This window comes from Ipomoea triloba, chromosome 7 (assembly GCF_003576645.1).
Source record: "Ipomoea triloba cultivar NCNSP0323 chromosome 7, ASM357664v1".
In the NCBI taxonomy this organism is placed as follows: Eukaryota; Viridiplantae; Streptophyta; class Magnoliopsida; order Solanales; family Convolvulaceae; genus Ipomoea; species Ipomoea triloba.
In genome coordinates this window covers 22,031,987-22,104,075 of record NC_044922.1, presented here as the reverse complement: position 1 = coordinate 22,104,075, position 72,089 = coordinate 22,031,987, and the positions used below count along the sequence as shown (strand labels likewise).

Sequence of the window (72,089 nt, the reverse complement as noted above, 5' to 3'; positions counted from 1 at the left end):
AATCTCCTTAGTACAAGCCAGTTCTGTGACAAAGGCTACAAGGTTGTCTTCACCAAAAGCAAATGTCAGATTATGAGCGAGGAATCTCTCGAAGTCGTCTTGGAAGCAGCAAGGAAAGGAAACATGTACATAGTGGATTGGAGGTCTGCAAAACCATCCCTATGTATGCTAGCAAGGAGCAAGGAAGATTTATGCTGGGATTGGCATAGTAAGCTTAGTCATCTGAACTTTAAAACTATCAACAAGCTTACTAAGAGGAACTTAGTGGAAGGACTGCCCAAAGTGACGTTTCGAAAGGATAAAATTTGTGAGGCATGTCAACGTTGCAAACAGATCAAATCCTCCTTCAAGAGCAAAGCCGAGACATCATCCACTAGACCATTAAGTCTTCTTCACATGGACTTATTTGGCCCAATGGATCCACCCAGCATAAAGGGAAAGAAGTACACTCTTGTGGTAGTAGATGACTACACAAGATTCACATGGACCGTGTTCTTAACCAAGAAAAGTGAGACAAAAATTGTCCTGCCAAATTTCTTGAAGCAAGTTCAAGTTGAAAAGGATGTCTCGATACTAAAGATCCGGTCAGATCAAGGTGGAGAGTTCATAAATCAAGTAATCGAGAGCTACTGCAACGAGAACGGGATTCATCATCAACTGTCAGCTGCTCGAACGCCTCAACAGAACGGGGTTGCTGAAAGAAGGAATAGAACTCTCAAAGAAGCCGCAAGGACCATGCTCTCACAAGCCAACATATCACAAGGATTTTGGGCAGAAGCAATCAACACAGCGTGCTACACCCAAAATCGGTCCTTGATCGTAAAAGGAGTTGGAAAGACTCCATATGAGTTGTGGAATAGAAGAAAACCGAATGTAAGCCACTTCCACACATTCGGGTGCAAATGCTATATCCACAACAATGGGAAGGCTCAACGAAGAACTTTTGAAGAAAAGGCAGATGATGGAGTATTTCTGGGATACTCATCGACAAGCAAAGCATTCAGAGTCTTCAACAAGCGGAGTTTGGTGGTTGAAGAGTCCATACATGTTACCTTTGATGAAAGGGCATCGACAGATCAACCATCAAAGACAACGGAAGCAGCTGAGGAAGATCAGCCAGAGTCTATCGAGAGATCAAACTTACCTCTCGAAGACAAGCAGTCGATAGTTCGAGACGTAGCAGAACTCCAGTCAGAATCAGATGATGAAGAGTCTACCAAGAAGAAAGCACCTGACTCAGTTGATCCAATCCAGATCATAGATGTTCAACCCACATCTCAACCTTCAACGGAAGTATCAACTGAGGAGCCACAACCCGACCTAAGATGGCTGAGAAGTCACCCTGCTGATCAAGTGATTGGAGATGTACGTGACAGAGTTCGAACCAGATCAGCATACAGAGAAAGCATGTTTGCTTGCTTTCTATCTCAAATAGAGCCTAAGGTGATCGATGAGGCTCTATGTGATCCAGATTGGGTGCAAGCCATGCAAGAGGAACTTCATCAGTTTGAGCGGAACGACGTTTGGGAACTAGTTCCGAGACCTCATCATCAGAATGTCATTGGTACAAAGTGGGTTTTCAGAAACAAGATGAATGAGGATGGAGTTATTGTTAGGAACAAGGCCAGACTTGTTGCCAAAGGCTACTGTCAGGAGGAAGGAATAGATTTTGATGAAACCTTCGCTCCAGTGGCACGTCTCGAAGCCATACGCATCTTTCTCGCATATGCCGCCTTCAAAGACTTTAAGGTATATCAAATGGATGTCAAGAGCGCTTTTCTGAACGGACTTCTCGAAGAAGAGGTGTACGTTGAACAACCTCCGGGTTTCTTGAAGGACGTGGGAGCTGACAAAGTATACAAATTAAAGAAGGCACTTTACGGCTTAAAACAAGCTCCGAGAGCTTGGTATGATACCTTATCCTCTTTTCTACTTCAGTGTGGGTTCACCAAAGGCCTAGTGGACAAAACATTGTTTAGAATTAAGGACGGGGATCACATCTTATTGGTGCAAATCTATGTGGACGATATCATTTTTGGAAGCACCAATCCAGACTTGTGCGAGAAGTTCTCCAGATTGATGAAAGGGAAGTTCGAGATGAGCATGATGGGAGAACTAAACTACTTCCTTGGATTACAAGTGAGACAGCTTAAGGAAGGCATCTTCATCAATCAGGAGAAATACACCAAGGATCTGCTCAGAAAATACAATATAGAAGGGAAATCCTCAGTCAAAGTACCCATGGGAACCTCTCTACGTATCGATGTCGACAGTGAAGGTCGAGAGGTCGATCAAACTACTTATCGAGGTATCATCGGATCTCTTCTTTATTTAACTGCTAGTAGACCAGATATATCCTTTGCAGTAGGTGTATGTGCTAGGTTTCAGGCAAGTCCTAAGGAAAGTCACTTAAATGCATCTAAAAAGATCCTTAGATATCTCAAAGGTACGCAAAGTGTTGGACTTTGGTATTCGAGAGGTGGATCTTTCGAACTTATGGGTTATTCAGATGCGGACTTTGCCGGTTGTAAGATAGATCGAAAGAGCACATCAGGGACATGTCAGTTTCTAGGTGGAAGACTTGTCTCATGGTTTAGCAAGAAACAGCATTCGATAGCTACAAGCACCGCTGAGGCAGAGTATGTAGCAGCTGGAAGTTGCTGTGCTCAGGTTTTATGGATGAAGCAACAATTACTGGATTATGGGGTTGAGTGTAAGGAGGTTAAGATCATGTGTGACAATACAAGTGCTATTGCCATCACCCACAATCCAGTGTTACATTCTAGAACAAAGCATATTGATATTAAGTATCACTTCATCCGAGACCATGTTGAGAGGAAGGACATTACTTTGGAATATGTTGCAACGGAGGAGCAACTAGCAGATATTTTCACAAAAGCGTTATGTGAAAATAGATTCTCTCAACTAAGGTTAGAATTGGGAATGATAGAATTGGGATGAATGGTCAAATCTTATCTTCTTGTATTTAGTGCCATGAACTGTTTCGCATGTGAGGGGCGGTGTCATCAACTTTATGGCAGCTTTGGAGTTACACAAGCATTGAATGGTCATTCATATTGCATCCCGTGACTCAAAAGTGATAACCTTATTGGGCTATAAATAAGAGGGTTTCTTTCAGAAGTTCATATCATCAACTTCCCATGGAGAAAAAGAAAGGAAAAGATGATGTTCCATTCTTTTATAGAGGAAAGAAACCGGCAGTCAAGTCCAAAGACTTTCAAGGAGAAAACTATCCAGAATCAACGAAGGGTGAACAGATTGCGGAGCTTCCTGATAATCCAAGCAAGAATTCTATTCCCATCCAAGGTGAATGGATCCCCAAATGCGAGGAGATCCACAACGATGGGATACTGGAATCGGGAGGAGAGTCCTGCACAAGAGGGACTCCTACTGCTGCACAATCTGGAAAAGGGCCTTCCTCAATCAAATGGAGAACCAAGGGAAATGGAGAGGANAGAGTCCTGCACAAGAGGGACTCCTACTGCTGCACATTCTGGAAAAGGGCCTTCCTCAACCAAATGGAGAACCAAGGGAAATGGAGAGGAAGACCAGATGGGACTTTCTGAGGTCAGCAGCAGTCAAAGGGGTGATCATACCTAATCCAAAGACCTTAAGAGGATTAGCGATGAAGATGGTCACTCCCATCTACAGTAAGCAGCTCCGGAGAAAAGAACAAGAAAAGGGAATAGCCACCCCTAGTTCTGTTATTAGACAAATAGGACTTTAGATGGCTAGTTCCTGCTTTAACGATAGATTCCTATTAGGCTGACCAAGGCCAAACAAAAGTTTCTAAGGAATCTAATAGGATATTGATTCATATGTAATGTATCTGGAAATCACTAAATGAACTTAAGGATATGTTCCAAGTGATATCTTTTAGATGAATCAAACTTGTTTCTCTCGCAATCTGTGTTCGAAAGGTAGTTCGAGAGGTCACCCGATCAGTTTGTCTATATACGTTATGTCTCGAAGAAGGGTAGTTCGAGAGGTCACTTCGAAAGATAACAAACTGATATCTCTGAACGGAGGAATAAGGAGGGTTAGGGATCAATCACTCAGGAGGAAGATCCTTAACCAGATCAAGACGGAGGAATAAGGAGGTTTAGGGATCAATCACTCAGGGGGAAGATCCTTAAACTCATGTGGAAGACAATTCACCTTCGAGAGGTGAATCTGATATATGAAGGAACGGCTAACTATGGATATTAATGCTAGCCACGTGGGCACCGGTTACTGACGGTTTTCCATATTTAAAAATTCTTTTCGTGAAAAGTGGGAGCATGCTCATATAGTTACTATTCTTTAATACCCCACTATCCTGAACCTAAAACCGCTCTGTTAAATTACCAAAAATACCCTTATTTTTCATATACGCTGACCGTTACTAGGGGTATTTCTGACCTTTTACTTCTTTAAAGAAAACCGGTATCCTTCCTTGGGTCAAGCTCTCAACCCTACCCATATATCCAACCCGAATCCACACGATATAAAAGCCAAATCCTTCTTCTTTACCCGGATTCAAGCTAAAACCGTTTACCCAAAATCCCCAAATCCTAAACGCAGTACACATTCCCTCCAAAACATCTAACCTTCATCAATGGCGTCCCAATCCTCTACGTCAACCTCATCTTCCGACGCATATCAGAGGGAGTTGCTACACATTCGCTCTCAGATCAAACAAGTCAAGGCGGGGAGTATCCTTGACAGAAATGGCTTCATTACCAACTCCCCTAATCCAAAAATGGCGAAAAAGGTCCTGAAGAAGTTTGAGAAAGCAGGACTGATGAAATACATGACGCACGACTACCGAACCATTCACGCCCTCGACTTCATAGAATGGTTCGCAAATGCCAAGGTCACGAAGGGTAAAATCGAAAGCCGCTTTAATGATTTTCCCATCACAACATCTGTAGGTGACCTCAGAGCGGCATTTGATTTCGCGTCATCGGAGGAAGCAGTCAAGCATCTATCGGATTACGACTTGGACAAGCAAGCCTTCTGGGAGAAAATCCGACTAGAGACTGCACCACCCAGAGCATCCTCTGCCCTCCGCAAGTACCACCTAAAGGAGAGGTTTGCTCTCGCTGCCGACCTAATCATGAAGTTTGTGCTCGGGAAGGTGTCCGGAACTGACGAGGTTAGTCTAGACCTCCTCAAAATCCTCCATGCCATTTGGAACAACAACAAGCTGGACTGGGCACATATTATCTTCAACTTCCTCCAACAGCAAGTGATGCGCTCAGTCTCCAACGCCAACCTGTCGATCAGTAAAAAGGTTGGTTTCGGCCTTTGTTGTGCAATTTCTCCTAAGCCTGAAGGGCTTCGAACTGAGGGAGGGAAAAGAGATTCATCGAAATACCTATATGGGTAGGACGAAATCTCTAGTCCCCAAAACTAAAGGTGTTAAGGCTGCACCTTCTCCCTCACAGCCAAAAGGAAGGGGCAAAAGGAAAGCCCAAACCGAGGAAAAGAATTCTGATGATGAACCTCTCGATGTACTGATACAAAGAGTTCATCTGCCAAAGAGGGCTAAGAAAACCAAAACTGCTGTTGTCACCCAGATCCGAGAGGTAACACCCTCTGTTGTTCAAGTACCGTTTGAGGACAGGGCACAAGCCCAGGGGGAACCTCAGGCTACACTGGCCACTGAGGTTGAGAGAGTGCCCCCTACCAGGTCCCTGTCAGCAGCTTTCTCTGTCGGTCTGCACGCTGGTGATGATGCTGAGGGAGATGTTGACTATGTTGGTTTATCTCGAGAGATGGCTCGAGAGGTTGAAGGTACTGGGATCAGTGATCCAGTACAAGGGGGTGCAGAAGAACCATGTGAGATGGTTCGAGAGATAGACTACACAGTCAGGGTGGGAGGTGAGATGGTTCGAGAGATAGACTACACAGTCAGGGTGGGAGATGATCTCTTGGAGCATAGTCGAGAGATCACAGCTCAGATAGACGAAGCAATATCTGCCACTGAAATCATCTCTGATGGGCGGGATGACTTATATGAAGAAGTTTCCACTCAGTTGGCAGTGGAAGCACCCACTCTTGATGACTTCTCCAGGGTGATCAGGTGGATCAACTGGAGAACCAGTTCGTTCACTCAATTGATGAGTCAAGCCGCTGAAATGGAGGCAGAAGAGCAGTTTGCACTCCAGTGGTTGGGCATCTCCGAGATCCCAGCTCAACAACTGATGGATCTTGCCCACGAAACACGAGTAATGAAGCTGAACAGTGGAAGAACTGATAAAGGGAAGAGCATAGCAGTTGATGCACCAGAAGTTGAAGCTGAGCCTGAAGAAGATCCTGAAACAGAAGCTCGATTTCGAGAAGATATCAGGCTCGCCACTGCCATCTCCTTGGGACAGAATGTTGAATTCACGAGAGGTCCAGGAGAGACCTCTGGGGTTGCTCACGATGATATCGCAACAGCCGCAATCCCACTGTCCCAAGTCAGCAACTCTGCTCTGGACGAACAGGTAGAAGCTTCGAGAGGTGAATCCGAGACCTCTGAAGCACTTCGAGTGGCACCAACACTGTTCTACTTTTGCCACCACCTGCGTCCACACCCTCGATTGACAACGATGAGGCTCAGACAGTTCGAGAGGGTGTAGTTCCATTGCTCACACTGCCGGGTTTTCCTACTGCTCCTGAAATAATCATCATCCCAGACTCATCGGAGCAGACCGGAGAGCAGCACATTGAGCAACTTGAGCAGAATGTTCCAAGTCCTGCTGGTTCGAGAAGTGCTGAGGAGGACGATGCACCTATCGAAGGTGGAAACCAGGAAGCACCTGTCGACACTTCGTCTCCAACCTCACCAGCAGATGACAAAGTTCCCAGCACTGGTTCGAGAAGTGATGCTGAGGGGGAACCTCTATTGGATGGAAACAGGGAAGCGTCCAATACCGAAGAACCCTCTCTGGCTGATCCTATCTCCACAGTTGCTGAAGCTGAGGCTCCAGGTTCGAGAGGTGAGGAGCAAGAAGTGATCCATCCCTCAGGTGGAAACCGGGAAGCGCTTGACATGGAGCCACCTTCGAGCTCTGAACCCGGTGTCCCTGTGACCCCTCAGATACTTAATCGAGAGGTGGACTCGCAACTGCAAGTCATGGGTGGAAATCTGGAAGCACCCAAGTCCCCTCCGACGAAAGGTACCTATCGATCCTCTTCTCCTTCTACTTCTGATCATGATCAACAAGCCGCGCAAGAGTTCTTTGGCGAAGTACGTCAATTTATGGCTGATCAAACTCAGAAAATGGCTCGCTTTGAGCGCGTACTGGCCATTGTTCGAAATGCTGCACTACCCGTGGCTGGCACAACCGAGTCTCAGGCCAATCATGAAGAACTACTCGAACAGGCAGTATGGGCTGAGACTGCAGCACAGAAAGCTGCCGATGAGGCTGCTCTCGCTCGAGCAGAGGCTGCAAGTGCGAGGGCTGAATTAGCCGAGATGCGAGCAGAGCTGCGAGCCTTCCAATATTCCAGTGAACTTCGACAGGATGTGATGAAGGCCATACTCGATGACCTGTCGAACCAAGTGCCTGCCCAACTTCAAGCAATCTTCGAAGGTATGTCCATCCTCCTCTCCCGTGCTGATGATGCCAACAAGGGGGAAAATAAAGGGAAAAAGAAGGGAGATACAACGGGCAAGAAAAGGGCAGCAAGTGAACCAGCTGGACCACCTCCAAAAATACCAAGAATCATGAGCAAAGCAATGGAGGATGCTAAAAAGGCAGAAAACCTAAGGGTCCAGCGTACACTGGAAATGGAGAGAAGGAGAGAAGAGGACAGAGAAAGAAGAAGAAAAAGACAAGAACGACAGTCAGAAGAAGAAAGGAAGATAGATCTTCTCATGACAAACTTTAAGTTTGGGAACAGAGAAGACACTGAACAAATTCTGACTCTGGAGATATTCAAGCTTCTGAAAATCACTGGGATATTTACACACAGCAATATGTCTCCAGAAGAATGCATTGCCTGGTGGAAAGATGGAGTAATTGATGGTGAGTTCGTGGGGGAAGCCTACAGGAACTACAGGCATCTAGATGTCACAGAAGAATACTTAAGCCTGGTAAATCCGAAAGACCCCATCAAGACACGAGAAGCCATTAACAAGAAGAGGAAAGCCAACAAGAAGTAAGCTCTCGTGGTCCAAACTCCGTCTTATTTCAAAGAATTGATGTTTATGTTGTTCTTGGTCTTATTTCTTTCAATCTTGTCTACTAAACTCTGCTTTGTAAACATTCCCTTTTATAATCATATATATATCTTTTGCTGGGGGTGTTGCGTGAGTTCTATTATTCATGTTTTAGTAGAGTATTTGTCAAACTTACCATATGCGCTGAAAAATAAAATCTATGTTAATTATTTCTATCAAATCAGCCATATAGAGTAAGTATAAGTGTTGGCATCATCAAAAAGGGGAAAATTGTTAGGAACATCATGTAATAGGTTTTGATGATACCAACTGATAAGTAGAAATCCCCAAGTCTCGATGCATAGGCAAAACGCTGTAAGTTCGACAAGTAAACCAAGAGCGAAAATACAACCGGGTAACTTTGAGCTCAACTCGGAAAATATTTAAGCTTGAGGTAAATTTGTTTGAACATCTTAGAAGTCTCGTGTGTTGTAATCATATAGACAGATCTGAAGAAAGCATGGGACAACACTGGAGGAATAAGGGTCTGCGAGACATCAACTAAGTCTCGAGACATAAGCAGAGTTCGAGAGGTAGGACCTCTCGATACAGTTATCCAGTTCGAGACATAAACAGAGTTCGAGAGATAGACCTCTCGATATTTGAGTTCGAGACATCAAGCAATCAAGATATCAACCTTGGTCTCGATACACTAACAATTCTCCAACAAAGCTGAATGACGGTCATACTTAAAGTTTGGAGAAGAAGAATATCATGGAGATGGAATAATGAAGAGGTGCCGAACGTGAAGATTTCAAAATGGGCGGAAATGGATGACACGTCAGATTTCCACCACAAACGGTCAAAAGGTGCACCAATGCTGAAGTGGTCTGATTCCCTACAAACAAGGAATAATGGGAATATAAAAAGAGTAACTTTTACCAAAAGACGAAAGTGGAGCAGGGACTCAAGAAAGTGAACTATGGAATATTCACTACAAGACAAGAGGTTCAAGTTACAAGATCACCACTCCATGAAATATGCTGAAAATATGCAAGACCCATGATCAGCATGGGAGACAAATTTCAAACGGAATAATTTTCCCTCCAACGGAATTATTCCTCTACTCTCATATATAAGGACGTAAAGACACAGAAGAAAAAAAGGGGGTTCAAAATTCTTAAGAAGTGTCCGCCTAAAACGTTCAAGTGCAAGTACTTAAATTTGGAATATCATCCTGATATTCAAAACAGCGAGAAAACACATCTTAGTGTTTAAGAGAGTTACAAAGCTTAAACTGTTACACATCTAGAAGGTGACCGAAGCTGCTCTACATCGAAGTTGATTCAACGATAGCTTGTGGTCAGATTGGAGCTTGTTACATTCAACTGTGACAACCAAAAACACCTTGCTTTGGATTAAGCAAGAGAGGTGGAGTAACCTGGCAGCTGTCCGAGTGAAAGAAACCTGAGGCTTGACGCGGGCTTGGTGATCAAAGGTCAAGTGCTCGAGAGGTGGAGTAGCTGGAAGCGGGGAGAAAGACCTTGGAGAGGTAGAGTAACCTGGGAGCTGTCTTGTGAAGATCCTGAGGCTTGAGGCGGGCTTGGTGATCAAAGGTCAAGTGCTCGAGAGGTGGAGTAACTGGAAGCGGGGAGAAAGACCTTGGAGAGGCGGAGTAACCTGGGAGCTGTCTTGTGAAGATCCTGAGGCTTGAGGCGGGCTTGGTGATCAAAGGTCAAGTGCTCGAGAGGTGGAGTAACAAGAAGCGGGGCGAAAAACCTGAGGCTTGAGGCGGGCTTCGTGATCAAAGCTCAAGCGCTCGATATTGTACTAAAAAGGGAAGTTTTTAGTGCAATCCTTCCAGGGAGTTTCTGGAAGAAGAGTGGACGTAGGCGGGTTGGCCGAACCACTTAAAAATCTCTCTTGCATTTACTTACTGCTTTTATCTCTCGCTAACCTCTCGATTGCACTGCATATAAACGCACTTCTCGAACTAACTTAAACTCGTGCTAACTAAAAGGGGATAACATTTCCGCTGCGCATAAAACTTTGTCTTCACCTCGTGAGGTATCAAACCTAAACATCCTAAGTTCAATACACACGAGAGGTCGAAAAGATTTGCAAAATCTTATACAAGTCTATTCACCCCCCCCCTCTAGACTTGTACCCCATCCCCTTGGGACCAACATAGGCTAGTGTTTCGTGAGTCCACCCTTCCTCATGAGTCTGTTTGGACATATCCGGGCCATTGAATACTTAAGATCAGTGGCTTAGATTCGGCCAATTGTTCAACTTTGCACTTAATTTGCATAGTGACGAAATCTAAGTTATTGATCTCAAATATTCAAAGGCCTAGATCCGTCCACAGGATAATGATGTTTAAATTTCTTAATCAAAATCATAGGTTGCACTAATTTTTTTTAATAATAAAGTATTATTTTATATTTATATTATATACGATACAATGAACAATAATGTATTACTCCGTATATGGTTTCAAAAGTATGAACATTTTAGAAATATTTGAATGTAAAAATGGGTTACCACCTTTTCGTTTTAAAAAATGAATTTTAACTTTTAATTTTGAAAAAATATTAGTGGGCCAACGAGTTAAGCATGCCAGACTATATATATATATATATATATATATATATATATATATATATATATATATAAAATTTATTTTTAATATGAAGTTAGTATATATTCTATTTTATACTTAATATATTTTTAAATTTATAATATGACCCAAGTATATATAATTACCAAACCCTAACCCTCCACCTCCAAAATCCCATTTCAAATTCTAATCTAACTATAAACATTATTGTTAATCCTGCTATAAGTGTTCTTATTGTTTAATTATTTATTAAATGTTCTTATTGTTATGATATTTAATGAAGTGTCGCGAGTTAATTATATGAGTTGATTGTTAACAATTTATGAGATTATATAGAATGACAAGTAATAATACAATTGAATTTATTTCTAAACAAGTTAACGAGCATGTTAAAATAGTGACTTGTTTTATTTCTTTATTTTATGTTTTAATGTTATTATGTTTGCATTGTGCTGATATACTTATGTAGTTTATGTATTAATTTTGTGTTAGGTATATTTTTAAATTATTTAGAAATGCTTATTAAAGTTTTTTTTTTAAAAAAAAAAACTTAACATGTAGGCTTTAAATAGGATCAAAGCATGACTTACCTTGAAGCCTTTTTAATGACCAACATATTAAACAGACTTTTACAAAGATTTCAGGCCAGATTAGGCCTTATATTTTCATAACAAGCCCAGACCTAATTTTCTAAAGCTTGGCTAGGCTCGGCCTATTTTATTCACTAAACTATATGTGGATGTGGAATGGCGTCGTCAAACTAAAAAAAAAAACTGCAATTAAGTCGCTAAATGATTGTAGCATATTTTATAACAAACAAATACCAGAGTATCGAGTTATCGATCCACAGGGAAGCGGGGCGTATCGAACACTAGTTACTAATATATTTTTATGAACCTAATCCTAACGAAAATGGTGTTTGAATGATTGCAAATATAGTAATAAAATAGCATAAAGAAAGCTAGTTGGTAAAAACAATATAGAGGGAGTGGGATTTTCGGGTTTAAGTGTTTAATCTCCTAATGCCAAGCTAAGGTGAAATATCTAATTTGGGTTAGACAAGTGTTTAAGATGGACTCAAGAGGGGAATTATTCCCATAACTCCTACAAGATAAGAAATAGAACAAGCATCTTAAACTACTTAACTAAATACTCTTTTCCAAGAAGTAAAAGCCAAGTGCAATTGTGGGTGCCCTAGTTTATATCCTAACTCCCATCAAGACATAAATTTAGCAATTGAAACAAGCAATTGGATCCTTAATCACAAGCATCAACAATATTAAACACAATTGCATAACAAGTCATCAAACCCAAATGTAAATATAACATTAGAACATAAAGAACAAGGCAAAATAGGGTTCATAAACACCTTTCACCAAAAAATCCCAAAGTTACTTTAGCCAATCATGACTAGTATTGAATTTAAAGCTCAAATGTTAAAGAGTTTACAAAGACTAAGAAAGTAAAGGAAAGGAAAAGAAATTCTCCCAAATGTAGCTTTCCTTCTTCCTCCCAAAGCCTTTATAGCTCCTTGAGGTGACAATCTTCTTCCCAAAAGTGGTGGATCCCTCCTTTACTCCATTGAAGAGACAACACCCTTACACTCACTCCTTTTTGCCTCAAAAACGCAGCTTAGCTCCTAGGGTTTTGGGAAAATGAACCTTTTATAGTGGGAGCAAAAATACGGGCAAAATAGGCAATTCCGTAGAGTTGAAATTTGTGTTGTCGCAGGATTCTCGACGCGTCGAGCCTTGGGGCTTCAAATTTGTTCGCGTACTGGAAATTTTTGTCGCGACGGGGCAGATTCCGAACGCGTCCAGCTCTCAAAATCAGCATTCTTCATTCATTTTTACTCCAAGCATGCCTTGAAACGTTCCCTTGCTTTCGGATTTGATATAAAATGATTTCAAAACACTAACAAACACCATAAAAGAACTCAAATCAAGAATGAAACCATATCTACATGAGAAAGCAAGCAATATGCATTGGAGATGGCAAATTAACATATGCATTTAAGCTCAAAAGTTTATCCAAATCAATTAGAAAAATATGCACAATTGAGATTATATCACTAAACAATAGAAATTATGCAATAAATTAAAATTCACCGGCTTGACCAATTATTGCTAAAGCGGTTGTTCATTTATTAAAACATTTGTTTCAATTTTTAAATTAAAATAAAGATTTTTAATAAACATCAAACCTAGTAACACCTCTCACACCTTCGTTTCTAGCCTAGAGATAAAGGACTTTAAAGTCATCATCCAAGTCAATCTAAATTGGGGGGGTCCACCTTAAGAAGTGATGGATCTCAGCACTGCACTATGCTTACTTCTCATTGGATCACTCATCTTGTGATTACTATAAGTCAAGCACGCTTAACCACAGATTTCTTTGGCTATTTGATTGTCATGTCGTACTTAAAACCAATTGGTGATAAGTAGGTGGACATTAAACATTTAACCACATCCCTTCATGGTAAGCCACATCGTCATGTCTCGAATCGAGCAGGGGCTGAGCTCGGCCAACCCGACCGACGCCCAACAAGAAGCCAAAGCATTTGACGCTATTTTTGAGTGGTGGAATGGGGGGTTCGACCCCAAGTATCGATGCTAAGGCCAAGGCCTAGACCTCGACCTCGACCTTAGTTCTCCTAGTGGCGTTACGAGTTCCAACCTCGCTTAGCGCCCGACAAAGAAATCAATTCATGATCGAAGTTGTGCGTGCCAGCCCCGACCTTGATATTCCCAAATGGTGTTACGATGTCTAACATCGCATAGAGTTGAGCGGAAGTGCATTCCTTAAGGGCGATACGAGGCCCAAATCTCGCTCACCATCTGACAAAAGATCTTATTCTAGGTCGAGCCCCTAACTCAGTCAAGAAGAAGCTAGTTATCACATAAGTGCCAATGCCCGACTTCCTGATTGACCTCAACTTCACGGGGTGAGGAAGGTTCTTCAATGCTAGAACAGCTCAAATTTTCTTGATCTGCTTCTTCGGGCTGGTTTGCTCGCAACTAATCTATAATATGTCCATCATACACACACACACACACACACACACACACTAGTTTTTAAACGTGTATTGCACAACTGATTTAATGCCTAATGTTTGCATTTAAAAAAGTAATTCAAAGTATATCAATACAAGATTATATAGGAGAAGTTCATTATAGTTGGCATTAAAATTAATGTTCGTTTTCACTTTTTTAAAAACAATTGTCTCAATACTCATTATAGTTGGTATGGTATTTGATAGTAGATACTACTTTAGGTTGGTATTACTCTAAGTTTTGTTAATTCGCTTTTGGATAGGTTTGTCATTGATTGCCTTCATCTTTTTTGTTGGTAGCTTCTCATGTGCAATTGAGTTACTAGTGCTAGTTTGCAAAATGAACATATTTGAATATAAAATAGGTCAACAATATTATTGTTATTTTTAGGTGATTGTTGTTTCAGTTTCATATATAATTATATTGGATTTAAAGGTGTTGGCTTTGAATATATAGACTTTTACTCAAATGAGAACACGTTCATGCTTGTTCACACGTTCTCATCTAAGGAAGAGTTATCATATGATTATATATATATATATATATATATATATATATATATATATATATATATATATATATATATATATATATACAGTCATGATCAGGTGTGGCCGTGCGGCCTATTTTTAGCCATTAGATCATATCAACTCATCAAATCAATGCGCAATATATATATGTTACAGAGCACACCATTCTACGTACTAAAACGCACCAGAAGACCGATAGAACACACCATTCCACACAATATACCAAATACACCTATTCACTTAAAATTCATCAATATACTTAATAAAACACATCATTCTACGTATTAAAATGTACCACAACGTGCCTCATGTCAGATTACAAACATGCACTATTACACTTATTAGAAAACATGTGTTAAAATACACATCATTCAACGTATTAAAATGTACCAGAGGACGGATTAAAACACACGACACTTATTAGAAACACGTGTTAAAATACACACCATTCAATGTATTAAAATGCATCAGACGACGTATTAAAACACACCATTCCACAACACAGTTACACATCATTCTACGTATGAAAATGCACCAGCGGATAGATTAAAACACACCGTTCCACAACACAGTTAATGAACCAACATACATAATAAAACGCACCACACTATGTACTAAAATGCACCATTCCAATTCACGTAATATAAATACTAAAATTACCATAATAACCCCACTTAAACATACGCGAATTTCAGTAAGATTAATGAAATTAGACGGTGCAGATTAGGCCGCATGACCGCACCGGAGCTCGCCGCCGCATTTGAACAAAGATCTTTATATATATATATATATAGACACACACACACACACACACATATATATACACATATATAAGGTGTCACGTTTGGATAGCTTTTAAAGTAAGAAATGGTTATAACTAATACTCCTGGATAAGTAGACAATGACATAAAAGTATAATAATTGGATTTCAAAATAACCACTACTTAACATTTTTATCATATCTCAAACGACGGCAACTTTTATAAAACAATTAAGTCTAATTCCAAAATTACAGAGTTCAAAAATAGTTTGGAAAGCAAATTACATAGCTGCAAAGCAAAACAAATTAAAGCAAGTTTTGTCATACTCAAAATTAAATTTTATGATGAAGTAGCAAAGTAGAAGCAGGGTGATTCAAACTCTTGCCACTACCTGCATACAAGTTTTCTAGATTTGTACAAGAGGTCAAATTAATGACACACGCAGCATTAGTGCATTCATACCAGAATGTCCGAGGATTCGGCACATCAATCTTAATCCTCATAAATTCATCGTCACATCTCAAAAAAACCCGGCCCCTTCAATACAGGTTTACACGACACTAAAAGAGACATCGACCCTCCTATTCCTTTGCACCAAAAAATCGATATGTGCTTCATACCAGGGCCGCAAACACTCAATATCTTTTCCAGCAAATTGTTACCTACAAACCTGCAGGTCCTTAAAAACAACATCTCCAAACTTGGAATCTCAATACCAACAAAGCAATGTTCCTCCAAGATACACCCCGATAAATCTAAAACTTCAAGTCTCATTGCTATAGAGACTAGGTTGGGAATAGAAAGAGAGCACACAGGTTGTCGTCCTAGGCACCAAGAAATCACAATGTGTTTAGTCTTAGGGCTACCACACACAATCTTCTGCAGCAATTTGTCACCTAAAATCCAGCAACGGGAGAGTGAGAGTGTCTCTAGACGCGGTAGATCAACATGAACAATGTGACATGTATCCAATGTATAGAAAGATAAATTCAAAACTTCGAGCGTCCGGGCAATGAAGACATGCTGAGGAACATATCTGGATGGATGCCAAAGATTTTTAGTTCTGATCACTAGCATTAGCACATTTTTTTCTACCAACACATGTAACCAACGATCCAACTTTGTTGTCAAAACTCTCCCCACAGTCCAGCATTCAATATGTAGGCAGAGTTTTTGTATGAAAGGCGTTCCATCTAGGAACTTATCAAAGGAGTTATTCCTAGCTTTTTCTGGATTTTCTTTCACCAACTTCTAACTTTATTTTTTTCCACCATATAGAAATCCAGATTATTAGGATAGTTGCACCAAATGCTATTGCAATATTTGGATAAAACGCAAGTGCGTCCAATTTCTTTGAAAGGAAGAAATAATAGTATATGATGAATTAAGGGCTCAGGAAGCCTTGGGAAGTAGTCTGCCATGTCTGTTTACCTACAAGAAAACAATAATGGTAGAAAAAAGATAACTTTTACAGGGCGTTTGGTTGGTAGGAAGGAATTAGGGTGGAAAAGAATTGTAATTCCGTTGAATTGCAATTCAATGAATAAAGTAGGAATTGAAATTACAGAGTTTGGTATGCATAAATAGGAGTACAGGGAATTGAAATGTAAGAAGTGACAAAATGAATAAAATGCCTTTATGTTGTGGTAGATGTTGTAGTAGTAGTAGTCGTAATAATACTAATAATAATAATAATAATAATAATAATAATAATTCTTTCAAAAAATAATAATAATTCTTTCAAAATAATAATAATAATCATAATAATAATAATAATAATAATAATAATTATTATTATTATTATTATTATTATTATTATTATTATTATTTCATATTTAAAAAAAAACAAAGGGTATAGGAGGAGGGGCAAAATTGTCTTTACAACAACAAATTGCCCCTCCTCTCCACCGAATTGCAATTCATGGGGGTACCCCATGAATTGCAATTCATCATTTGGAGGGAATTGTAATTCTGCGGAATTGCAATTCCCTCCAACCAAACACTGCAGTTTGGGAATTCACTGAATTGCAATTCAAGGAATTGTAATTCCCCCCAAATTCCCCCCAATCTAATTACTTACTAATAAAGTTCTTTTCTCCCAAAAGGTTGAAAACTCAACCCTGGCTCGATAAAGCATTTTTATTACCGCTACCGAGGTTCGAACTTGGTATTTTCTCCCAAATACTATCTACTGAATTAGTGAGCTAAACACGTGCGGGATCACAGGTGGAGGGATTGATTTGTAATTAATTGCCATTAAGTTTAATTGATTAAAACTAATTTATAATGTCTTGCCATTAAGATTAAGAATATTAAGAATTAAGAATAAGAATTTGCAATTTGCCTTTATTAATAATAATCAATCCTGTTATTGTTTTAAATCAATTTACCCTTTTTCAGCGATTAAGAATTATTGCCTTTTTATAATGTACATTAGCATTCAATTTCTCTGTTATTGTATGCAATTTGCCTTTATTAAATCATTGCAATTTGCCTTTTATTAATAATAATCACTCTTGTTATTATCCGATTATTATTATTATTATTATTATTATTATTATTATTATTATTATTATTATTATTATTATTATTATTATTATTATAAGAATTTGCAATTTTTCTTTACCAAAATTGCGTAAACTAAAATTATAATTCATAATTGATTAAATTTTTTTTACCAATTATAATTAATTTAAATTTTTAAATTAATTATTAACAATAATAACTCCTGTTATTATTTTAAATAAAATCAATTTATCATTTTTCACCGATTAAGAATTATTGCCTTTTTTTATAATGTATGTTAGTATGCAATTTCTATTTTTTTGTATGCAATTTGCCTTTATTAAATCATTGCAATTGGCATCACTTTCCTTCCATTGCAATTTGTCTTTATTAATAATAATCACTCATGTTATTATCCGATATTATTATTATTATTATTATTATTATTATTATTATTATTATTATTGTTATTATTATTATTATTATTATATTAAGAATTTGCAATTTGCCAACTACTCAAAATTGTGTAAACTAAAATTATAATTCATAACTGATTAAATTTTTTTACCAATTATAATTAATTTAAAATTTAAAATTAATTATTAATAATAATCACTCCTGTTATTATTTTAAATTAAATCAATTTACCGTTTTTTCACGGGTTAGAATTATTGCCTTTTTTATAATGTATGTTAGTATGCAATTTCTCTTTTATTGTATGCAATTTACATTTATTAATAATAATCACTCCTGTTATTATCCGATCATTATTGTTATATTAATAATTTACGATTTGCCTTTATTTTAATATTGTTTTTTTCAGTACAAATAAGTAAATATTATGGCATAAATCAACTCATTTCTATTTATAATATAGCATTGCCTTTTAAACATTATAAAAATTTTCAATAATAGTGTAAACAACAGCTACGGTGACTTACAATAGTAAATAGTAAAAAATGAAATAAAAATTATGAAAGTACTCCTTAGTATTTACTGATTTTACTCTAATATTGGAACAAAATTGAATTCCTTAATCTATTCAATTAATTAATTATGGAAAATAAATATATAATTACACATTATTATTGAGATTATTGAGAATTGACAAATGCATATTCATAAAACAAACTACTACACATAGCTAATTTCAATTTTAACACAAATGTGATTGTAATTCATAAATTAAATTGCGTAAAATAAAAATAATTCAAAATATGGTTTCATAGACTGCGAATTAATTGTTAAGCATACTCGTACAACTTTTTGGTCACATGGTGTGATATGCTCTATTTCTACAGAGATAGACTGAATTCCTTCGTGTCTCATAGGCATTCTGTTTCTTAATATTATTAACTTTTATTCTTTTAGTTTCTTATCCTAAGATATTGATAGATTGAACCTACATTTGCAACCTCGTTTTTATAGTTTAAGTAGTATTTTTTATTTGACTTTGTATACTATATTTGATGCTTAGAATAATGTCATAACACATAAAATGAATTGTTTTACATTCTTTGGGGTGGTGGAATTCTGAGCATTCTATGTTAAATTTTTTTAATTTATAATTGATTAAATTTTTTTACCAATTGATTATAATTCATAATTGATTAAATGTTTTTACCAATTATAATTAATTTGCAATAAATTCAATAGTAACGATTTAATGAACAAACTAATTTATTAAAATTATTCGTTAAGCAAATAAAAAAAATAGATATTACTAAGAACACGATAACCTCCATACTATACTCTTAGCTATTAAAATTAATATGTATGAAGGGTAATTATTAAGAACAAAACAAAAAATAAATATTCCCATGACAACACAATATTATATTAGATATATCATAAATTATATATCATCAATCACCAATCAATATTAACAACACAATATTACCATATTACCTTATGGCATTACGTTATTAATAAATATGGATAATTAATAAAATTAATAAAATAATAAATAAATAAATAAATATTAACAATATTACCATATTAGATATATCACAAATTATATATCACCAATCACCAATTAATATTATTAATAAATATGGATAATGGCATTTCATTATTAATTAATATGGATAATTAATAAAATTAATAAAATAATAAATAAATAATATCCATTATGTTGTTACTAAAATGCCCTTCAGTTTTGGGGGTAAAACTTTTGCTAGACGCTTCTATTATTATATATATAATAATAACTAGTTTTATTCGCGCATTGCGCAAATGAGTAGTTAATGCCCAATGTTTATATTTAAATAAATATTTGAAAGTATATCAATGTAAGATTATATAGGAGAAGTTTATACATGGGTAATTGAATGTCGAATTTTTTTATTTAAATATCTAACTCAAAGTATATGAATCCAAGATAATATAGAAAATTCATTATAATTATTACTAAAATAAATGTTTGCAACCTTGTAAAATCGATAGTCTAAATATTTGGTCTAAAAATGATAGTCTAAAAAAAATACTACTTTTGGTTTGAATTTTTCTAAGTATTTTTAATTCTCTTTTGAGTAACATTGTCATTGTCTTCATCTTTACTATTTGTCTTCTTCTTTTTTGTTGGTGGTGTGTTATTTGCAATTAGGTTACTGTTGCTAGCATAGATGACAATGTCATTCAATGAGATTATGATATAGGAGCTATGGACTTTCCTTTAGGTGTTCTGCTCGGGGTTCATTTGGTTCAACCATTATTGTTGAATGAGTTATTGTGGATAAATAAATTCATAGTTTAAGGAAAAAGATTAAATAAATTAGTAAAAATTTAAAAATTTTAAATATGATGTATTCCAAAGGTATTAAAGAAATACATATGTATCATTTTTTGGTTAACTACTAATTTATTTAATTTAATAAGAGTAAAATAGAGTGAGAAACTTAATTATGTCAAATTTGATTGAGATGAGGTTCGAACCTAAGACATTTTTTATAGAAATTAATGGGTAAGTTAAAAGTTAACGGAATATTAACGGAGAAGAAAATATTTAACGGAAAACTTAACGGATAATCATAAAAGTAAGGTTAAATTAGGTAATCTCTGTTAATAATATTAATCTGAATTATCTTAACCATCAATTTGATTAAATAATTTGACCGCCATTTTTTCTACCCATTTTAAGCCTAACTCTCTTTGGCTCTTACTAGTATAATAGATCATTCAGTTATTAGTTGCTTGGATTCTAATTGATTCACATACTCTAGTGTCTAATATTCTTAATTCATACAATTACGTGTCATAACCCCAATCCTCAGCGGAACGACAATTCACACCCTCTTTTTACACTCACCATTATACTCATCAATTAATAAAATACTTGGTAAATAAATATATAACATTATTTTGTACTATAACTTTGATATTTAATTACAAGATATTGTAAAAATAAGATAATGGACAATGTAATGAATATCAATTGATAAATTTGAATGTAAAGAATCTTTGCATTAGAGAAAATAAAGACAATATAACAAATGAAATTATTTCTCTCATTTAATTTAATTTTTTGATAATGAATAATTTTTTCAAATAAAGGTATTGTAGACACATAATTGTAAATTAAAGAAATACATATGTATCATTTTTTGTTGAAGCTACTAATTTATTTAATTTATTAAGAGTAAAATAGAGTGAGAAACTTAATTATGTCAAATTTGATTGAGATGATGTTCGAACCTAAGACATTTCTTATAGAAATTAATGGGTAAGTTAAAAGTTAACGGAGAAGAAAATATTTAACGGAAAACTTAACAGATAATCATAAAAATAAGGTAATCTCTGTTAATAATATTAACAGACCTAATTCTCTTTGGCTCATATTAGTATATATATATATATATATATATATCTACTTTCTCAACCTAGTCAAATGGGACCTAACTCTCTTTGGCTCTTATTAGTATATATATATATATCTAGTTTCTCAACCTAATGAAGCACAAAGAGTCAACAGTTGCCTCAACTGAGGCTCGAACCCACTCCCATCATCCATGTAAGAGTGTTAACTGGGACATCGGATGCCACTAGACCACAAGGTCTTTGGCTTTCTTTATATTTATTACTAATTTGAGTCGCATTCACCCAACATTTATCCATCACATGTCAATATAACTCAGCAAAATTTACAAAAGGTCACTATTAAATTATTTATAACCTTAAAATAATTAACCATAATCCACAATAATTTCCAAATAATAATTCCCAAACAAAAAATGCACAATAAAATCTAAAAATTGAAAATAATTCGTAAATATTTATAATACTTCTCTAAAAGTAGCAATAATTCTCTAAAAATGGAAAATATTTCAAAAAAAAAAGTAACAAATATTATCAATTACTTGAAAGAAATCAAAATAATTGTTAAAATACCAAAAATAATTCAAAAAATTAAACAGAACTTGAAACTAATCTAGATAATTAACAAAATTTACAAAACTCACAAATAAAACAACAATAATTAAAAATATATATAAAATAATTAATAAGATTTACAATATTTTAAAAAAATAAACAACATTAAACAATAATTCAAAAAAAACCTAACAAATTGCATTAATATCACAATCAACCCAAAAATTCAAAATAGAAATTAAATTACAGAAATTAAAGATAAAATAAAAGGAAATACCCTATGTTAACAATGGGGTTGAGCAAGTTTTAGCAAGTGGTGGTGAGCGACGACGAGGGTTGATTGGCTGGAGGCTAGCTTTGGGAGACTGTAAGATGGAAAGCGATGACAACTATTGATAGTGAGTGAAGAAGGGTCATGTGATAATGAAGGCAAGCGGTGGCAACGGCGGCCGATCTCATTGATTTAAGTGACGGTTACGATTTTAGGTTTTTGGCAAGCTCTGGCAACGGCGGCCGATCTCGTGGATTTGAAAGACGGTTACGATTTTAGGTTTTTGTTTCCTAAGAAACGGTACTATGATAAGAATATGAGTTGGGGAAAAATATAATAGACTTAATACAATGGGGAAAAAACCTAATACCGTATTTTATATGTGTGTGTGTGTATAGGCTAGTGTTCCCCGTGAGTACACCCTTCCCCATGAGTTAGTGTGGACAGATCTGGGCTATTGAATACTTGAGATTAATGACTTAGATTTGGCCAACTATGCACTTCACTTGCACCGGCCATTGAATACTTGAGATCAATGGCTTAACTCATAGAGTAGTATTGTAAGTGTGAAATCAGTACAATTGCTTAGGACATGACTTGGTAGAGATGTCAAACGGGCGACCTGTCATTGGTCTGCTTATTTTTTGGATCGGACCAACCCAGTCCAATTAATTTTGGACCGATTGGCCCAATCCGAAAATAGAAAATTAATGTCTAACTCAGTACATAGCCCCAAAAAAAATTATATATCAATTCATTTTTAAAAAAAATTTCTAAATTAGCTTTACAAGTTTGATATTTATTTACAACTATTTAACTTAAGAATTATTACAAAATTTGAAGAAATCAATATAATCATGAATTATGCATTGTTGCATTATATAAATGTTATTGTTGTATAAATACTTACAACTTTTACTTAAATGCTAATGTTGCGTTGCTACATTATATAAATAATAGTTTATAGAATAATAGAGAGCTACATAATAGTTAAAGAAGTAAAATATTATCAGTACACTTTAAGTGTTTATCACATTGTTTTTTGAATACATGTTTAACACATTGTTAATTGTGTTAATGTATATATATGTTTTTTTATCTTTGAAAAATTGTACGAGCCAACAAGCCAGCCCAATCCATGGACTAAAAATTAAAATTCGACCCTATTCATAGTATAAAATGAGCTAGCTTTAGCCCGCCCATTATAGCAAATGGATCAACTAGGCCAACCCAAATCGACCAGGCCTGGACTGGACTTCAAACTAACTCATCTGTTTAACATCTCTATTGCTTGGTGATCAAACACAATAATAAATTAGGGAAAAAAAAATGTAATTTTAGTCCTTTTCTTATTAGTGATTTTAGTCCTTAATTTTGTTACTATTACAATAAACACCCTAACTCTTTAAAAAAAAAAGTTACATTTTTAACCCTTGAAGCAACAAAACTATTAAATTTTACTAAAATTTTACTCTCTTTTTTTGAAGGGGAAAAACTGATATTTTACTTAATACATAGATATTTTAGTACTTAATACATGTAAAGTACTAAAATACCATGTATTAAGTATAATTTTGATAGAGTAATTATTTAGTTGCTTCAGGGGTCAAAACTGCAACTTTTTTAAAGAGTTAAGGATGCATATTGCAACGATAAAAAGTTAGGAACTAAAGCCGCTAACAATAAACAAATGGGGGACTAAAATTACATTTTTCCCATAAAATAAGTTTCTTACCTTTAAATCAGGTGCGAAAATTATACGAAGCCGATGCTCCCCTAAGAACACGAAGTGGATCATAAACACTTTCCTGAACTGCCTTTGCATATTCCAACATCATTAATGTAACTTTGAACTTCTTCCTAGATTTAATGAAATAAAAAATCGTAGTGGTGTCAAACACACCATCATACAAGAATGAAACACAAGTTACAGCAAGCCAAAATGAGAACACGTTCACTTTTCAATGTATAGAAACTATGTGAATTGAGAAGCCAACACATCCTATGTATCCTGGATAATACGTTGTATTAATTTCCCTACTTTTTGAGTGAAGAAAAAACAAAAAGTAAAGGAAGAATTTTCCAGTCCAAATTTTAGTTGATAATGTTACAACTTGACAGACTTTGAGGTTGTTTTTTGTCTCCAGAGTGCCAAGATAGGAGCTGTATTGGAAACAAAACATTCTAAAACCTTTACTCAAGAAAAGCAATGACAGCAAGAATTTGTATTCATTTGGGATCTCTCTTTGTTGAGAGCACTGCTTTGCAGCCCTCAATCAATCAGTAAATCTATAGGCCTCGCCGGCATTCCAATTGTTTGGTGTTTTCTAATAATATCTGCCAAAAAATAGAAGCAAATCTTGAAATACCCAATGAATATGCTATTGCTACATGGAAAAGTGGAGAAATTGGATTAGCAATTATATACTACAAATTTGGAGGAATAAAATTTTGCCACCCTTACCTCGCGGATATAGTTTGCCACTGCTTTGCAGCCCTCTATTGCTAGTTGCATGACGTTTTCAAAAGTATCCAATGATAATTTAGCATCCATCTGCACCAAACAAAATTGTTTGCTATTATAAAACGCTAAAAGAGTAAACCATCCATCCTCTTTTATGTGATTTAGCATCTTCATATTGAAAAGATAGCAACATACATTACATAACAGTATGCATTGTTTTTTTCTTTTCTTTTGGAATTTGCGAAATAAATTATGTATAGGTTAAAAACACCGGTAACCAAGTATTACTTCAAATTAATTTGATGTCCTTGACATAAAAAGCCCTAGCAAAATGGGAGTATATTATAGACACTAGAACATCCAGAATCACAATAATGCAAATAGGAAAGGAAGCACAACATAAGACCGACATAATGAACTGAATGTATACATTTCACAATTAACATGCTTGTATAGTAAATAACCTGCAGAAGGGTAACTTTATCTAGCTTAGGTAGAAACCCAACAGTGACATCAGGGCCACCAGCACTGTCTTCTACATAGTTTAGATCTGTTCATTTAGAAGTTTCATTATCAAACTATTAGTTCGATGAAATCAGAATGACAGTCAACTCAAAAACACACACTAAAAATTAATTAACAAAAAATTTTCAATTGGTTTACCAAGAAGAGGGGAACTATTTAGGTACCCAGCACTGCAGGAAGTAACAATATCACGCATAGGAATCCCTGCATCAGCAAGTGCCAATGTGGCAGCATTTATGCACGCTGATCTTGTTCCTACAAATAATTAGAGCTCAAGAAAACATATTAACTATAGAAGAAAAATTAAATGCCTTCATATGAATTGCATTCAAAAATTGAAGATTTAAATTTTGAAAACAAAGGTCAATTTAAAATAATGCACAAAAAATTTTACAAAAGACTAATAAAATCATACCTCCATCAGCTTGGATAACTTGGACAAAAATGTCAATCTGTGAATACAAAATAATATAAACTCAAAATATGGTACACTACTATCAGTATTCTGTTGGGTCTATTACATAGCCAAAACACTAGAACCTGAGAACGAGGCATTAGATGCGTCAAAATGCAAGCTTCCATTGTTTGACGAATAACTAGTGATATCTCAGTGGATCTCCTGCAGAACATAAGAAAACAATTGTCCAGATACAATGTTTTCCACTAGACTGAATTACAAATTGACATAGAGAGTTGTGCAGCTGAAGTGTACAATTAATTCAATGATGAGTTTAGGCATTATGGAAATATAAAGTATATAATTGCAAGTTGAGGCAAAATCAAATACTACAAGATTACAATATTCTTTAAGTCATGATACTGGAATAAAAATAACGGCAAGGGATAATAAAGGCAAAACATCAATCACCTGTCACCCTTTGGTTTCCTCATCCGATCACCTGTACTAAAGTTTGCCATGCTATACTCACAGCGAACCTAAAAGATTTTTTTAAGAATACACCATCACATCAGCACTGGAACAAAGAAAAACATGAATATAAACATCTCAGTGCTCATGGTAGAAGTTAAGTACCAGAGCTTGGTCATTGATTTGTTGGCTCCTATTTTGGACCTGAATGACATAATCAATGCAGATGTCAAAATTAGCTGCAGTTATTATTGGCATTATAGAGCACATTTTATGTAGACAAGACATTCTAGACTTAATCAAGACCCATTTATCAGAAACAAAGAGATATATAATGAAGTTTTAATTTGGAGAAGAAACAATTGATTTGGGTGTAATAAGTAGCAAATGAAAGAGCATTTTACCTCCCTAGGACCATACACTGCAGCAATCACTTTGGTGTTACCCATTTCAAAGACAGCAGAGCTGCAGAGTTACCATAAAATTGCAATTTAGCTACACATCGGCTTCTCAAAAACAGAAGAATGGAATACATATAGAAAGAGTGGTGCCTACCCGTCAGCTCTGGCAACTGCACCTATTTCAGCACGAAGCTGCCTCATCTGCAAACGAAACACAAAAACATGCTTATATTTACATATAGAAACATTGTATCTTATCCAAAAGAAAATAGGATCCTTTTGGCACAAGTAATAAAAGACGAGAGAAACCTCAAGGGGACGGCGACCGTCCAAGCGAAGACCTTCGGGGCTAACGTACTCCATCTCTGAGAAGCAACCTCTGCTTGCCGGAAAAGAAAATCGTTCGCTGGCGACCGCTCTAAAAGACAAACCCTCAGTACTCAGTAGTGCAGCTCTCCCTTTTGGGCTGAACTAAAATACAAAGATAGGAAAAAAAAAAAAAAAAAAAAAAAAGTGGACGGGGACTTAGGGGTGAGCAAGCGGTCAATCGACCAAAAAACTGATCTGGATTTTTGACAGGCATAACCAACTGATATCCACCGAAGTAAAGGATATAACCGACCGAGAAACCGACGGTTGGTTATGTTGGTTACCCAAAAACCGAACAGATTAACCAATTATTCCACAGTACTCCAGTCAACTAGTGCCCAAAATTGTTTATACAATTATGCTAGTTAAACAAATTTTGTTGAGGGACTCTATTATAATGTAATATTTGTCCATACATACTTTCTCAACCTAACGAAGCACAAAGAGTCAATCCCCATTAGGGTTCAAACTAGTGAACCACTAGAGGTCTCGTTGAGCTACAAGCTACTTGGCTATAATTACAGACTCCATAATTAATTAAACAATTAAACATACAATTTTCTCATAATTACAGACTCCATAATTAACTTTCTACATACTTACAGTCTACAGACTCCATAATTTCCAAAATTTACAGACTCCATAAATAATTTTGTCAAACATAGGTTACACAGTAACTCTTATTTCTCAAAAATTTAAATAAAATAATAAAGAACATTTAAAGAAAATTTACAACTTTCAAACACAATTTTAAAAATTAATATGTAAAAAAATTACCTTGAGCCGAGGAGTTAGGGTAGACTGGTAGAAGGCTGAGGTTTGACCGTCTGAGGATGTGAGGAGTGAGGAGGAGCGAGGGCTGAGGGCGGACTGCGTGAGGACTAGAGTCTGGAGAAGGGAGAAGGCGAGATTGCGAGAAGCTGAGAAAGGGATCAACGATTCAGGGCAGGGCTATGCTCATGAGTTGTGTCTTTTGGATTATTCTTGTCCATCCACAGTGTTGTATTAATCATAATAATAAAAAGTATATTTATTCATGTATTAGGGTGGAAATGGCAAATTATACCGTGGTAATGTGCACCACGTACGTAAACGACGTCGTTTTGAGCATTGTAAATTAACCGTCCGTTATTTTGGAAATCACGTTTCCCGTTTCAGCCAATCTCTGTATTTATGTTAATATTCTGTGTATACCAAGAAATTATTCTGTGTATTCTAGGCAACCGTTCTGTGTATTCATGTTAGTAACACATGTTGTGATGTGTTTGTGCATTCGAATGTTTAGGAGGATGAGTTCTGTGTATTTTGTGTCAATATTCTGTGTATTCATGTTACTAACATAGGTTGTGATGTGTTTGTGCATTCGAATGTTAGGAGAATAAGTTCTGTGTATTTTGTGTCAATATTCTGTGTATTCTGGGCAAACATTATGTGTATTCTAGGCAAACATTCTGTATATTCTAGATAATGATTATGTGTATTATAGATAATGAATTCACTGGAGTCATTCGCGTCCGCGTCCACTAACATCTGTGTATTTTGTGTCAATATTCTGTATATTCTGGGCAAACATTCTGTGTATTATAGGCAAACGTTCTGTGTATTCTAGATAATGATTATGTGTATTATAGATAATGAATTCCCTGGAGTCATTCGCGTCCGCGTCCACTAACATCGAAACGACGTCGTTTACGTACACGGTGCACATAGTGGTGCAGGGTATAACAATTGGGTAGAAATAGATTGAACCGAGCGAAGCTTGCTGTGAAAATCTAGAGTATGAGCCTGCAGTCCTTATGGACCAGGGTCTACAGTGCATTGTGGACTCTAGTCCGAAACGACATCATTTAACTAAGTTAGTGGAGAGTTGACACGACGAATAGGATGGCAATTCAACTCGTCCCCAACGGAGAAAATCGATCCTCGCCCCGAGGGGACGGATTCGGGAAATTTTTCAGGGAACAGGGGTAGGGATGGAGAGAATTTCTCCATCTCCGCTGGGGACGAGGAGGGCATCCCCGCCCTGACCTTGACCCTAGCTATCCCCGTCTCTAAATATTTTGAGTACTACTGACTCAGTTACAATGTAGTATCTATTTATATATATACTAGTTTTTCTTATGCGCGATGCGCAAAAAATAGGTGCCAATATTAGTATTTTATATTAAATTTTAAATTTATTTAAATTTTAATATAGTAAATAATAATAATAATAATAATAATAATGTAAAATATTTTTATAAATTGGATATTTATATTTTTAAAAATAACTAATATATAACTCTAATATTTAATTTTATATATTATTATTATTATTGAAAAAGATAAGAAAATATATGATGGATGCATATGCATAGTAACAATAGTGGAAAAGATAACGGAAGTTATAACGGTAGGGGTATATTTGTCCAAAATATTATGTAGTACAACTTTTATAGCATAATGTACAAAAAACTTAACGGAAAAAACGGACATAAATGAGGAGTATAACCTTCATTCACATTTATTATGTTTTTAGATATATATATATAAATCAAAAACTTAAAAACAAAATTCCTGTAGGCAATGTCTCCATTCTCACATTTAAGTAATTAATATTTGTGTATTAATGTTTTTGTAGACTCTACAAGGAAATGCTACTGAATTAATACTTGTGTAGACTTTTCTCTTGTTTTGGTTGATCCTGTAATTCAATGTGAGAATTCATTGGTTTGCATTGTGCTACGTGCCTACATATGCTTAATTACATAATGATTTGGTGTTATGTCGTTCATAATATAGTCTATTTTTTGTTGAGATATTTGAAATTTTAAATGAATATCAGACTAATCACATATGTAAAATCATAATATAATCTATTTTTTTCATTGAATTGGGTAACTTTTAACTATTTTTACATATAAACTACTAAGTTTATTTTTAAAAATTAACAATTTAGTTATTATATTGAAATATTTCTATTATTTTATGTTTTAGTATAATTAATGTATCTTATTATTTTATTATGCGTAAGTAATTTAAATATTATTCTTTTAAAAAAATAATAAGTTTATGGGTCACACTTGTGTGAGACCGTTTCACGGATCTTTATTCGTGAGACGGGTCAGGTCGGGTCGAAGCACCATGTAAATGTTATACTTATATGTGCAAATCTCATACTTATATGTTCAAATATAACACTAATAAAAATACAATTTTTGTTACTTATAAGAGAAAAAGTAATACATTTTTCCTAATAAGTAATGTTGACAAGTGTCTCTCACTTATAAGGGCAAATATAATACTTTTGAGGAAAAATGTAATACTTTTAAATCGAAATGTAAAAGTATTGTATTTTCCCTTAAAAGTATTACATTTACCCTAATAAGTAACAAAAATTTTATTCATGATTAGTATTACATTTGAGCATATAAGTATGACATTTGTGCATATAAGTGTTACATTTGCATCTTGATCCGACCCGACCCGACCCGTCTCATGGTGAGACAGTCTCACACAAGTTTTTGCCACGTAGTGGACATTTGCACTCGATGGGGTGGGGGTGAGTTTTGAAAAAATCCACCCAATGTGGATTGGGGGTGAGAGTGTGTGGAGAAAATTTAAGGCGAGCCGGGTGATGGATGTAACCCTTCTCGACCCACACCCGACCCATTAACATTCCTATGAAATAGATATCAAAATTTCAACATCTAATACTAATATCACACTGTGAACATGCTTCGCAACTGCTTTATTTATTTATTTATTTTTTTATTTTTTTAATTAACGTGTAACTTCATCATATTTAAATCAAAAGTAAAGACCCACATCTACATCAAAATTACTCATTTTGGATTTAAGAACCCACTCCAATCATTGTTAACATAGAAACAAGAAAGTATTTACCTTCATATTGTATTTATTTCACCAAAAATGCTTTAATAAACTTTAAAAACAATAAAATTTTAAAGCTTCATCTACATATTCTAATGGCGGAAATGGATATGTCAACCTCAACAGTTAATTTAATTTTCATTGCTTTTGCATTTGATGTTATTGTTAATTAAGGTGTCACATTTGGATGACGTTTAAAGTAAGAAATGGTTATAACTAACATGTACTCCTTGATAAGTTAATAATGGCATAAAATTATAATAATTGGATTTCAAAATAACCACTACTAGCATTTTTATCATATCTCAAACTACAACTTTTATAAAAACAATTAAGTCTAATTCCAAAATTACAGAGTTCAAAAATAGTTTGGAAAGCAAATTACATAGCTGCAAAGCAAGTTTTGTCATACTTAGCTTGGAATTAAATTTTATGATGAAGTAGCAAAGCAGAAGCAGGGTGATTCAAACTCTTGTCAATACCTCCATACAAGTTTTCCAGATTTGTACAAGAGGTCAAATCAATGACACACGCAGCATTAGTGGATTCGTACGAGAATGTCCGAAGATTCGGCGCATCAATCTTAATCCTCTTAAACTCATCGTCGCATCTCAAGAAAAACCCTTCAATAGAGGTTTACACGACACCGAAAGAGACACCGACCCTATTCCTTTGTACCAAGAAATTGATATGTGCTTCATACTAGGGCCGCAAGCACTCAATACCTTTTCTAGCAAATTGTTACCTACAAACATGCAGTTCCTTAAAAACAACCTCTCCAAACTTGGAAACTCAATACCAACAAAACAATGTTCCCCTAAGATACACCCCGATAAATCTAAAACTTCAAGTCTCATTGCAACAGAGACTAGATTGCGAATAAAAAGAGAGCACACTAGTTGTGGTCCTTGGCACCAAGAAATCACAATGTGTTTAGTCTTAGGGCTACCACACACAATCTTCTGCAGCAATTTGTCACCTAAAATCCAGCAACGGGAGAGTGAGAGCGTCTCTAGATGCGGTAGATCAACATGAACAATGCGATATGTATCCAATGTACAGAAAGATAAATCCAAAACTTCGAGCGTCTGTGCAATGAAGACATGCTGAGGAACATAGTATCTGGATGAAAACCAAAGATTTTTAGTTCTGAGCACTAGCATTGACACATTCTTGTCTACCAACACATGCAACCAACGATCCAACTTTGTTGTCAAAGCTCTCCCCACAATCCAGCATTCAATATGTAGGCGGAGTTTTTGTATGAAAGGCCTTCCATCTAGGAACTGATCAAAGGAGTTATTCCTGTAATGAAATATAGTTTTTTCTGGATTTTCTTTTGACCAACTTTTAACATTATTTTTTTTCCACTATATAGAAATCCAGATTAGGATAGTTGCACCAAATGCTATTCCAATATTTGGATAAAACGCAAGTGCGGCCGATTTCTTTGAAAGGAAGAAATGATTGTATATGATGAATTAAGGGCTCAGGAAGCCTTGGAAAGTAGTCTGGCATGTTTGTTTACCTGCAACAAAACAATAATGGTAGAAAAAAGATAACTTTTAATGATAAACCAAACCAATCTAATTACTTAGTAATAAAGTTATTTTCTCCCAAAAATTGAAAACCCAACCCTAGCCCAATAGAGCATTTGGATTGCCGCTATCGAGGTTCGAACTTTGTATTTTCTCCCATATACTGTCTATTAAATTAGTGAGCTAAACAGGTGCGAGATCACAAGGGAAGGGATTGATTTGTAATTAATTTTCATTAAGTTTAATTGATTAAACTAATTTATAATGTCTTGCTATTAAATTCAATTTAATCGTTTCAATATATTATATATACCTTGAACATAAAAGCAATTTTTTTGCATCACTTGATAATATATCCGACTCTTGTGACCGACTAATAAACTCTTCTCCAATATTATCACAGACATTTCATTTACATGATGAGACGAGTACTCATTTTCATACCTACATTGCCAGATAGATGTTAAATGCACAAGACGCTTCACCTTTATTTGCAATATCATATCCATTTTATATTATGTAATTTGGAATAGACCATTTCTAGATTAAATGATTTAAACCCAATATTGTACTATTATGACACTATTTACAAGAACAAAGAAAACCTCCTATGGTTGTCAAAATGTTTTCTTTTTCTTTACAAATTCTAAATATTATTTAACTCTTTCTTTATATTTATTACTAATCTGAGTCGCATTCACCCAACATTTATCCATCACATGTCAATATAACTCAGCATAATTTACAAAAGGTCACTATTAAATTACTTATAACCTTAAAATAATTAACCATAATCCACAATAATTTCAAAATAATAATTCCCAAAGTAAATGCACAATAAAATCTAAAAATTCAAAACAATTCTTAAATATTTATAATTCTTCTCTAAAAGTAGCAATAATTCTCTAAAAATGAAAAATATTTCAAAAAAAAAGTAACAAATATTACCAATTACTCGAAAAAAATCAAAATAATTGTTAAAATACCCAAAATAATTCAAAAAATTAAAAAGAACTTGAAACTAATCTAGATAATTAACAACATTTACAAAACTCACAAAAAAAAACATCAATAATTAATAAGATTTACAAAAAAAATTTAAAAAATAAACAACATTAAACAATAATTCAAAAAAATCTAACAAATCGCATTAATATTACAATCAACCCAAAAATTCAAAATAGAAATTAAATTACATAAAGTAAAGATAAAATAAAAGGAAATACACTATGTTAACGTAACAATGGGTTGAGCAAGTTTTAGAGAGTGGTGGAGAGCGACGATGAGGGTTGATTGGCTAGAGGCTAGATTTGGGAGACTGTAAGATGGAAAGCGATGACAACTATCGATAGTGAGTGAAGAAGGGCCATGCGATAATGATGGTAAGTGGTGGCAACGGCGGTCGATCTCGTGGATTTACGTGACGGTTACAATTTTAGGTTTTTGGCAAGCTGTGGCAACGGCGGCCGATCTCATGGATTTGAGTGACAGTTACGATTTTAGGTTTTTGTTTCATAAGGAACAGTACTATAGGGAAAATACATAATATCGTATTTTATATGTGTGTGTGTGTGTGTGTATGCCAGTTTTCCCGTGAGTACACCATTCCCCATGAGTCCGTGTGAACAAATCTAGGTCATTCAATACTTGAGATCAATAGCTTAGATTTGGTCAACTATGCACTTCACTTGCACGGGCCATTGAATACTTGAGATCAATGGCTTAACTCACATGGTAGTATCTATAAGTGTGAAATCAATACAAGTGCTTGGGACATCGATTGGTAGAGATGTCAAACAGGCTGGCTCGGACCGGCCTGTCATTGGTCAGCTTATTTTTTTATCAGGCCAACCCAGCCCAATTATATTTTGGACCGAGCTTGGCCCAATTCGAAAAAAGAAAATTAAAGTCCGACTCCATATATAGCCCAAAAAAATGATATATTAATTCATTTAAAATTTTTCTTTTACTAAATTACCTTTACAAGTTTTGATATTAACTTACAAATATTTAACTTAAGAATTATTACAAAAATTGAAGAAATCAATATTAATCATGAATAATGCATTGTTGCATTATATAAATGTTATTGTTGTATAAATACTAACAACTTTTACTTAAATGCTAATATTGCGTTGCTACATTATATAAATAATAGTCTATAGAATAATAGAGAGCTACATAATAGTTAATGAAGTATAATATTATTACTACACTTTAAGTGTTTATCACATCGTTTTCTGAATACATGTTTAACACATTGTTAAGTGTGTTAATGTATGTGTGTGTGTGTGTATATATGTGTGTATGTTTGTGTGTGTGTGTGTATATATATATATGTATATATATATATATATATATATATATATATATATATATATTAATTTTTTTATCTTTGAAAATTGTACGAGCCAACGAGCCAACAAGCCAGCCCAATCCATGGACCAAAAATAAAAGTCTGCCCCCTGTTCATAGTATAAAAAGGGGTAGCTCTAGCCCGCTCATTATAGAAAATGGACCGAACCGGGCCAGCCCAAATCGACCAGGACTAGGCTGCACTGGACTTCAAGCTAACTCGTCCGTTTGACACCTCTATTGCTTGGTGATCAAATAAAATAACAAATTAGGGAAAAAATGCAATTTTAGTCCTTTTCTTATTAGTGATTTTAGTCCTTAATTTTGTAACCATAATCCACAATAATTTCCAAATAATAATTCCCAAACAAAATGCACAATAAAATCTAAAAATTCAAGATAATTCCTAAATATTTATAATACTTCTCTAAAAGTAGCAATAATTCTCTAGAAATGGAAAATATTTCAAAAAAAGTAACAAATATTACCAATTACTTGAAAGAAATCAAAATCAAAGTAATTGTTAAAATACCCAAAATAATTCAAAAAATTAAAAAGAACATAAACTAATCTAGATAGTTAACAAAATTTACAAAACTCACAAAAAAAACAACAATAATTAAAAAATATATAAAATAATTAATAAGATTTACAATAATTAAAATAAACATTAAACAATAATTTAAAAAAAAATCTAACAAATCGCATTAATATCACAATCAACCCAAAAAATTCAAAATAGAAATTAAATTACATAAAGTAAAGATAAAATAAAAGGAAACACCCTATGTTAACAATGGGTTGAGCAAGTTTTAGCAAGTGGTGGTGAGCGACGATGAGGGTTGATTGGCTAGAGGCTAGATTTGGGAGACTATAAGATGGAAAGCGATGACAACTATCGATAGTGAGTGAAGAAGGGCCATGTGATAATGACAGCAAGCGGTGGTAACGGTTGCCGATCTCATGGATTTAAGTGACGGTTACGATTATAGGTTTTTGGCAAGCGGTGGTAACGGTGGACGATCTCGTGGATTTGAGTGACATTTTGTTTCCTAAGGAACGGTACTATACGGAAAATACCTAATATCGTATTTTATATGTGTGTGTGTATGCCAGTTTTCCCGCGAGTACACCCTTCCCCATGAGTCCGTGTGGACAAATCTGAGCCATTGAATACTTGAGATCAATGGCTTAGATTTGGCCAACTATGCATTTCACTTGCACGGGCCATTGAATACTTGAAATCAATGGCTTAACCCACATGGTAGTATCTGTAAGTGTGAAGTCAATAAAGTGCTTGAGACATCGATTGGTAGAGATGTCAAACGGGCTGGCTTGGACCGACTTGTCATTGGTCAGCTTATTTATTGATCAGACCAACCCAGCACAATTATATTTTTGACCGAGCTTGGCCCAATTCGAAAAAAGAAAATTAAAGTCCGACTCCATATATAGCCCAAAAAAATGATATATTAATTCATTTAAAATTTTTCTTTTACTAAATTACCTTTACAAGTTTTGATATTAATTTACAAATATTTAACTTAAGAATTATTACAAAAATTGAAGAAATGAATATTAATCATGAATGATGCATTGTTGCATTATATAAATGTTATTGTTGTATAAATACTTACAACTTTTACTTAAATGCTTATGTTGCGTTCTACGTTATATAAATAATAGTCTATAGAATAATACAGAGCTACATAATAGTTAATGAAGTAAAATATTATTACAACACTTTAAGTGTTTATCACATCGTTTTCTGAATACATGTTTAACACATTGTTAATTGTGTTAATATATGTGTGTGTATGTATTTATGTGTGTGTGTGTGTGTATATATATATTTTTTTATTTTTTTTATTTTTGAAATTGTACGAGCCAACAAGCGATAATTGTGTTAATGTATGCGTGTGTGTATGTATTTATGTGTGTGTGTGTGTGTATATATATATATATATGTATATATATATATATATATATATGTATGTATGTATATATATTATTTTATTTTATTTTTATTTTTGATAATTGTACTAGCCAACGAGCCAACAAGCCAACCCAATCCATGGACCAAAAATTAAAGTCCGCCCCCTGTTCATAGTATAAAATGGGCTAGCTCTAGACCGCCCATTATTGAAAATAGACCGAACCGGGCCAGCCTATATCGACTAGGACTGGGCTGGACTGGACTGGACTTCAAGCTAACTCTTCTGTTTGACACCTCTAATGCTTGGTGATGAAATAAAATAACAAATTAGGGGAAAAAATGTAATTTTATTCCTTTTCTTATTAGTGATTTCAGTCCTTAATTTTGTAACCATAATCCACTATAATTTCCAAATAATAATTCCCAAACAAAATGCACAATAAAATCTAAAAATTCAAGATAATTCCTAAATATTTATAATACTTCTCTAAAAGTAGCGATAATTCTTTAGAATGGAAAATATTTCAAAAAAAAAAGTAACAAATATTACCAATTACTCCAAAGAAATCAAAATCAAAGTAATTGTTTAAATACCCAAAATAATTCAAAAAATTAAAAAGAACTTGAAACTAATCTCGATAGTTAACAAAATTTACAAAACTCACAAAAAAAAACAACAATAATTAAAAAATATATAAAATAATTAATTTTTTTTTGAAACAATATAAACTATATAAAATAATTAATAAGATTTACAATAATAAAAAAAACATTAAACAATAATTCAAAAAAATCTAACAAATCGCATTAATATCACAAGCAACCCAAAAATTCAAAATAGAAATCAAATTACATAAAGTAAAGATAAAATAAACGGAAATACCCTATGTTAACAATGGGTTGAGCAAGTTTTAGCAAGTAGTGGTGACTGACGATGAGGGTTGATTGGCTAGAGGCTAGACTGTAAGATGGAAAGTGATGACAACTATCGATAGTGAGTGAAGAAGGGTCATGCGATAATGACGGCAAGCGGTGGCAACGGCGGTCGATCTCGTGGATTTACGTGACGGTTACAATTTTAGGTTTTTGGCAAGCTGTGGCAACGGCGGCCGATCTCGTGGATTTGAGTGACAGTTACGATTTTAGGTTTTTGTTTCCTAAGGAACGTTACTATAGGGAAAATACCTAATATCGTATTTTATGCGTGTGTGTGTGTATGCCAGTTTTCCCGTGAGTACACCCTTCCCCATGAGTTCGTGTGAACAAATCTGGGCCATTCAATACTTGAGATCAATAGCTTAGATTTGGCCAACTATGCACTTCACTTGCACGGGCCATTGAATACTTGAGATCAATGGCTTAACTCACATGGTAGTATCTGTAAGTGTGAAATCAATACAAGTGCTTGGGACATCGATTGGTAGAGATGTCAAACGGGCTGGCTTGGACCGGCCTGTCATTGGTCAGCTTATTTTTTTGATCAGGCCAACCCAACCCAATTATATTTTGGACCTAGGTTGGCCCAATTCGAAAATAGAAAATTAAAGTCAGACTCGAGACATAGCCCAAAAAAAATTATATATCAATTCATTTAAATTAATTTTTTTTCCTAAATTACCTTTACAAGTTTTCATATTTATTTACAACTATTTTACTTAAGAATTATTACAAAAATTGAAGAAATGAATATTAATCATCAATGATGCATTGTTGCATTATATAAATGTTATTGTTGTATAAATACTTACAACTTTTACTTAAATGCTAATGTTGCGTTGCTACATTATATAAATAATAGTCTATAGAATAATAGAGAGCTACATAATAGTTAATGAAGTAAAATATTATTACTACACTTTAAGTGTTTATCACATCGTTTTCTGAATACATGTTTAACACATTGTTAATTGTGTTAATTTATGTGTGTGTGTATGTATTTATATGTGTGTGTGTGTATATATATATATATATATTATTTTTTTTATCTTTAAAAATTGTACGAGCCAACGAGCCAACAAGCCAGCCCAACAAGCCAGCCAAAAATTATCTTGTTTTCTCATAACTCTTAAATATTTAAATATGATATGTATATAAAGTATTTATCTAAATTTTGAAAAGTAAAATTTTCTGTTTGTGCGCTAATCTGTTCAAAATATATATGTAGAATTGTTCAAAATAGTGATGGAATGGCATGAGTCGTGTAAATCTTTATATGCAGAAATTTTGAAAGCAAATTTTGAGTTGCCTAAACTTTGAAAAGCACATATCAACTAACAACTATCAACTAACATTCTTTGCCAAACACCGCTAAGTTTTATATATATATATATATATATATATCAAGGATCAAATGAGAACTTATAGTTAGGTGAGGACCCTGTGAACTTATCTGATCCTTTGATTTAAATAATTCAATAGTTGTGATTAATTCTATCCAATAGTCAAATCAACTAACACAATAAGCTATTAGATACTTGATTCGCAGACTGTTTTACAAATTTGAAACTGAATTTGTTGGATGAACTTAAAGCTTCTTTAATGATTTGGTCAAACGTACCCAAGACTAACACTGGTTGAATAGTCTTGCACACCACATGAGTATCTATTTCCATTCTTCTATCCATTGACAATATCTCCATCGGGCTGAACTACATACCATAGTTTAGAGGTGTCTCTTTTTATATTTTCATGTTTGTCACCCAAGATGAGATTCACATACGTCATGACTAGTTTTATCATTTCACGCTTTATGAAAAAAACTCACCAAAGTAAATGAGAGGAAGAAACTCGTCAAAACAACGAGAGGAAAAACACATAAATCACAAACAAAATTAAAACAGTAAAACAAAGCAAATGGAACCAACAATGCGAAAATAAAAGAGTAACGACCGGTAGCAGTGGAGATGGCAGTAGGGGAAGACGATGGGACACCTCCTCCGATCTGCTTGCTTCACGGAGGTGGCGACCGTGTTGATGACCAGCATTACGTGGGATTATGAAACTAAATAGAATTATGATTCTCAATAGAACTAGGATTGTAAAGTCATAACAACAATAAATGTTTTAAGGAATTGAAGTTAGAAAATAATTCCATATATCTATATGGAAAGGGCGACACAATGTTATTTTCATAACAAGAATGGTGAAATAAAGGTTTTTACGCTAGGCTAATTTAGTTGTTTATATTGAACATCACATGTCAACATACTTGCTGATCGGGTGAAGAAATGCAAATTAAAATCTAAACCCAAAAAAAAAAAAAAAGTAGAGTATTGATGGTCGGAACATAAGCTCCGTTTAAACAATTTAAACTGACAAAAAACATTTCCGACCACATTTACATGGTGGTCGGAATTTCCGACCACCCTGGCGGTCGGAAATGCTCTCTACTTATAAATAAATAAATGTGACGAAAATTTTCTGACCACTTTGTAAAAATGGTCGGAAATTCCGGCCACTTAGTAAAAGTGGTCCGACCACCATAACCCTCCGACGGAAAATTGAAAAAAAGTCACTTTTTGTGACCATTTTTTTGGGTGGTCGGAAATGAGGTCGGAAAAATGATAATTTCCAGCAGTGTATGTACATCTTGGTTGCTGGATTAATTTTGATGTATGTTGAACTTATGAAGCTTAACATTTGATGAACTATTTGCATGAAAATTAATTACAATATATCTAGTTCAAAAGATACGGTAGATTAGTGGTATTTGAATTTAATATGTTATATTTTTTGTGTACTTGTCATTTAATAATAATAATAATAATAATAATAATAATAATAATGGGTATTTTGGACTTTATACTACTTATTTCCTTTCAATTCCCATGTATACCAAACATTTGAATTAAAATTTCCAGTAATTTTATTCCCTCCAACTAAACATTGGAATTTGAACTCCCACTTTATTCCCACATTATTCTTTTCCCATGAAATTGCAATTCCTTCCCCACCTAATTCCTTCCCTCCTACCAAACGCCCTGTTAAAGTAACGTAGAGAGTAGATATGTATTATGAGTAATAAGGAAATTGACTATAAAATTTTAAATTAGAATTAATAAATGATAATTTTGGTCTCTTATTTATAAACATATAGCAAATTTAATATTTTAATTATTAGTGAATAATAAGACCAAAGATGGTAAAACCTCATTGCTATTTCATGTGTCTCATTTTACTTATATCGTTTAATATTTATTGATTAAGCTAATTTTTTCTTTGTTACTTATTATTATTATTATTATTTTTAAATTTGATTTTTTGCGTTTAATATTATTTTTATTTGATTATTAAATACATAAAATTTATATACTAATAATAAACTTAATATTATAGAAAATTAATATGTAAATGATTTCAATTAAGTTTTACTAATCAAATAAGATATATAAAATGAGATTGAGGAATACATTTTGAGAAATTGGTCTTACATACCAACGGTAGTGTGAGAGCAACCTCTCAAAGTGAGGGGCTCTTTGTTCATAGTGAGTAAATGTCTAGCCTTAATGTTCAGTTGAGTTATCATAATTTACATCTTTTCAGATGTTTTGTGGGGTCGGGGCGTGGGGCACTTGGGATTTGCAAATTATTGTGTGGACCATGGTCCACATAACTGTGTAGACCATGAATATAAGGTACATTATTTTTATACTGGAGGTACATTATTTTTGTACTGAAGGTACATTATTTTATAGTGCTATAAAATAATGTACTTTCAGTACAAAAATAATGTATCCTAAAATAATGTACCTTCAGTACAAAAATAATATACTTTTAGTATAAAAATAATGTACCTTATATTTATGGTCCACACAGCTGTGTGGACCATGGTCCATGCAATAATGATTGCTTGGGATTGGGGATTCTACCTTATGGAAGAATGAATGAGAAATTGGATGGGTTAATTTGTGAAATATGTTGGGATAAGGGGGCAATCAGAAAGAGTAGATAAGGTTTGGCTGTTTGGAAGTATTTTCCCACAATCAGTTCGCGCTATCTATCATCTTTCCATTGGGCACGACGGACATTAATATACCCACACAACCTACTCTCCTTTTCACTCTCATAATTCGCAGCAATGCTAGCATCAACGGCGCTGAATCTCGGCTCGTTCGCCGCCGGGGCCGTCAACAATTTTCCGGCGCACAATTCTCACAGGCTTTCTTCTCCACTTCACGGCTTCCAATCCTTGCCATTGTCGGTTCCTCCACACGCTGTGCTGAAGCAAAGCAGCCTCGGCTGGAAGTCAAGACCTTGCGTGAGAACCGCCGTAGCTGCTGTTGACTCCTCTGATCCCGCAGAAAAGGTTCGAGAAGTGATGGATTTCTTCTTCATTGCTAGTTTTTTTTTTAAATAGAAATATATTTTCTTTTTCGCATAATTTGAATTTGCTGTCATTTCAATTTGAATGATTATTGCACTCTGTTAAGCATATTATGAATTAATTCCACTTTTTATTCTAAATTTGTAGGTGTCAATCAACTTTTTTTTTTTTCTTCAAAACATTTCACTTTAGTCCTAGGATTATTATAATATTGTAAGATAAATTTGTAATTCAATTATAAACTTAAACTTTATTCCGTATCACAGCTCACCTATGTCAAAGGTTATGTGTTTGAATTTTCCATGTGTTACTTGAAATCCTTCAAAAGTAATGACTCGAAAGAGGTGTGCTGAGTCCAACTATAAAGTCTTTTAGTTGAGGTGGAGCACATACTTCAATTCACTCAACCTTCAGAGATTGCCTGTATTTATGTTAATGCTAAAGCAAAATTGCCTATTTCTTGCCATTTATCTCTCAGCATGACAGCATTGTTTATTTTGGTTTGAATATTGAAAAAGCGAATGCCGATATTTACTTTACTTTACAGGACAAGCAAGAATCAGAGAGGAAGAAGTATTATTTTGTTGTTGCAAACGCAAAATTCATGCTGGATGAGGAGGAGCATTTCCAGGAGCAATTGTTTGAGCGTCTCCGGCTCTTTGGAGAACGCGACAAAGAGCAGGATTTCTGGCTTGTGATTGAGCCCAAGTTCTTGGATAAATTTCCCAACATTACAAAGAAATTGAAGAGACCTGCAGTGGCTCTTGTTTCTACCAATGGCCCCTGGATCACGTAATCAACAAATGCCCTTTCTTCAAAGCTCTTTCCTTTGTTTGGATCTAGCATTTGATGAGGAAATGAAAAGTTGTGGCCTTGTGGAGAAGGAAAAGAAGTTTCTGGAATCTACTTTTCTTTTCCTCAGAACTCTACTTTTCAAGTACCTAAGTCAAAACTGAATGAATGTGTCTCATACATTTCTCTGTCTCTGCAGGTTCATGAAACTAAGATTAGACAGAGTTTTACAAGATTGTTTTGAGGCTGATAGTCTAGAAGAAGCTTTGGCTTCTAACCCTGCTAAGCTTGAGTTTGAGAAACCGGCGAACTGGACAGCACCATACCCGAAGTATAATTTTGGATGGTGGGAGCCATTCTTGCCACCGGGATCTCAAGCACAAAAGGTATGAGTAGTAGTAGATGTGTTCCACATTTTTGTATTTTCCAGTATGTTGGCATGAAATTGTGAATTGGGAGCAAATGTCTGTTAGTTAAGGGATTTGGCATAATATCAGAACCTAGAATATATGAAGAGATGAATGTGGAAAGACAGCAATAGGCTGTAGGTGGAAGTTGTATCTGGCTTATCTATCTTCTGTGTCTTTTGTATAATAATCAGTTTTTAGTAGTTTCAACTTCTAATCCTTTTCTTTTGAGATTGAGATAATTGGACAAAGAAACCACAGTTCTTTTAGCAGACAGTGCTATTGTCGTAGGAGTTTCTCTGGAAGCGAATTGTTGGGCGGAGGCCGGTTAAGGCTAAGTCTAGAACCCGGTGGCTGAGGGATTGTTGGCCGGAGGCCAGTAAATGGCTTAAGTCCAGCACCCAACGTCTCGAAAATGTGTGGCAGTATAAGGAAATAAAGTTGCGCATTCGCTACTAGCTATAACTTTTGGTATAGTAGTAAGCGCTTGATCCTAACATTAGTTCTTCACTGATTCTACTGAAAATAGATAGTTCTTGTCCCTCCTTTTCCCGTTTGACAAATATTGTTTTTGTGTATTATTCTCTCATTAGCCCATTCACTAACAAATAGTATAACATAGAACACATACATTTTACCTGTACTAACTAGTTCATATATGAAAACCAATTTTCTGAATTTCATGTTCTCCCTTCTGGTTTAAGGGATGAATGAATGAGTAACTCTTAACAACAAATTAAAACTAAACTAAGGCATAATCTGAAATGAAGAATGGTATATTCACCAACAAATTTAGGATTAGAGTGCTTCTTCAGGAACAAACTGAACATGAGTTTGATCAGTGCTGCTTGCTGTCTTTACCGAAATTAACCTTGGGTAGTTTCTGAAGAAGCTTTTCATCCAAATGGCTGTACTGTCTCTTTAGTTCTTTTCTTGCTTTGTGTGCATAAGCATCCACTTGATCTTCATGCTTTTCGTAGAATATAGGTAATGTCAACAGCATAATAAATACTGCCCAGATAACCACAGGAAATCAGTTGCCTCACTAGGAAGCAGTAACTAAATATCACATATATTAGTCTACTTGGGCTTTGTTTGGCACGTGTAGCTGAAAAGCTAGTCGCTAATAAGCTAATTAATTGAAATTAATGTGTTTAGTAAAATTAATTGTTGAATTAATTGATAAGTGTAAAAAGACAAAAAGGATAAACTAAGATATTAGAATTTTGATTAACGAAGGGTTGTCATTTTTGTAAATTACGGAGAAATAAAGATTAAAAAAAAAAAAAAGGAAAAAAAGTTAAAAAATTAGAAGCTTATTTTGAAATGCAAGCTACGGAGTATAATTTTAAGCACCCTATGTTTTCTTAGACAGAACTTATAGCTCATTTGTAGCTTAAAATATGCTATAAACTATAAAATAAGTTTGACCAAACAGAGTGTTTGCTATTTTTGTGTTTGATTGATGAAGTGGTTGAATATGTGAAGGAATAGATTGATGCTTAGCCTTTAGGGTAGGATAAGATGGAGAAGAAGAACAGAAATTAACTCACTGATGTATACTAGGGTGAGAAAGTCGAACCAGCTGCCAATGGCAGAAAGAATCCACAAGCCCATAATTGCCTGCAGTTTAATATACAAACTTGCTGCAGTTGCAAATATAGAATAGGCAACAACATAAGTGGTGGGAAGGAGGGAGAATAATTTACATACATAGAGGAACTTCTTCAAATCCTTCCCTGAAGCCACTTCCCGGAAAATACCAATTGCCCAATGACACTTATCTCTCACCGCCAGTGCAGCTCTCATGCACAAATCCTCCGGCAATATAAACTCCGGGAAGTCCAGTGGAGTCCTTACAAACATGAGTAGCATGCTTGTGATTATTGTGTATAAGATGAGCAAATTGCATAAGACTGACTGACTTACTTGTTGACAAAGGATGAGAGATTGGACCATAGGAACAAGATTGCCAATAAAAGTATAAGACAGTGGCAAATAAAAGTAAGCAAATGGTATCCTATCCATTCAAACAGAAGCCATATAACAGTTGAAGAAGCAAGAGCTCCTGCTGAAATTTGCTTGTTCCTCCACAGCATAATATCCGCGGCTGCCCACATAATAATATTCTTATTATTCATTCATTCATATCTACTCCGTATCACAAATGAGATAATCACCTTTGTTGGTGTGAGTGACCGTGCACTCATTCTTTGACAGAGGTTGTATGGAAAAACGAATGTGACCAGCACTTTGTCTCAATTCCTTAATTGGGACAACTCAGTATGAACAGGGATTAGGGATTAGACTGACTTGGGTATGGTACAAACTTAAAGTGTCTTATAAATATCTCAAATGAGCCCTAGGCTCAGTGCAAACTAGAATTAGACTCGAAATGAAACGGACTTAAACGTGCCTCATACATATCACAAACGAACGAGACAAGATGAATGAAAACGTACATTTTCCACCGCCGAGAGCGGCGTGGAGGGATTTCTGGCGGCCGAAAAGACGTGACTTTCGCGGCGAAGGCGAATCGGGGCTGTTCTTGCTAGCTGCCTGAAGATCGCCATCGGACGACGCAGTGCGAATACTTTGGATATCATTAACCTTGTCCGTTGAAACTTCTTCAGAACCAACATCCCCGTCTGTATCAGACATTTTATTTTCCACCAAAAAAGAAAACAAAAGAGAAAAACAAGAAGAAATTAAAAAAATAAAAAAATGACTACAAACTATATCAATAATGGCTGGATCGGAGCAGGAGGAGCCTGTGATTCTGTAATTCTTAGTTACTCAGCCTTCTGAATCATTCAAAGATCTTAATTTTCGGGGAAACAAACCATCATAATCGTTTTCAAAAAAAAAAAAAAAACAATCATAATCATATCCCCATTTTTTGCCGAGTTTGTTACTCTTGGAGTATCCATTATGGGCATGCTGGAGCTATCTTATTTCTAGTTTGACATCATTATAATTCTACTAATTATTAACTGTATATACATATATTTTCAAAAATTTTAAAATTGATCCCCTATAAAAATACATAAAATGAATGTTATATTAAGCAAATAAAAACATGACTATTTTTACATAACATTTTTTCCCTACATGACTTTTTTTTTTTTTTTTTCGTTTTACATTATATTTTTCTCTATATGCCAAAGACCATTTGGTTTAGTGGCACCCGGTTGCACCCCATATGAGAAGGGGTGGGTTCGAGCCTCAGTGGAGGCGATATTTGGCTCTTTGTGCTTCATTTGGTTGAGAAAGTAGCTATGAACAGATACTACATTGTAACAGAGTCAATAGTACTCAAAAATAAAAATAAAAAATTCCTCTATATGCTTTTTCCTCAATTAGAGTTACAAGATAGGATTTATTTGGTGCACACCATCAATTAGTAGCCTCTGTGTTTCTCTTGTAAAAAAAAAACATGACTTTTTAACATTACATTCTTCTCTATACACTTTTCCTAGTTATCCTTGCATTAAAAATGATATATTTTTAATGACCAATGATCTAAAATGATCTAATAATTTATTCAATAATATTAATTAAATAAAGTAACATTTTATTTTATAAATGATTAATGGTCCTCTGCTGCGATTTATATTTTATATTAAACTATGCAACATTCTGAGGTTTTTTCGGAGCTCATTTGTAGGTTGGGTGACTACAATCAAATGTACTTTTTAAATGTGTTAAGACCCTTAAAAAAAAAACCAACCGCATATGCAAATGCGTTTGGCATATTTCTTAAATAAGAAATATGGGTTTTTTTCTCAAAAAAATTGCATGTGTTTGATATGAAATTAAATTTGAAAAATTTCAAGCATATCTGGATAGATGGACTCTTTTTTTTTTTTTTTTCCAATTTTTTTCAAATTTTCAAAAGCATCATATTTTTTGTCCAGCCAATTGCATTTCATCACATTTCCATAAAAAAAACTCAAGATAAATTTCTTGAATTTTTGAAGATGCAAAGACAATAAGAATTTCGAATCAAACAATCAAGACCAAAAGAATTCACTCTAGTTGTATAAGTTTTTCTCCATTATATATATATGAGAAATGAGAAATTTTTAATATTGATCCCATGAAAAAAATTATATGGAGTAACTATTTAAATATACTTTTAATTAAGATAAAAGGAATAGAAATTTAGAAATTGAGGATTATATTGAGGAATCCAAAAAAAAAAAAAAAAAAAAACTCCACTTGTTATATAACATTTTTTTTTTCTACGGTCTCGACTCTCAAGATATTAACAAGAATGGAACACATTAAAAAAATAGACAAAAATAGCTAATCGCTCGACAAGGTGGCCTAGTCAACTACTTAGACTACCGATTATGATGATAATCTAGGAAGCCGGCCGGGCGCTTAGGTGAACTTTGCAACACCTACACCACCACACCTGGCACACCATCACCACGACCACCTCCTCCTTCACTACCACACCACACCACCACCAGGCCACCCCCAGTTGTTATTATTATTATTATTATTATTATAATTATTATATGTTCATTTTCAAGAGAATGAACCAAACAAAAAGGGGGCAATGTAGATATAAGGTTTGGCTGTTTGGAAGTATTTTCCAACAATCAGTTCGCGATATCTATCATCTTTCCATTGGGCACGACGGACATTAATATACCCACACAACCTACTCTCCTTTTCACTCTCATAATTCGCAGCAATTGCTAGCATCAACGGCGCTGAATCTCGGCTCGTTCGCCGCCGGGGCCGTCAACAATTTTCCGGCGCATAGGCTTTCTTCTCCACTTCACGGCTTCCAATCCTTGCCATTGTCGGCTCCGCCACACGCTGAAGTAAAGCAGCCTCGGCTGGAAGTCAAGACCTTGCGTGAGAACCGCCGTAGCTGCTGTTGACTCCTCTGATCCCGCAGAAAAGGTTCGAGAAGTGATGGATTTCTTCTTCATTGCTAGTTTTTATTTATTTATTTATTTATAGATTTTCAATCAGAAATAGATTTTCTTTTTCGCATAATTTGAATTTGCTCTCATTTCAATTTGAATGATTATTGCACTCTGCTAAGCATATTATGAATTAATTTCACTTTTTATTCTAAATTTGTAGGTGGCAATCAACTTTTTGTTTTTGTTTTTGTTTTGTTTTTTGTTTTTGTTTTTGTTTTTGTTTTTGTTTGTTCAAAGCATATCACTTTAGTCCTAGTATTATTGTAAAATAAATGTGCAATCAATTATAAACTTAAACTTTATTCCTAATCACAGTTCATCTATGTCAAAGGTTATGAGTTTGAATCTTGTGGCCTTGTGGCTTGTGGGGAAGGAAACGAAGTTTCTGGAATCTACTTTTCAAGTACCCTAAGTCAAAACTGAATGAATGTGTCTCATACATTTCTCTGTCTCTGCAGGTTCATGAAACTAGATTAGACAGAGTTTTACAAGATTGTTTTGAGGCTGATAGTCTAGAAGAAGCTTTGGCTAACCCTGCTAAGCTTGAGTTTGAGAAACCGGCGAACTGTACAGCACCATACCCGAAGTAAAAGGTATGAGTAGTAGTAGATGTGTTCCACATTTTTGTATTTTCCAGTATGTTGGCATGAAATTGTGAATTGGGAGCAAATATCTGTTAGTTAAGGGATTTGGCATAATATCAGAACCTAGAATATATGGAGAGATGAATGTGGAAAGACAGCAATAGGCTGTAGGTGAAAGTTGTATCTGGCTTATCTATCTTCTGTTTCCTTGTGTAATAATCAGTTTCTAGTAGTTTCAACTTCAATCCTTTTCTTTTAAGATTGAGATAATTGGACAAAGAAACCACAGTTCTTTTAGCAGAAAATGCTATTGTTGGAGGCAGAGGCCCGTAAAGGGCATAAACGGCCAAATCCAACACCCAGCGTCTCGAAAATGTGTGGCGGTATAAGGAAATAAATTTGCTCCTTTGTTACTAGCTATAGTTTTTGACATAGTAGTAAGCGCTTGATCCTAACACTAATTCTGCACTGATTTTACTGAAAATATATCATTCTTGTCCCTCCTTTTCCCGTCTGACAAATATTGTTTGTGTATTATTCTCTCACAAGCCCGTACACTAACAAATAGTAGAACATAAAACACATACTTTTTACCTGTACTAACTAGTTCATATATGAAAACCAATTTTCTGAATTTCATGTTCTCCCTTCTGGTTTAAGGGATGAATGAATGAGTAACTCTTAACAACAAATTAAAACTAAACTAAGGCATAATCTGAAATGAAGAATGGTATATTCACCAACAAATTTAGGATTAGAGTGCTTCTTCAGGAACAAACTGAACATGAGTTTGATCAGTGCTGCTTGCTGTCTTTACCGAAATTAACCTTGGGTAGTTTCTGAAGAAGCTTTTCATCCAAATGGCTGTACTGTCTCTTTAGTTCTTTTCTTGCTTTGTGTGCATAAGCTTCCACTTGATCTTCATGCTTCTCGTAGAATATAGGTACTGTCAACAGCATAATAAATACTGCCCAGATAACCACAGGAAATCAGTTGCCTCACTAGGAAGCAATAACTAAATATCACATATATTAGTCTACTTGGGCTCTATTTGGCACTTGTATCTGAAAAGCTAGTAGCTAATAAGCTAATTAAATGAAATTAATGTGTTTGGTAAAACTAATTGATAAGTTTAAAAAGACAAAAAAGATAAACTAAGATATTAGAATTTTGATAAATGAAGAGTAAATGATGTCATTTTTGTAAATTAATAAAGATAAAAAAGGAAAAAAGTTAAAAAATCATGAGCTTATTTTGAAATGCAAGCTACGGAGTATTATTTTAAGCACCCTATGTTTTCTTAAACAGAACTTATAGCTCATTTGCAACTTAAAATAAGCTATAAACTCTAAAATAAGTTTGATCAAACAGAGTGTTTGCTATTTTACTTCTGACTGTGTGAGTAGTGAGTAAACCCTCGCCGGCAAAGGATCACAAGAAGGTAAACCAGCCTAAGTTACCCATGGCTGACCGGCTCAAATCCAAAGATTTGAGGTTTGAACCCACGACCTCTCAGGTGCAGGTGTAACTCTCTTACCAGTTGGGCTGCCCTTACGGGCAATTTGTAGATTGATGAAGTGGTTGAATATGTGAAGGAATAGATTGATGCTTAGCCTTTAGGGTAGGATAAGATGGAGAAGAAGAATAGAAACTCACTGATGTATACTAGGGTGAGAAAGTCAAACCAGCTGCCAATGGCAGAAAGAATCCACAAGCCCATAATTGCCTGCAGTTTAATATACAAACTTGCTACAGTTGCAAATATAGAATAACCAAGAAATGTATAAACAACATAAGTGGTGGGAAGGAGAATAATTTACATACATAGAGGAACTTCTTCAAGTCCTTCCCTGAAGCCACTTCCCGGAAAATACCAATTGCCCAGTGACACTTATCTCTCACTGCCAGTGCAGCTCTCCTGCACAAATCCTCCGGCAATACAAACTCCGGGAAGTCCAGTGGAGTCCTTACAAACAAACAAACAGTTTCCAAAATCATGCTTGTGATTATTGTGTATAAGATGAGCAGAGCATAAGACAGACTGACTTACTTGTTGACAAAGGATGAGAGATTGGACCATAGGAACAAGATTGCCAATAAAAGTATAAGACAGTGGCAAATAAAAGTAAGCAAATGGTATCCTATCCATTCAAACAGAAGCCATATAACAGTTGCGGAAGCAAGAGCTCCTGCTGAAATTTGCTTGTTCCTCCACAGCATAATATCCGCGGCTGCCCACATAATAATAATATTCTTATTAGTTCATTCATATTTATCACAAAGATGAGATAACTCGCTTGATTAGCATGAGTTACCGTGCATTCTTATTCGGTTGGGAGTTTAAATCCCAACTCGTATGGAAAAACGAATGTGACCATAATTGAATCATGTGCTCCATCCAACTAAAAGCCTAAGCTGATAGTTGGACGGCTGATGGGCTCCGGAGATTCGAACCCATGGCTCTGATACCAAATTGAATCATGTGCTCCATCCAACTAAAAACTTAAGCTGATAGTTGGACAGCACATTTATGTTTATATTATATTTATGCTCACAACCATCACTTTGTCCTTTAATTGGGCCGACCCAGTGTGAATGGGATTAGACTGGGTATAGTACAAACTTAAAAGTGCCTCATAAATATCACAAACAAGCCCCTTAATTGGTCTGGCTCGGTACAAACTAGGAATTGGACTATAAATAGTATGAGCTTAAAGGTGCCTCATACATATCACAAACGAACGAGATAAGATGAATGAAAACGTACATTTTCCACCACCGAGAGCGGCGTGGACGGGTTTCTGGCGGCCGAAAAGACGTGATTTTCGCGGCGAAGGCGAATCGGGGCTGTTCTTGCTAGCTGCCTGAAGATCGCCATCGGACGACGCAGTGCGAATACTTTGGATATCGTTAACCTTGTCCGTTGAAACTTCTTCAGAACCAACATCCCCGTCTGTATCAGACATTTTATTTTCCACCAAAAGAGAAAACAAAAGAGAAAAACAAGAAGAAATTAAAAAAAAATGACTTCTAACTATATCAATAATGGCTGGATCGGAGCTAGAGGAGAAAGTGGGTTAGTTTCTTGGTTTTGGAGGTAAAAGGATTAACTTTCTTAGTTGCCTGTGATTCTGTAATTCTTAGTTACTCAGCCTTCTGAATCATTCAAAGATCTTAATTTTCGGGGAAACAAACCATCATAATCATATCTCCATTTTTTGCGGATCCTTTATAATCACTTTGCTGAGTTTGTTACTCTTGGAGTATCCATCATAATTATTAACTATATATGCATGTATTTTGAAAAATTTTAAACTTGATCCCCTATCAAAATACATAACATGATTACATGAATGTGATATTAAGCAAATAAAAACATCACTCTTTTTACATAACATTTTTTCCCTACATGACTTACTCTTTTTTTTTCCTTTTACATGATTTTTTCTCTATATGCTTTTTCGTCCCTTGACAGTTAGGGTTACAAAATAAGATTTTTTCGGTGCACACCATCAATTAGTAGCCTGAGTGTTTCTCTTGTAAAAAANAAAAAAAAAAAAAAAGGACTTTTTAAGATCACATGTTTCTCTATACACTTTTGCTAGTTATCCATGCATTAAAAATGATACTACCTCCGTCCTATTTTGATTGTGTGATTCGTTTAACGAGACTTGACTGTAATTATTTTTAATCTAATTTTTTATAATATTAAGTTTAACATTAATATATAAAATTTATATACTTAGAAACTAATTAAAAGTACTATTAAACACAAAATATTAAATTTTAAAATAAAAAAAATGACTGAAGAAAATAAGCAATAAAGAAAGTGTTGATTTGACCAATGAATAGTAAATAGGACAGGTAAAATGGGACAGAGGAAGTATGTTTTAAATGACCATTGATCTAATAATTTATTCAATAATATTAATTAAATAAACATTTTATTTTATAAATGATTAATGGTCCTCTACGATTTATATTTTATATTAAACTATGCAACATTCGAGGTTTTTTTTTAGCTCATTTGTAGGTTGGGTATCAAATATATTTTTTAAATGTGTTAAGAGCCTTTAAAAAAATCACCAAACGCATATGCAAATGCGTTTGGCATATTTCTTAAGCCTTTAAAAAAATCACCAAACGCATATGCAAATGCGTTTGGCATATTTCTTAAATACTACGTAAGAAATATGGGGGGGAGGGAGGGGGGGGGGGGTTTCTAAAAAAAAAAATTGCATGTGTTAGGTATGAAATGAAATTTGAGAATTTTCAAGCATATATGGAAAGATGGACCTTTTTTTTTTTTTCAATTTTTTCAAAAGCATCATATTTTTTGTCTAGCTAGCCAATTGCATTTCATCACATTTCCATTAAAAAAAAAAAAAAAACCCAAGATAAATTTCTTGAATTTTTGAAGATGCAAAGACAATAAGACTTTCGAATCAAACAATCAAGACTAAAAGAATTCACTCTAGTTGTATAAGTTTTCTCCATTATATATATATATATATATATATATATATATATATATATATATATGAGAAATTTTTAATATTGATCCCATGAAAAAAATTATACGGAGTAACTCTTTAAATATACTTTTAATTAAAACAAAGGAATAGAAATTTAGAAATTGAGGATTATATTGAGGAATCTAAAACATTTTTTTTAAGGTGTCGATCGTCAAGATGTTAACAAGAATTGAACTCATTAAAAGGATAGACATCAATAACTAATCGCCTGACAAGACGGCCTAGTCGACTGCTTAGATTACCGATTATGGTGATAATCTAGGAAGCCGTCCGGGCGCGATTTTTGCAACACCTCCGCCACCACACCATCACCTCCTCTTCCACTACCACACCACCACCACCAGGCCCAACCAGTTGTTGTTGTTATTATTATTACTAGTATTTTTGCCCGTGCGTTGCACGGAATGAATTTTGTTATAATGTTTTAAGAATATTTAGATCGATATATAATTATATAAATTATAACATCAATATTATATAGTGCAAATGATGAAAATGATTCGATCGATTATGTTTTCTAATGTTATCCTTGCTTGAATTCAAGCAAATAATTGACCAATTACCCGTGCGATGCACGGATAAATATTTTAAATTATATATTTAGATAATAAAATTAAAGATAGAATAATAAAAAAATTCTTATATTGAACGTGTACAATTATTTTATTATGTGATTAGTGTAAAAATATCACTCAATATAATATTTGTTCTCTTGTAATATTGAATTGCTTGTATATATTGAGATCGTCACAATATTTTACCAAAAAAACATATTATAAAATATTATGTTATTAGATACAACACGTGGTTTTAAAACATTTGAATTTAAATAAATCAAATGTGCCTAGAATATAAACATAATTATGCAAATTACACATACATAAAATATGCCAGTAATATGCTCCACATATATATTTATTTACTTAGATTAGATGACTAAAATAATAGCAATGATTATGTTTTACATGTATCTATATTAAATGACATGTATACTATATATATATATATATATATATATATATATATATATATATATATATAGAGCAACTTATTAAAATTGTTTTCGACAAAAAAAAAATTATCTCAATCTTTTAACCCTAACACCCCGTACAATCGAATCAATCGTACCCTAGCTAATTGTCTAAGCAGTATATTAGACATTTATTGCATTGAGTAAAACGAAAGTAAAAACCAATATGGATAGAGTTTTATTATGTGGCTAAAAAAAGCAAGAGATACAATGAAAAATGATGAATCATGGTAATGTAAAAACAAATATTGAAATGTAATGATTTATATATTAGTCTCAAAATCAATTAGATACAAATTATATTAGAAAAATTATATATATATATATAAAAAGGTTGAATAATTATAGTACATTAATGTCGAAAAAATTATTCAATTATTCTTTAGTTATAATTATAATAATATTATATTTTTATATATATTACTTAAATAATTACATGGAAGAAGGGAATGAGAATTACCGTAATGATTACAATAAATAAAAATTAGGCAATTATATTAATATTTAATTATTAAGTTAAGTATTTGCGCCTAAAGAAAAGATAACTATAATTTATTTTGTGCCAATAATATTATAATTAAGTATAAAAATATGTATATAGATTATCATAAAATAATTATAAAAATTACATGGGAGTAGGTGATGTGAATTACCATAATAATTATTAGGCAATTATTAACACATGAATAATTTTTATATATATATATATATATAATATTAGTAAAAAACTAATTATATTTTTATAATGGCAAGTATAAAAAAAACCCATAAAAATATCATAATAATTACTCAAAAGAAAGGAATGATAATCTATTTTTTACTAATAATATTATACCTTAAATATAAAATAAGAATATTAGGCAATTATGTTAATAAATAATTAATATTTTGATACATTAATTTCGGCTAGGAATTGAAATAATTAAGTTGGAAATAATTAATAAGAATATTAGGCAATAACAATGTCATGAAAATGTGTTATTGGAATCCAATTTGCAGTCTTAGGCAATTTTATATATTATTATGATTAGATAATTATATTATTATTAAAATAAATATAGAAAACTAAAGAAGAAATAATTTAAAAAATAAATATAATCTCAACTATTATATAATAAAAATGCATATTACATGTTAATGGTGTAGAAAAGATATCTAATAGTATAACTTAATAAACCGACCAACTTTTGCAATATATATACTTACAATATTAGATTTTGAATATGTGAACCCATAAGAGAGTGCATAAATATACAGGTCGGAATTAATTTAAAATTTTCATGAGAGAGACCACTTAGACATCACAAAATCATTCATCTATCAACTATAGAGTTATTTTTAAAGAAAACATGCATCCAATCTCGTTTCATGATTGCAACAATTTGCAACACTCTCTTTGATACGTCACTCTTGTAGTCATCGTTCGTTAAAACTGATGGAGGAAGAGAAGTCAAAATTATGCATTTCAACTCCTATAACCCACAACGATTTGGAAGAAAGCACATTCAATAATTATCTAAGCATTTTGGATGGAGATGCACCAATTCATAGAGACAATATAATTAATCATTATCCTTAGCAATTTAGTTTACACATCAAAAATGAGAAAAAGGGGACAGACTTAAACGAATAGATGATGAATTATTTTGACCCTCAGACCATTAGTATAACGATGCATGAAGAGTCTAGGATCAACAGGTTTCTGAACAAGTGGATGTTCTTCAAAGCTCAAAAGCTTGCAAGCACCTGACCATTACATAATTATAAAAAGAAAACGCAATAATTAATTCATATCATAAAAGGAAGATTTAACGTAATATCATAACCTTGTAATATGATTTCTTACTGGGCGGTGGAAGAAGGGAATGAGAAAACTACCAACATGAGGAGGCGAGGGAGGCAAGTGCAAAATGAAGAATTATAATTTCTTTGTCACCATCTATTGTAATTATAGGTAGGGAATGTGAGAATTGTAAATTAATAATATCAAATTCCTTTTTCAATTTACCTCTTAATCAAATATTATTTCAGTTAATTAGGAATCTTTATAATTTTCCATTAATTAATAATATTCGTTTCCTTTTCAATTTGTCAATAATGATTATTACCAATTATAATTAATAGATTAATAGATATGATTTAATAATATTTTCCATTAATTAATAAAATTTTCTTTTTAATAAAATTTTCCATTAATTATAAAATTTTCTTTCCAATTAAGTTTTACTAATAAATTATGTAATTAAATATTACCAAAAGTTTGAGCGGGAAAAGATTTGGGAGGAGGATGTTACTTTTATATATAGGTATAGAGTATAGATATAGATAGTATAGTTGTATAGATTATATATAGATATCTAGATTATATAGATATAGATTATTAGCGTGTGTGTGTGTGTATATATATATATATATATATATATAAAATATGATTGACATTACAAATAATTGTAACAATCAATTCACATTCTTATCTCATTAATATTATTCTATCATAATAATTACCATAATTACTAATAACCTATTATAATCAATTATAATTAATATTATTCTATCATTAATATTATTCTATAATAATACTAATTAATTAATACTATTAATATTTATTATTATTATTATTATTATTATTATTATTATTATTACCATATTACTAAAATACCCCTACGTTTGAGCGGGAAAATTCTAGAGGAGGATAATGCTTTTATATATAGTATAGATATAGATTATTATTATTATTATATGTTCATTTTTAAGAAAATGAACCGCAAACAAAAACAAATACAATTTCTTTACTTTCAGCCGAACACTAAAAAATTAAAATAAAATAAAATATTTTTCAAAAAGTGCGTCATTTTTTGGAAATCATTTTTTCAAAAAACATAATATTCCAAGTTTCCAAACGGACCCTAAGTTCCACTTGAATAATTAAGCAACATTGGTAAAACTACTACATATAGGGTTCAACATTTCTTCAACAAAAGTCCTTATTAATATTAGAAACTACTGCGAAAAGGAGAAAAATGCAATAAGAACAAGTTTTACACATAAGCTGTAAACTAATTGTTGTGATCAAGATTATGGTGAAGGTGAAGCTTCCAGCTTCTTCACATGAAGGTTCACTCCATTTGCAGGCTCAATGACCAGCTTGAGAGCAGGAGAATGGATATAAGTAGGGGAGATTGATAGTTCAAAGTTAGAGAGTATAACAGAGACCAAAATCTTGAGCTCAACCAATGCCAAATTCTGCCCCAAACACACCCTTGGACCAACCCCAAATGGCATGTAAAGATAAGGAAACTTGCATGCTCCTGTTATACCATTTGCAAATCTCTCTGGGTTAAACTCATAGCTGTCTGGTCCCCATATTTTAGGATCTGTATGCAAAGGTAACACAAATGTCCATATGTTAACACCCTTTGGAACATTTATGTTGCCAAACTTCATGTCACTCAATGCCTCCCTTGACATCACTGATACCGGTGGATATAGTCGCAGCGATTCGTTTATGGCCATACTAAGCTACAGACAATACAAAATCGTAATTATATTGTGCAAACTCGCACCATCAGCTCAGACTTTTAGTTGAAATTAAGGATGTAAATGTACCAATTTCATTTTGCGGATCATGTCAGCGTCGGGGATTTGGCCCCTGCAGACGCTCTGAACTTCAGCCCGAATTCGCTGTTGCCACTCGGGGTTTGCAGCCAGGAGCATGAGCAACCATGTGGCTGAAACTGCAGTCGTCTCGAACCCGGCCAAGTAGACGTTCTTGCAGTTGTCAACAATGAAGCGATCAATGGCGTCGGGGCTGAGGCGGCCGTCGCTGTTTTTAGCCCCTTCAAGAATCATCTGCATCAGATCTTGATCATTCCCAGATTGTGACCTTTCTTTCACCATCTCCAAAACATTGTTATATATTTCCTTCTCCATTGCCCAAGCTTCCCTGTTGCTCTTTGTAGGTATATACCTAATGATTAAGTTGTAATAATTAAAGAATGTGCTCCATCTATTTCAATTAAAAGTCTAAACTGACAAAAAAAAAGGCAGTTTTGCATATAAAATTAATTTAATTTTTTTTCCTAAGGATAAAAAATGATTATGTCACAATAATACCAGGACCAAAAATAGATGTTCTGATAAAAAAAGACTAAAAGTGAACTGCCACCTATATATACCTCATGCCAGGAATAATGGCCAAGCTGGTTTTGGAGGCAGCTTCTTGGAGAGCTCTAAGCTTGGAGAAAATCTCTTCTCCTTTAGAGAAATTGCTACCAAAACATGCTTTGGAAATAACATCTCCAGAGAAGCTCCTCATGTCAGGATCAATATTTATGTCAGCAACTGTCCCTCCACCACTCTCAATTCTACTCTTCCAACTATCTATCAATGTCTTTGTAGACTCCTGCACTATGTGTATCATTCCCTACACACAAAAATAACACTGTTTTGTCTGGTTTTGATACCAAATTGAATAATAATGTATACATTTGGTTTACTCTTTACCTTGACTTTGTCCATGTACAGTTCTGGTGCAATTATTTTTCTCTGATGTGCCCAGTAAGGACCGTTGGATGTGAGGATGCCCTTACCCAGTAAGGAACTGCGCTCCTTTGCTTGATATGTTGGCTTCCCTAATTCCAGAGAAGTGCATGTGGTTATCTCTTTCACCATCTCCGGTTGAGTCACATGCAGTATTTGAGTATTTCCAAGAGCAAACACGAACACTTCACCTGTTCAACATTCAAATCCATTCTTTCACTATACTCTTTTTGTTTTGACCCACCAGAAAAACTAGTAGCCACACTCTGGAGTGCAGGATAAATTTCACCTTATAACTCTAACCAGTAAATAAGTATATTCTACTATTTTAGTAGTGGGTTAATTTTATGGACCTTGTTACATTCTCATACATAATTACCACTCATACTAAATTACTCACTTACACCCTGATGTGACATTTTATGGTGAGTTGAAATTAAAGAGAAAAAAGAAATAACTAACCACAAAAAAATAGTCACATCAATCACCATAAATTGTGTGATTTTTGTAGTGGTGATAAGCACTTCCCTAATTTTATATAGTAGTTAACATTTAATTCTATCATTTAAAGCCTCTTGCTCTAATATATAATTTCTTCCATCGTAATTAAATGATGAAATTAATGTTAATCATGCTTATCAAACTGTGAAAATACATAAGTTTAAACAGGAAATTAGTAGTGACAAATAAATAAAATTTAAAAAAAAAATAAATAAATAAATAAATAAATAAATAAATAAATATATATATATATATATATATAACATTTTGGTCCCTCAATTATTTTCTAACTGTCAATGTAATCCCTAGTTTTCAATTCGATTTGATCCACGAATTATTTAAAATTTTGTCAATTAAATTCTTTCAAGTTTCAAGAGAAAATTGGCAAATAAAAAGTGAAATCACAATTTTGATCAAGGAAAGAATTTAATTGACAAAATTTTAAATAATTTGATAATTAAATTGATTGAAATTGAAAACTAGAAATTGACAGTTGAAAAATAATTGGGACCACCTAATACTAAATATAACAATATGACAAAACAACAATATATTTGGAAGAGTAAAATTTGGTCAATAATATATGTGGACAAATGAAAGATCTATTTCTTTCCTGTTTCCATAATTCCATTATATTGCGTAATATGCAGGCAAAACTAATTGGCTTGACATTAATTTCTAATATTCCAAATTAGGATGGAAGAGAAAAAGAGTTTTCTTTTTTTTTTTTGTTGGGACTTGGGAGCGGTAGAAAGGGAAGGAAAGCTCACCATACTTGTGTTGCCATGGCTCAAAGAAACCAAAGAGATGACGAGCACAGTTGTGTTCCTTGGGCACGCCGCCGCACACGACGGCCGGAGTGTTGGAATTGGCGCTTCTGTACTTCTTGATCTCCAAAACGTTGCCCAGAACCACCGTCGGCGGCGGCCCGCTAATCCCTTGCTTCCTCAGAATACACCTCAGCTTCTCCGGCTTAGCCACCAGAGCATTATACAGACGCAAAAACAAGGCTACAACCCCTATCCCAATTAAAGCAAACAGAATCTCCATGGCCATAGGGGCTTAGTTGTAGGCCGTAGCACACCAATTCAAAATTCTACTTTATCTATCTGCCCTGCCTAGCTAAATTATTCGATCGCTTATTATATAAATAGTAAAGCGTCCAGTGGAGTAGTATAATTATTATATTGAAACATTTGAACTACTGACAAGCTAATAAGTCAATACGGCAGTGCAATCAGGTTATTATTGACATGGAAAAATAAAACATATTATATCGACTCCGGTCTCCGGAAATGATAAATAAGTATATTTTTAATTTAATATGTTTCAAACAAAAAAAAAAAAGTAGAATTATCTGTGACGCGTTTTAATTTTATAGAATTTTTTTTTAAAATAATTATAATTCTTTTTTTTTTTTTCTAAATCAATTCAAACATAATATGTTAGTATGGACTATATGATTAAATAACACAAGGAGTTAATTTCATATTTGGTCTTACATTTATAAGTGTTAGTTTAATGTAAGTTTTTTTTTTTTCAAAACTTCTCTATTTTGGTCCTAATACTATGACTTATTTTCACTTACAAGTGCAAGTAATTTACCTTATTAACATTCATGCATCTGGCCATTTGGGTACAACCTAGGTGCACCGAGTTATAACGTTAGGTGCAATTACATCTGGACACGTGGCGCACTGCGAACCGTTCTCATTTCTCTCCTAGGCAAGTGGTTTTCACTTAACGCGATATATATATATATATATATATATATATATATATATATATATATATGTATGTATGTATGTATGTATGTATGTATGTACGTATGTACGTATGTATGTATGTATGTACGTATGTATGTACGTATGTACGTACGTACGTACGTACATACGTAGTCGTTCGCGTGTCCAAATATAATAAATTAGCAACACTTATTTTTTAAAAAATGTGGTGACATTTTCGTAAATAATTGAACATTAAAGTGCAAGTAAATTGTGTTCAAAGTGCTAGTAACAGTTCCATATAGTGCACTTAAGTGCAAGTAAAATGCATTACAAGCACAAGTAAAATGTACACTGAGAATCAATATTAAGTGCATCTAATGTTATAATTAGTTACAACAGATGGTATCATTAAGTGCACCTATGTGAAAGACTTTATCATTACGTGCACGAATGTTACCAAGGTAAATTACTTGCATTTGTAAGTGATTTTACTTGCAAACTTGCATCAATTGCTTGCACTTGTAACACATTTTTCTTACACCAAAGTTTGAATTATTTACAAAAATATCACCGCATCGTTTTTTTTTTAAAAATTATATATGATTCGTTGAATCTAGACATGTAGATGGCTGTGAGTGGTTCTGATTTCTCTCATAGACAACCGTTCTCACTTGAACGGCCCATATATATATACTAGTATTTTTATGCGCGATGCGCAAAAAATATGTGCCAATATTAGTACATTATATTAAAAAATTAAATTTATTTAGATTTTAGATGTTCAAATTGTAGAAAATAATAATACTAATAATGTAAAACCTTCATTCACACTTATAGATGTTTTATAGCATAATGTATATATAAAAAAAAAACTTAACGAAAAAAAAACGAAAATAAATGAAGGGTATAACCTTCATTAACACTTATTATGTTTTTAGATATATATATTTTAATTTTAATTAGCATAATCTAGAAAGTCACTTGCATTTTAAAAGCAATTTTTCCCTCATTTATTTTGTGCTCACAAGTTCTATTCCTTTCATCTTCTTAACCCAATTAAACAAGAACATATTAAAAAAAAAATTAATTTCAACGAACCAATTATTTCCCTAGAAAAAAAAAAAAAAAAAGAGAGGCTGTACCTCACATTTTGTATCTAGGAATTGCAAGACTTTGTCAAAGCAAAACGGAGAAGGAAAATTCCTTGCTTTTTTTTTTTTTGTCTTTTGTTTTTTGTTTTCTTTTCAAAACTTGTTTATTTTCACATTAAAATTTTAATTTTCCCGTTTACCGCTTCAACTTCACCGATGAATACAAATAATAAAGGTCTCCAACAGTATGTGGGGTACATTTGAAAAATATTAAGAAAAGTTTTAGTAAGAATCTGACTAAGGAGAAACCCTTCTATAAATAATGAAAATAAAAATTTTCATTCTCTTTAAAAAATGTCATTGCTCTTCTCAATTTATAATAGTGGATTTTCTAAAATTTATTATTATTATTATTGTTGTTGTTGTTATTAGAGATTTATGACTTTATGTTTGGTTTGCGAATGAATTTTGAAGGAATAGGAAAACTATTCTATGGAGAATGGAATAGGCAAGGAATAAAACATGAGTTGTATTATATTGTTTGGTTCTCTAGCTAAAAGGAATAGAAATGAAATATGCTTTTAAAAGACATAAATACTCTTATAAAAGTATATAATAATAATAGATTATTATTATTATTATTATTATTGGTGAATCCACGAGGTTTTCCGGATCTTTCTCCGTCCGTTTAACGGTCCGAGTCCACCCGACTAATCTCCGCTCGCTCCGAGAGACACGAGAGCTGGTCCAGGGAGAATCGTCACTTGTGGAATCGAACCCGGGTTATTATTATTATTATTATTACACAAATTTTAAATACATAATAATATTATTCTATAACAACTACAATATTGTAAAAACAAAATTATAATGTGTAAGTTATTATCAATCAAAATATTCATATCCTAATTTACGCAGAGTTTACATCCACCTCGTATAGACTATTTATCGAAATCTCTCTCTCTCTCTCTCTAAATATATATATATATATATATATATATATAAAAGAGGGTTCATGTGAGAACATCTTTCCCTATAAATAGTGTGACACATTCACACCCTCCATCTTGAGAAGTCAAGGGTTAAGATCTTACAATTACTAAACTTTTTAAGTTAATCAGATAAATATCTTGTAAAATGGTGAAGAGCTTGAACTTAAAAGAGATATCTTGTGAGTGTTGAAGAGCTTGAACTTAAAAGAGATGCGAGTGTTGTACTTGTGATAAATAAGTGTTGTGAAAGAGAGTAAAAAAAGCTTAAACATGTTAATATTCTGTAACGAAGAAACATATCACTGCTTAGTCAATTTAATCTATTTTTTTAGTACAATAGACTCTATTACAATGCAATATTTGTTCACTGAGTTCTTTGTGCAACTTGGTGTCACTAGATCACAAGGTTTTCACGTCAATTTAATCTATTAATTAGGCAAAAACTTGTGTGAGACCGCCTCACCATGGGACGGGTCGGGTCGAGATGCAAATGTAACACTTATATGCACAAATGTCATACTTATATGCTCAAATGTAATACTAATCAGGAATAAAATTTTTGTTACTTATAAGGGTAAATGTAATACTTTTATGGGAAAATACAATACTTTTACATTTCGATTTAAAAGTATTACATTTTTCAACAAAAGTATTATATTTGCCCTTATAAGTGAGGGACACTTGTCAACATTACTTATTATGAAAAATGTATTACTTTTTCTCTAATAAGTAACAAAAATTGTATTCTTAATTAGTGTTATATTTGAGCATATAAGTATGACATTTGCACATATAAGTGTGACATTTGCTTGGTGTCTTGACCCGACCCGACCCGTCTCACGAATAAGGATCCGTGAGACGGTCTCACACAAGTGTGACCCATTAATTAAGGAGTTTGACTAAATTTCATCAGAGAATTTTTCTTTTAAACAAAAAGTCTTGCGCTCATATGACTTCCAACTGAAGATTATGACTATATAAATATATTCAAAGATCGTGGGCGATAAATTATGAACGGCGGCTGAATTTGTACATTTGACTTTTCTTCCATCTTGTTTGGCTTTTAATATTATTAATTTTGTTAGTAGAAAATTATAATGTAATATTATTTTTTTTAATTATGTATTTTGCAATATTAATTATGTAATTTGTATTATTGCATTTGGCATAGGTTGGTTCAAATAGTCAATTGTTGGAGAAAGGCCAGCTACGTTTTAGGGGTGTTGAAATCTTCATAGATAACGTGTGCATACTCATTATTATCTCCCCAGTTGAATCTCCAACTTCAAGGGCTCTCACACTTTGACTGGATAAAGCATTAAGGAAGATGTAAATCGCGATAATTCTGTGACTTAGCAAACATGGTCAGGATGCTGGTGTGCACAAGGGATCTATCCACGTAGACCATAATCCCCAAATTCTCACTGTCAAGTTTCAAATCTTGATCTCTTATCTCAAATACTACTTATTGAACTAGTAAGCTAAGCCCGCACAGACATACTCATGATTATCTAATCAAATATGTGGATGACAATTAAAGCAAATAATGACATATGTTCTTGGGAGTATATACGTGTGATTATACGGAAATTAAAGCCACAAAACAAGGATATCTGAAGAGTGTAAATTGGGGTTGTGTAATCGAAGAAAGTTGAGGGCCTATTTACTAACAGAAAATTATTTTCTGTTTTCTGTTTTTTAATTTTCCAGTTTTCATCCTCAGTTTTTCATTCTCTGTTTTTGTTTAGAAAACTTGTTTACTAACGCTTATTTTTTAAAATTTATTTTTTTTAGATTAACGTTATAAAATTAACAATAAGCTTAATTTCGAGTGATTTTTAGACCTTATATTTAAAATATTTTAAAATATATTTGGTTTAAAAAGAATAAATATATTTTTTACTTTTAAGTCCAATATATGTAAAAATTTTACATTTGATATCCGAACTAAATTTATATCTGTATATAACATAAATAAAAATATATCTGAACCAATAACTTATTAATTAAGTTCACATAAAACTTAGTTTAGATAATATTAATATTTTTTGAGCTAATATTTAAAATATGTTTAGATATATTCATTTGAATGACATGTATATAATATATAATTTTTATTTTGAATTCTAAAATAGTAATATATGTGAAATTTTGATATCCGATATCTGGACCAAACTTGTATCTGATATTACATAATTAAAAATATCCAAACCAATAATTAATTGAGTTTAATCCAAATATAAAACGTGGTATAGATTTCAATTTTTAATTTTGATAATGTGAATGATGTATAATTTTAAGCATAATCAAATAAGTTATGTTTAAATAAGTAATGCAAGTAGAAAAGATAGAAGATGATGATAAGTAAAAGAATATGACAATAAATGTAATCATAGTAATGAATAAATATGTAAGTAGATAATGGTGAGAATGTGGTTATAGTGACATATAGTCTAATAGATGATAGCTGATTCTGTTTTCCATTTAGAAAACAGTTTTTTATAGTGTTTCAGTTTTCCAGAAAACTGGAAAATTATTTCTTGTTTTCAAAATGGAAAACTGTGCTAGTAAACGTGATTTCTGTTTTCTGTTTTCCAGTTTTCCAAATTTCCAGAAAACTGGAGAAAATTTTTAGTTAGTAAATGGGCCTTGAAGTTTCCAAGGTGATTTAATCAAAATACAAATTCAGTAGATTACATAGAGAAACTTCAAGCTAGGGACAAAAAGAATTAACATCAGGAGAAACTGCTCCATTTGATCATCAGTACAAACTGTGTTAAAAATCTAATGTCTCTAAAATTGAAGTTTCAAAGTCTAATGTCTCTAAAATTGAAGTTTCAAAGGTAATTAAATTGAGAGAAAAATTCCAGCAACAGATGTGCAGGAACTTCAAGCAAGAGACAAAAAGGAGTACTATCATGAGAAACTGCTCTATGATCATCAGTACAAATTATGTTGAAAATCCAAGCTGACATACAATTTGTGTAATTGAGAGAATTAACTCATTTGTTAAATTAATAAAGCTTATTTGTTAATAAAACGTAATATGAAAATTAATTAATATCTATTAATTGGTAATATTGTTTATATATTGACATATTAATGTAATAACATAATACCGTGTAGAAAAGACATATTAATTAGATAATAACATAATAATATAATTGGTAATATTATGTATGGTATTCTATAATATAATTGGTAATATTATTGTTTTCAAATTCTGCATAATTTTTTACGTTTTTATAACACCATGTAGAAAAGAGATATTAATTAGGTAATAACATAATAGCATAAATGGTAATATTATGTATGGTATTCTATAATATAATTGGTAATATTATTGTTTGTAAATTCTGTTCCAGAAAAAACATATAAACGCACATTCAGTTCCACGAATGAAGATATTTTTTCATATATTTTTCAATGGTAATTTTGCATATGGTTGCATTCTTTTTACTATTTAAACAGATCATTATGCTAAATGTAAAGTTGTAAGCTTCCAACATATTTCTGTTTCTGTACTCTCCTATTTCTACCGAAGAGCAATGACTTCAGCTCAAATCGAGATTGTTGGTCGTGAACTTCATCCTAGACACAGAAGGAGTCGAATCAAGTTTAGAGTGGTGCGTGTTTATCGTCTTTCAAAGACAAGAGGTGCATAAACAATCAACTCTATAGAGTGTGTAGTCCATGATGTAGAGGTATTATTTTTGTACTATTGTCTGAATATTTTGTATTTCAAAAAGTTATGTTTATGGAGATGATTTTTTTACTACATTTTTTTAAACTTCAATTTCAAAGAATTTTTCTACATATTCATATTCCTAAAAATTTTGTTCAGCAGTGGATGAAGAAATTTAATGAAGGAGGGGTTTACCGTATTAAATTTTTGTTGGTGGTTTATAATTTGTATAGAAACAAAACAACCACTCACATGTATATGTTGCAGTTTTATTCTAATACAACTGTTGTAATATTGAAGGATGCAGTTTCCCCTAAACATATTTATGACAAAGAAGATTATGATTTCTTTGAAGAGGTTATTTGTTTGTCACTTACATTGTTTTCCTTTTTGTACAACTTTATTCAGTTATGTTACTTTTTTTATGCCTTTCACGCCTTTTTGGAGGTATTCAGGTGTTTGAAAGTCATATTGAAAATTTGGAGCCTAACAAGCAATGTGATGCAAAGAATGAGGGATTTGTTAAGAGATGTGAAGGTTGAGGATCATGGTTGAAAATAGTTTTTAAAATATTATCCCGTTCGAATTCTATATGTTTATTTCTATTAGCATCAGACATTTTTTTTTATATTATTCATGATTGATATGTAACAGACATTTATCCATGTCCAATAACACTATTTATTAGGTTTATTTTTTCATATTTCAACTTTGAAATTTGTTGCTTTGTTTCAATCTTAACAAGTTTCAATTTTAAATTTATTTATATTTTTCTAGAAACATGAATGAATATAAATAAACATATATTATTTTTACAAATAAGTATACTTTACGTGAAAATTCAAGTAATCTCGATTAAATATTTGGTAAGTAATATATCCCTCAAGGGATTTACAATTTAGTATTTTGCAATATTTAGTTTAGTCAATTTTTAGCCAAGCACTTTGTACTCAGATAACATGTAGTGGCTTAGCACTCAAAAAGTTTAGTCAATTTTTACTATATAAAATTTAAATATTTGTGAACTACATCAAAAATATTATTAGATATAAAAAAAAATATTAAAGAAAATAAACAAATTAAAGTTATGTTAAATACGGTAATAATATATTTACTAAATATTATTAAGAATATGTTGAATACTTATCACTTGTTCAAAAGAGTTTTTTTTTTTTGTTTTTTTTTTACTATTTACTGTATACGCTAGGGGATCACGAAATAATATAAGCGATTGATAATATACTATATACCCAATTGATATATATGTTAGGGGCTCACTTCCATTACCCAAAATTGAAATTGATGTAATATTTAATAATCTTATAATTGATTAATTATATTCATAAATACTACTACCTCCGTCCCATTTTGATTGTCTGATTCGTTTAACGAGGCTTGACTAAAGTTATTTTTAATCTTATTTATCATAATATAAAGTTTAACAATAATATATAAAATTTATATATTTAGCAACTACATTAAAAGTACTATTAAACACAAAAAAATAAATTTAAAAAAAATTACTAAAGAAAATAAGTAATAAAGAAAGAATTGATTTGACCAATGAATAGTAAATAGGACAGGTAAAATGAGACAGAGGGAGTAATATTTAATAGAGTTAATACCACAAATGGTCATCTGACTACTTGGCTAGTACTCCTTTTAGTTCTCGACTTTCAATTCGACCACAAATGGTCCTCGACTTTGCCAAGTCATATATTGACTTTCAATTCGTATGGCCAAGTCATATATTGACTTACATCCAGAAGTTGAAATTAAGATGAGGTTAATAGGTACAAGATCTACAGATGCAAGAACCTATTCTTTACCAACTGCATCGGAGGTTGCTACTCTAATCGTTGGAGATTTAGACCCTACAATGGGTGAGCGGGACATTTTGGTTGAGACCAAGTCAGGTGTTCTTAAAAGAATAAGTGAATTGAATCCGTCCTATTTACCACTGCAATACCCAATTCTATTCTCATTTGGTGAGGGCGGGTTCCGGGAAGATATATGTTTCTCAACAAATGCCTATCAACAACAATTTGCAAGAAAAGCAGTATCGCAAAGGGAGTACTTCGCGTTCCGAATTCATGAAAGATTACATGAGATCTCAACTTTAATGTATGCTAGTAGGTTATTCCGACAATTCTTGGTTGATGCGTACACTATGGTTGAATCTTCTAGGCTAATTTATATAAGGTCAAATCAGAAAGCCTTAAGATGTGAGGCATATAAAGATCTCTTAGATGCCTTGGCGCGAGGTGAAGTTGAACCTAGCTCACAAGGGAAAAGAATAATATTACCATCAAGTTTTACAAGCGGGGCAAGGTATATGATTCAAAACTATCAGGACGCCATGGCTATTTGTCGATTTATTGGTTATCCAAACATATTCATTACATTTATGTGTAATCCAAAATGGCCTGAGATCCAACAATTTGTTGAAAGAAGGAACGTGAAAGCAGAAGACTGCCCAGATATTGTGTGTAGTGTGTTCAAGATGAAACTGGACTCTTTAATCAAAGACTTGAAAAAAGGAAAATTATTTGGTCGTGTAAAGGCGGGTATGTAAAATTCATCTTAGATATCTATCTTTTTTCTTTATCTTTACATTTATTTCTTTAGTGTAATCTAATACCAATGTTTCTTTTGCAGTTATATACACAATATAGTTCCAAAAACGTGGCTTACCGCATGCCCATATACTATTATTCCTTGAACACACGAATGAATTATCCAACCCGTCATTCATGGACTCTATCATCTCTGTTGAAATACCTAACAAGTTCACTGATTTTGAGTACTATACAACAGTTGATGAATTCATGGTTCACGGGTCATGTGGTCCTGCAAGAATTAATTCATCATGCATGATCAATGGAAAGTGTTCGAAGCATTTTCTAAAGAAGTACATTGAAGAATCACATTTTGACCAATACGGTTACCCTTTGTACCGAAAAAGGGATGATAGAAGGACCGTGAAAAGAAATGGGATATAGTTGGATAACAAATTTATTGTACCACACAATAGGTATCTATTTCTCAAGTACACGACTCACATTAATGTCGAGTGGTGTAATTAGTCTCGGTGAATAAAATACATTTTCAAGTATGTCAACATAGGTAATGACCGTGTAACAGTTGAATTTTACAGAACAAGCATAGATGACACTGGGAATGAAGTTGTGGATGGGATAAACATGCATTATGATTGTAGATACATTTCAGCATGCGAAGCTACGTGGAGGTTATTTAGTTTTGAAGTACAATATAGAACTCCACTTGTGGAACGGTTAAGCTTTCATCTACCTGATTGTCAATTAGTTGTATTCCAAGATGATGATAGCATTGATCATGTCCTAAACAGAGAGAGCATTGGGGAGAGTATGTTTAAAGGATGGTTTGTAGCGAACAAAAAATTTCCAGAAGCAAGGTTATTGAGTTACATCGAGATGCCTACCAAATTTGTTTGGAAAAAGGATATCCGTGAATGGCATCCAAGGAAAGAGGTTTCTCCATTGGTCGAATAGTCTATGTCCTACCAGCATAAGGTGAAATATATTATTTAAAGTGCTTATTGAACATAGTTCGTGGTTCTACAAGTTTCAAAGACATTAGGACAATTAATGGTGTGGAGTACAGCTCATTTCGGGATGCATGTGCTCATGGTTTGTTAGATGATGATAAAGAGTATATCGATGCTATAAAAGAAGCAAGTTATTGGTTAACTGCTTATTCAATGAGGAAGTTGTTTGTCATACTGCTAACATCAAGTTGCATAGCTAGGCCTGAATATGTTTGGAATGAGATTTGGCAACATTTGTGTGATGATTCCCAACACAAACAAAGAACAATTTTACAACAACATGGTAAAAATATAAGAGAAGGTTTTTTTATTCTACATTTAATTTTAATTAATTATTTCTTAAACTTTGTTTTCTCATTGTAACATATTTGGTTCTATCAGAAGAAGACAAGAAGAATTTTGGTTTGATGGAATTGAAAAAGCTATTGCAACTTCAAAATAGATCATTACAGGACTTTCATCCGATGCCTTTGCCAAACATGGATAATGGTAGATTAGGTTATAATAGATTGCTTTTAGAAGAATTATCATATGATTGTGAATATTTAAAACAAGAATCAGATGAGTTGTGTTCACAATTAACAGAAGAGCAAAGGGCTATTTTTGATACTGTTATGCAAGACATTTCAAATAGTTTAGGTGATTTGTTTTTTGTTTACGAATATGATGCGACTGGAAAGACATTTTTATGGAGAGCATTGTCATCTGCATTGCGATCTAGAAGTAAAATTGTTTTAAATGTTGCATCAAGTGGCATAGCTTATTTATTATTACCTAGTGGACGAATTGCACACTCAAGATTTGCAATACCAATTGCAATAAATGAAGACTCAACCTGTAATATAAAATAAGGTATTGATTTAGCTGAATTGTTGATAAAAGCGAGTTTAATAATTTGGGATGAAGCTCCAATGATGCACAAACATTGCTTTGAAGCTTTAGATCGAACTATGAGGGATTTGTTGCGATTTGTAGACCCTAACAGTTCATCAAAAACATTTGGAGGGAAAACAATTGTTTTAGGTGGAGACTTTAGACAAATATTACTGGCGATACCAAATGGTACAAGACAAGATGTTGTATCTTCAGCAATTAATTCTTCGTATCTATGGAATAGCTGCAAAGTTTTGAGGCTTACGAAGAATCTTAGGTTGAGTAGCGTTGGTGTTGCGGATCTAGAATCAGTAAGAACATTTGCTAATTGGATCGCAGAGATCGGCGATGGTAAGATTGGTGGATCAAACAATGGACATGCAGAAGTTGAAATCCCACAGCATATGCTCCTACAGTCTACTGGTGACCATATATCAACCATTGTGAACATCACATTTCCGATGTTTTTTTAATGGGAATTCAAATCCAGAGTTTTTAATAGGACGTGCTATACTAGCACCAACATTGGATGTGGTTCATGCAGTAAATAAGTATATGAGTGATTTGCATACTTCCGAGAGTAGAACATATTTTAGCTCCGACAAAGTCTATCAAGCTGACTCTGATAATGGAATTCTAGCTGATGTACACACACCAGAATTTTTAAATGACATTTCAGTTTTAAGTGTACCAAAACATTTATTAACGTTGAAAATTGGTTCACCAATCATGTTAATGAGAAACATGGACCATTCTCTTGGTTTGTGCAATAATACCATGTTGATAATCACCAAGTTAGCAGACCATCTCATTGAAGCTAAAATAATTAATGGGGCTAATCAAGGTACAAAGGTTTTGATTCCGAGAATGTCCATGTCACCTT

General features: G+C 33.4%; 5 protein-coding genes across 8 annotated transcripts; 1 reads left to right on the top strand and 4 right to left on the bottom strand.

The window, feature by feature from the left end:
- Nucleotides 1-24,106: 24,106 nt before the first annotated feature.
- LOC116024743 (exosome complex component RRP41 homolog) lies at nucleotides 24,107-27,887 on the bottom strand. Of its 3 annotated transcripts, none has more exons than XM_031265724.1 (12): nucleotides 27,668-27,887; nucleotides 26,831-26,992; nucleotides 26,676-26,722; nucleotides 26,525-26,585; nucleotides 26,286-26,324; nucleotides 26,121-26,188; nucleotides 25,793-25,871; nucleotides 25,668-25,704; nucleotides 25,391-25,507; nucleotides 25,192-25,277; nucleotides 24,728-24,817; nucleotides 24,107-24,600 (listed from the first exon to the last, which is right to left on the bottom strand). In XM_031265724.1, exons 2-12 carry the CDS (start codon nucleotides 26,882-26,884, stop codon nucleotides 24,553-24,555), a joined length of 726 nt encoding a protein of 241 aa, XP_031121584.1. In that variant the 5' UTR covers nucleotides 26,885-26,992; nucleotides 27,668-27,887; the 3' UTR covers nucleotides 24,107-24,552. The 3 variants fall into 3 exon arrangements, with proteins under 3 accessions (XP_031121584.1, XP_031121585.1, XP_031121583.1); XM_031265725.1 differs by having other exon boundaries at nucleotides 26,831-26,987; XM_031265723.1 differs by having other exon boundaries at nucleotides 26,831-26,939.
- A 13,686-nt stretch (nucleotides 27,888-41,573) lies between these two features.
- Nucleotides 41,574-48,888, top strand: LOC116025866. 2 transcript variants are annotated; one of them, XM_031267236.1, is made up of 4 exons: nucleotides 41,574-41,897; nucleotides 42,463-42,707; nucleotides 42,907-43,093; nucleotides 48,654-48,888. In XM_031267236.1, the coding sequence occupies exons 1-4, from the start codon at nucleotides 41,670-41,672 to the stop codon at nucleotides 48,657-48,659; spliced, it is 666 nt and encodes a 221-aa protein (XP_031123096.1). In that variant the 5' UTR covers nucleotides 41,574-41,669; the 3' UTR covers nucleotides 48,660-48,888. The 2 variants fall into 2 exon arrangements, with proteins under 2 accessions (XP_031123096.1, XP_031123095.1); XM_031267235.1 differs by lacking the exon at nucleotides 48,654-48,888 and having other exon boundaries at nucleotides 41,576-41,897; nucleotides 42,907-43,331.
- LOC116025865 (reticulon-like protein B5) lies at nucleotides 43,925-45,879 on the bottom strand. The gene is made up of 5 exons (XM_031267234.1): nucleotides 45,577-45,879; nucleotides 45,044-45,224; nucleotides 44,828-44,969; nucleotides 44,668-44,737; nucleotides 43,925-44,125 (listed from the first exon to the last, which is right to left on the bottom strand). Exons 1-5 carry the CDS (start codon nucleotides 45,773-45,775, stop codon nucleotides 43,953-43,955), a joined length of 765 nt encoding a protein of 254 aa, XP_031123094.1. The 5' UTR covers nucleotides 45,776-45,879; the 3' UTR covers nucleotides 43,925-43,952.
- A 539-nt stretch (nucleotides 48,889-49,427) lies between the features above and the next one.
- On the bottom strand, nucleotides 49,428-51,610 carry LOC116024337 (reticulon-like protein B5). The gene is made up of 5 exons (XM_031265231.1): nucleotides 51,412-51,610; nucleotides 50,695-50,875; nucleotides 50,469-50,610; nucleotides 50,301-50,370; nucleotides 49,428-49,611 (listed from the first exon to the last, which is right to left on the bottom strand). The coding sequence occupies exons 1-5, from the start codon at nucleotides 51,608-51,610 to the stop codon at nucleotides 49,439-49,441; spliced, it is 765 nt and encodes a 254-aa protein (XP_031121091.1). The 3' UTR covers nucleotides 49,428-49,438.
- A 5,447-nt stretch (nucleotides 51,611-57,057) lies between these two features.
- On the bottom strand, nucleotides 57,058-60,435 carry LOC116024484 (cytochrome P450 714C2-like). The gene is made up of 5 exons (XM_031265381.1): nucleotides 60,020-60,435; nucleotides 58,713-58,939; nucleotides 58,385-58,632; nucleotides 57,816-58,176; nucleotides 57,058-57,728 (listed from the first exon to the last, which is right to left on the bottom strand). The coding sequence occupies exons 1-5, from the start codon at nucleotides 60,303-60,305 to the stop codon at nucleotides 57,285-57,287; spliced, it is 1,566 nt and encodes a 521-aa protein (XP_031121241.1). The 5' UTR covers nucleotides 60,306-60,435; the 3' UTR covers nucleotides 57,058-57,284.
- Nucleotides 60,436-72,089: the final 11,654 nt, after the last annotated feature.

Bases quoted from the DNA above. Each gene is read 5' to 3' on its own strand.
- LOC116024743 (XM_031265724.1), bottom strand. From the start codon at position 26,884: ATGGAGTACGTTAGCCCCGAAGGTCTTCGCTTGGACGGTCGCCGTCCC. The intron at 26,723-26,830 runs GTTTCTCTCGTC...TTTCGTTTGCAG, and splicing joins ACGGTCGCCGTCCCCTTGAG to ATGAGGCAGCTTCGTGCTGA. The intron at 25,278-25,390 runs GTAAACCAATTG...CTAAATGAACAG, and splicing joins AAATAGTTCCCCTCTTCTTG to ATCTAAACTATGTAGAAGAC.
- LOC116025866 (XM_031267236.1), top strand. From the start codon at position 41,670: ATGCTAGCATCAACGGCGCTGAATCTCGGCTCGTTCGCCGCCGGGGCC. The intron at 41,898-42,462 runs GTTCGAGAAGTG...TTTACTTTACAG, and splicing joins CCTCTGATCCCGCAGAAAAG to GACAAGCAAGAATCAGAGAG. The intron at 42,708-42,906 runs GTAATCAACAAA...CTGTCTCTGCAG, and splicing joins ACCAATGGCCCCTGGATCAC to GTTCATGAAACTAAGATTAG.
- LOC116025865 (XM_031267234.1), bottom strand. From the start codon at position 45,775: ATGTCTGATACAGACGGGGATGTTGGTTCTGAAGAAGTTTCAACGGAC. The intron at 44,738-44,827 runs GTATGTAAATTA...ATTAAACTGCAG, and splicing joins ATTTGAAGAAGTTCCTCTAT to GCAATTATGGGCTTGTGGAT. The intron at 44,126-44,667 runs GTGAGTTAATTT...TTATCTGGGCAG, and splicing joins TCTCACCCTAGTATACATCA to TATTTATTATGCTGTTGACA.
- LOC116024337 (XM_031265231.1), bottom strand. From the start codon at position 51,610: ATGTCTGATACAGACGGGGATGTTGGTTCTGAAGAAGTTTCAACGGAC. The intron at 50,611-50,694 runs GTAAGTCAGTCT...TTTGTTTGTAAG, and splicing joins CTCTCATCCTTTGTCAACAA to GACTCCACTGGACTTCCCGG. The intron at 50,371-50,468 runs GTATGTAAATTA...ATTAAACTGCAG, and splicing joins ACTTGAAGAAGTTCCTCTAT to GCAATTATGGGCTTGTGGAT.
- LOC116024484 (XM_031265381.1), bottom strand. From the start codon at position 60,305: ATGGCCATGGAGATTCTGTTTGCTTTAATTGGGATAGGGGTTGTAGCC. The intron at 58,633-58,712 runs GTAAAGAGTAAA...TTTTGTGTGTAG, and splicing joins TGTACATGGACAAAGTCAAG to GGAATGATACACATAGTGCA. The intron at 58,177-58,384 runs GTATATATAGGT...CTTAATCATTAG, and splicing joins GCCATTATTCCTGGCATGAG to GTATATACCTACAAAGAGCA.